A 54,629-nucleotide genomic window follows, 5' to 3' on the forward strand; every position below is an offset into this window, starting at 1 on the left:
AAATGCAGGTTTTCACTCTCTCTCTTACGCGTCGTGTGTCGTTCGTCGTCGTCCCCCCCATCCTAATGAACCCTAAAATGAATAGAAGAAATGGCATCTCTTAAATCCTGCATCATCCCCATGCACTACAGCAGGCGTACTGGTTCCCTTCTGTTTCGAACATTTCATTGTGCATTTTAAAAGAAAGACCATTTATTTTGTACTGGTAGATCTGTGAATAGTTGAAGCAGCTGAACGTGCTTGTGATAAGAAGGAACATCTCATCTCTCTAAGATGGGAACAACAAAAGACCTGTCATGCACTAATTTGGTAGGTGTTGCATAGTGATGTCAGTTAGCAAAGTGCAGGTCAGAGGAGACTTGCTGATAGGAGAGCCTGCTTTTCTCTGGCTTTCTTAGAAAATGTGGACTGCTGCATTTCCAAACCAAACAGGTGGAGTTACATCTAGTAATATCTTTTGACTTGTTTAATTCTCATAATTTGCGTATCACTTTAAGCAGTATTTCCACTAAAACAAATGCAAAGCCACATTGCTGTAGCAATTGACTTATCACCAAGCCTAATAGATGCTCAGAGGCAGGAAGCCTGTGATTTTTCAGGAGTGAAATCATGTGACAGCATCAGATGCTGAATGTATCAGTCACAGAAACCTGGCAGAAAATACTTCCAGGAAAGGACTAAACAATGGAAAATTATCCAACAGAATGCATCAGTTCACTTTCCTGCTGCTTCACTAATCTACAGTAGAACACGTTCTGATAGTATAAAAACTTACCGGGGCTAAGCATGTAAACACGGTGTCTACGAATCCTTTGCCTGCTCAGCTCTTGAGGCAGGGTTTTATTAGCCACGGGACAGCATCATATTAGCTGCACTGACGCTTGTGGATCCAAGAATTTCCTCTGATCAAACAGATCTGTCACTTTTGCCAGGGAATTACAGCCCCTTGAGCTAAGCTATACTTAAGTGGGGAAACTTCAGGGCTATGTTGCATTAGGGGGTTATTTTGTTATCTGTCATCTCCCCTGTACCAAGAGAGTCTTGCTGCTGCTTGCAGTGGTGGAAGCAGAGAAAATGCTGTTGTATGAATGCTAGTTTGTCAAGACTGCTGCTAGTATTTAAGTGATCTTGTATTTTAAAGCTGTCTGGAGAGCTTGTACTTACAGCTAAGCTGTGATCAGCTGTAACCAATGTTAACAAAAATTCTGGTTAGCTGTACAGACAGGGCACAAGTGCTATTCAGAGCCAGGCAAGCTTTCTTTTTCCCAAGGGGTCATTTGAAGTGTTAGCAGAAAATTACAGTAAGAGCAAGCTTGGGCTGCCTGGAGATCAAATATTGTTGGATTAAATGCCCTCTGGCTCATGAGACTCTCTTTTCTTTTTCTTTTTTTTTTATTTATTTTTTTTATGAACATCTGCTCAGCCTTCTTGGTTGGAAAGCTTGTTTTATTTGACATTCCTCTGAACTCTTTTGCTTGGTGATATAGGCCAAATGTTACCTTCCTTGAATGAAAGCTTTGGGAAGGAAGGAAAAAGAGTAAACCCCAGGATAGGGTTTGTTGGAATATTAGGAAGGAAGCCAGGTGGTGAGATTTCAATCAGGAAAGAAAGATAAAGTAAGACAAAATAAGATGAAAAAATGAGGCTGATATAAAGAGATGTGGAGAATGATTGTGGTAGCGAAGGACCTAGGCTGTGGTTCAGGGTTAGCATCCTCAGCATCCACGTAACATGATCTAAGCTCAGCCAATGGCTGAGCTCGAGTGCTGAGCCATGCCACACCACAGGACTTGCCAAGCCTGAGCCCAGGGTGGGAACGCTGCTTGTGTTTGTTCATGCCAGGTAGTGGAGAGAGTAATCTGACAGCAGAGGCTGTGGGAGCAGCTTCCCGAGTCACTTCTCAGTGGTACAGGGCACTGCTGAGCACTCCTTTTCAGGGTAGAGCAAGCATTTTAGCAGTGAGCTGAACTGTCTGACTGCCTTGAAACAACTTATGGATATATTTACACTTGTGATTTGGCTTGTGTCCAGTCTGAGTATCAGGCACATGCTCTGGAGACCTTCTCCAGTTGCCTTGTGGTGGTTCAGGTCTCAGAGCAGCGTCACTACAAGAGACCTGAACTCTCCCAGTGAAACTAAAGCAGGAGTCCTGCTCTGGGAGCACTCTCAGGCGATTACTGAGTCTTGCATGAAACAGATTGATTTCTTAAAAGTACCTCTCAGCTGTAATTGAGTGAGTAGTTCTCATCCTCTTAAGCATGAAACCAGTGAAGAGTCCCACATCAAGTTTGTTATCTTCAAACACTTCTGGCAGTTCATTCTGGAGTGCTATGTCCCACTCCCCTGAAAAATCATAGAATCGTAGAATGGTTTGGGTTGGAAAAGATCTGAAGATCATCTAGTTCCAACCCCCTGCTATGGGCAGGGGCACCACACACTAAACCATGTCACCCAAGACTCTGTCCAGCCTGGCCTTGATCACTGCCAGGGATGGAGCATTCACAACTTCCTTGGGCAACCCATTCCAGTGACTCACCACCCTCACCGTAAAGAACTTCTTCCTTAGATCTAACCTAAACTTCCCCTGTTTAAGTTTGAACCTGTTACTCCTTGTCATAGAATAATAGAATAGTTAGGGTTGGAAAAGACCTTAAGATCATCTAGTTCCAACCCCCCTGCCATGAGTAGGGACACCACACACTAAACTGTGGCGCCTAAGGCTCTGTCCAATCTGGCCTTGAACACCGCCGGGGTTGGAGCATTCACAACTTCCTTGGGCAACCAATTCTAGTGCCTCACCACCCTCACTGTGAAGAACTTCCTCCTTATATCTAATCTAAACTTCCCCTATTTAAGTTTAAAGCCATTACCCCTTGTCCTGTCACTAGAGTCCCTAATGAAGAGTCCCTCCCCAGCATCCTTGTAGGCCCCCTTCAGATACTGGAAGGCTGCTATGAGGTCTCCATGCAGCCTTTTCTTCTCCAGGCTGAACAGCCCCAACTTTCTCAGCCTGTCTGTTGCAGCTGAGACACCCTTCAAGAAGATATTTTCTAGTACTTATATAAGGATTAGTACCTGAGTGGAACCAAGGGGTTGGGCATGGTGTTCTTAACATGTCCTAATCTGTTTGCAGATCCTCAGGCTGAGCACTCCATTTTGGTTCAGCCAGCTACAGTCACAGATGGCCAAGGGAGCCTGGAGAATAGGAAAAATACAGGAGGTGCAAAGACTATATTTGAAAACAACAAGCAGACTGAGCAGGTGAGATTACAACTTGTTAGGATTTAAAAGGTACAGGATACTGTAGTCTTCATGACTGTTGTCTATAGGAAACCGTGTGTACCTGTGAGCTCCCCTCTCTGGTGCTACTGTACCTAGAATTACTTCACAGCATTTTTAGTCTTAATATAGATGTTTACACTAACTTTTAGCTGAGGCAGACAATGTGATTTTGAAGCAAATGTCACAGTTGTTCCCTGCCTTTTTGTTCTTCATCCCACTTTGTCTTGGAGCACCTGAAAATAAATGGGAGGAACTGTTTTGGGGGCATACCAACTGCAACCTGACATTGCTACTACTACACGTACTCCAGCATCTTTATTGAGTGTTTTGTTTAAAAACAAACAGACTTTCTTTTCCACCATCTATGTAGTTTCAATTTCAAATGCTTGGCACCATTTTCTTCTAACTCAGCAGAGCCATGTCTGTTGGTCTGTGCTGTGTACTAATGTAGCTCCTGTGATAGGTGTGTATTTTGCTTTTCCAGGGAAAGATGCTCAGGTAGAGAGACTAAGGGACAGGACCAAACTGAAGAAAATTAGTTATATGATGTTCTGTCTCCACAGCTCCCTGTATTGTGCTGCTAATCTACTCACAGTTAGCTGATGTCTTCTGAAGGTGCATAAGGAAGAAAGGCTGTGTCTGTAAAGAATGCTTATTTAGAACTGTGTACAACTAGCTATCAATTTCTTAGTTAACAGGAATTATTCCTTAGCATTCATCATCATCTGCTACACAAGCCCATATTGTGTGCCAGTGTCTGAGTCTGCCAAAAGTGAACTGCTAAGTTTCTTAGGACCCCAAAATTTTGTTGCTTCTGGGATCAGCACATTAAGCAAGGGCTTCTGTGGCCAGTTCCAGATTGTGCTGACAACAAACAGGAGTTTTGCCACTGATTTCTGTCCATCCGTCCCGCAGTCTTATTTATATATTTAAAACAAAAAATCCTTACCTTTCATTGTCCTCCAGGATGCTTTGGGTATTGAGAATTTTTCCGTGGTATGGCAACCATTTGTTACTGCAGTGATAATACTTGCACAATTGGTGGGCATGCAGACCATGGGGATTGGGCACCATAGTACAAAGCAGTCCTGTGGTTATGGAAACTGTAGTCCCCTTCCATATAGCTCTGGTAGGCAGTTATAAGAGCAAATCTCTTATTCTCTCTCCCACTCTGCTTTCACAAAGCCACATCCATATCAACATTGGCTTGGATGCCTGCCATCAAACAGGTTGTGCCTCTGAAACACTAAGATCAATGTGAGGTTTGTTAAATTTGGGCTTGCTAGGCCTTCACACTGTCAGTGTTAAGGCAGCCTGAAGAGAACAGATGGATTGAAGGAGGAAAAGAGTTCTTGCTGAACCATTTGAGGATGGGAGAGGAGTGAGGAAGGGAGAAAAGTGATGGTGCTCCTAGAAGAAGATACTGAAAACAGGGCAAAACCTGGGCACAAATTAAGAAAAGGCCATGCAATCTGCCCCAGCTATTTGGTGGGGGACAACAACAGTATCCGCAAAAATCTATGATCGTGTTCTTTGAACATTGTTTGTCCTGACCACCTACAGTACAAGTGTTTTGGGTCAGGGCTTGTTGTTTCTATACATGATCTTTGCTGTCTTTAGGCACCTATATGCAAGTAAGATGCCCTAGAACTGCCAGATTGAGGTTTCACTTTGAAAAGGAAAAATGTTTTGGTGGGTTTTTTTATACCGTAGGCTGTTTTAGCTGGAGTAGCTTTTCCTCCCACCCCCACACCCTCCTTATTTATCATGTTGTAGGGATTATTTGAAACCTGGGGACATATTTTTCCTGAAGGGGAGTTGAATGATGCAGCATGAGCAAGGGAGTGCTCTTGCTTCTGTGCATCTTGAACATCATAAGCAAACCAAGCAATTCAGGACTAGATCTAAAGCTTGAAAGGCGAGATTATGGCCATGATTCAGTATAAAAAGCAAACAACAACAACAACAGAACAACTCTACTGAAAACAAACCCACTGAATCTGGAGAACATCTCAGTGTGTATGGTAACCTATATGATATGGCACTATCTTAAGGATGAGATCAGGTCATGCTAGTCAATTATTATGGTTGTATCTGCTGCAAGTGTTTTGGCAACTTGTTTTATTTAGTTTCTTTTAAAAGTTTTTTTAACTCTTAAACTTGTGAGATAAAGGATAGGACTATAAAAAATGAATGCTCCACTCTTCTAAGTAGAAAGAGATGCTGAAGGAAGGAGACTATCACTGTTGCATTATGTTAAGAATAAGTGTATTACGGCAGTGCTATCAATCATCCTGTCCTAGTTTGTATTCTTCTTGCTCTGCTTTGTTTTCCTTCCCTGTTGGTAATGGTGTTACAGGAACAGTTTCCAATGGTCTTCATGTCTCTTTCTGTTCTCTTCCCATGTTGTCTTCTCCTCTCTCTCCACTTTTCTTCTATCAAACCTTTGCCAGTATCCTTTTCTATCTGAGACTGGGTACCAAAAAGAAAGCAAATGCCCAGTAGGACTTAGCAAGAAGTGGCAGATGGGAGGAGAGCACCATGGTACTTCACGTTTCCCTTGCCACTGGCTTTATCCCTACTTGGTTGAAAAAGGGCACTTTGTGCAATAACCACATAAGGATGGTTCCTGAGCAATGTCTGAAAGGGTGTTTTGTAAGTTTGATCACCAGCTTGTGTAACTTTATTGACCTTTAAACTATTATTTTAATCTTTATGTTTTAGAGCTCTTCATCACATTTTCCTTTTGCTTCATCATGTTAGAGGGGTGTTTGTGTAACCCTGTTGCTCCTTGCTGTGAGTGTCCCTGTCTCCAAACTGCATCCTAGCTTTCTTTCTCCACTATTTATGGAGCAGTGCTTGATGTTGGTTGTTTTTGTTGTTTTGGTTGGTTGGTTGGTTTTTTGGGGTTTGTTTTTATTTTTGGTTTGGGGTTTTTTTGGGGGGTTTTTTTTTTAGTGCTGCCTGGAGTTAGATTAAGCTACAGAAGGGTGAAGTGTGTCTTAATACATTTACTTTTACAGTAGTTCACAACCCTCATTAATGGAAATTAAAGTTTGGTAAGATACATATGACTTCCAGGTTGAAGAGTCAACTGGCAGCTGCTGGTACATAGGCCTGTCTGAACAACAGATCTGGGAAGATGCCCCTTAAGTCATTTGTATTTTTGAGTGTGTTACCATTCAAAACTTTATCCTAAAGAAGGTCATAAAATTGTTTCAACCAAAGCATAGAGTTTGCAATATTTGCAGAAACTTAAGAAAACTTTCTTGTTTCCATAGGAAAACAGACTATTTCTTCCACTTCTCCTCACCCCAGACATTGTTAAAACTGGAGCAATCTACCCTGAGCATGTTGTTCTGGGCAGCAAGTGCATAACCAGAGCTTCCAGCAAGGTCATGTCCTTGGAGCTGTCCTGGTTTCTTGCCTCTTGGGTTGCAGAACATCTCACTGAGCAGCAAATGGGAGATGAAATACTAGGCCACAAAGTTTGCAAAAAACCTGCAGTGGGATTTTTAGTCCTTTTGTCTGTAGATTAAATAAAAAGTTGCTCATGTATTGCGTTCCCTGTATAGGTTGCAGGACTGCAGGCAGCTCAGAGCTGGGGCATAGCACTTTTTATAGGATACTCACAGTTTCACAAATGAAGTGCTTCATCTAACATTATCTAACTGGCTTATGGCACGGAGATCATTATTCTTGACTCCTGTCTTAGGGAACATTGCGTCTTTAAATTACAGAAGGACATGAAGAAACTCTCGTACCCTGCTGTTGCATGTCTGTCTCTGAGAGCTCTGTGGTAAAGTTGCTGCTTGCATGCCAAAGTAACCTGGATGCAGTGCTGGGGAAACTGGGCACCACAGCAATTTTATGTTAGACGCGTATGAATTGTGTCTGATCTTCACCAGGGTCAGGGTAAATAAATTGCATTATGCTTCTCCAGCCTGCAAGCTTTGTCTGGCCTTTCTCCTGACATGTCTACTGTCATTGTCTTTTAGTTTGACAGTTAACAAAATAAATATGAAAGTCCTTATTTCTACATGCTTTCTGGGTGATGCTTGGTGTGTGATTGTATTGGTCTGATGGCTGAATTAACTGCATGGTCCAAGCAAACATAACAGCTGTTAGAAAGGTAGAGCAAAGGATATAGCAAGCATCTCTGGTGTCATTTTATTTACACTGCAGATCTGCATGTGACCCATTGACAGGATGATGTTTCTTCCCAAAAAACTACTACATATTAGGGAATTGGTAGGGCTTTAAAGCAAATCTAGACTTAGGTTAATTTTGGTGGCGGCTACTTCATCTTAGCCTTTTACCTCATACACTCCTCTCACCTAGGCAATGAGGTGGAAACTAAGACGAGAAGGCAAAAGAGCATCAGTCACTCACTTTTGGAAATAGTCACTTTGGGTTTTTTCCAGGAAGCTTCTGCAGTAATTATTCTGGGAGCTAAGCAGGCAGCCCCTTTGGATTTTACACATCCAGGCTTGTAGGATTTATTCTAAACTTGAAGGAATGTTGCTACAAAGTGTGATGTTTTATTTAGAACAGATTTTCTTGCAGTGCAAGCTGTTGTATGGTGTGTCTGGAAACAGAGCAAGTAGGCCAGAAACGTTGTACTGAAAACCATGTAAGCACACACGAGTCACCCAGATGCTGCTGCTGTTCTCCTGGGTGAACTAGTCAGTGGTCAAGTGAAACCTCATGAGGAGTGGCTAAAAATTATGCCTGTTTATAATGCATGTAGGGGTGAGGATGTTGCTGTGGGTTGAAGGCTCTTTTCAAGCATGAGACTTTGGTTTTAGCTGATATATCATCTATTCGGGCCTCGTCTGGATAAAATATAGTTTCCTTAAAGTAAGGTAAGCTTGTTAAGCATGGAAACATTATAGATGGAGACAACACTTGAATGCTTTAATTCCTGTTGAAGTTAAGCATCTAATTACATTTCTGGAGGCTTACATTACTTTGGGGCGTGGAAAGCTTCCTCTGCTTTTTAACTTCATATTTAGTATTAGAAATAGAATGTACCTGAAGTGACTTCATATAATTTTGTCCTCAATATCTTTCTACATTGTAACAGAACAGAGCTAATAGAAATTGGTAAAAGTATATTATTGCCACAGTTCTGCAGTCAAAATATGTCTGTATGCATGTACATCTCCTTTGTTGAATTTCTAGGATTTAGTTTGTTTTAAACAGTCAGGCACAGAACCATAGCCATTTTCTTTTAAAGGGCAAAGATCAATGAGGAACTGTGGATATGCTTCTACAAATGCAGAGTTTTGGGTTGATGTTATCTTCATCAGCCTGTGGGTTATCACTGGACAAAAATCTACTGAGAAATTGTAGTGTGTAGGCTGAACTGGATGGTGTTAGAAGTAACCTGCCATGTGAGATTTGACAAGTAAGTTTTCTTGAACCCACATGCAGTCCTGTGTGACTGCGACCCCCTTGATGCTTCCTTGTTTGTGTCTTGTATCTGTGAAGTATTTGCCACTTTAAAGAGGCAGTAATGGACTGAAGTGCTAAGTTAAGACTGTAGAATTAGGGGCTCCTAAAACACTGTTCCATGGCTTGGGAGAAGCAGGGGTGGGTGGGTGGGTGGGTGTTTATGCCTTCCCACACTCCAACTCTGCTGTGATTTTAAGCTTTTATTCAAAGCTCTGTCTTTGTGTTACTTAATTGTGCTGTATGTGCTCATGCTCACAGGCTCTTTTACACAGAACTAAAATTCAGAGAGTTTGCCTCCATGCCTAGTCTTTCCATCACTCTCCTAGTGAAATACAGAAACATAAAATGTCAATGTGTGATGGAGATTAGGAAAGGAAAAAATCTTATTACCTGTGACAGTGTGACTGAAGTCAAGTCTTGCTTATTAGCTTCATCAATCAAGTGTGACATTTTGTTCCAAGACTTTCTTCTAAAGAATGCTTGAAGCTGAATATAGCCTCATCTTAGGCACATGGAAATGAAAATACCCTTCTGTACTGAGATGAGGAACTGAGCTCACACAAAACAGGCATCCACTCTTGATCTTTGAGGTAGGTCCTGCCAGTGGCTGTAGCTTTTGGTGTCAGGCAAAGCCTCTTCTGAGCCCCCAAAAAGCACTTTTGAGGTGACCTGTTCCTGAGAGCGTTTTTGGCAATAGAGCCATTTCCCACAATGTGTTCTGAGTTGGGGAAGTCTGAGCACTGTTCTTGCTATAACATTTGAAGACCTTTAAATTACTATGCTGCAAATGAGATGATCAAGATCCTCTATTTTTACTGAGGTTTTAAATACATTTTTAAATTACTTTTATGCCACCTTTGGACATGAATGGAAGTTGGAAGGTGCAAGTAGGTATGTCTATTGCATGGAACAGCCTGTTAAACAGTACTTGCTGAGAATACGCCTGACTAAACTGGGGTCCTAGAGTTGTTGGGGGGTTATTTGTATTTGGGAGTTTTGTGTGTTACACTGATACTGGCAGAACTCTTGTAGACTTATTCTTAAATTGTATGGTCAAATTGAAGAAGCTTTCAGGTGGGAGAGGTGGAGAAAGATGACATGAAGAGAGTAATCTTATTCCATCCTCAAGCTAAGCTTTTTTTTTTTCATGGGAAACACTGCAAATTATATGGGATTTTAGTGAGACATTGGTAGCTCTTAAACTAGTAAAATAGCAAGGACTTGGGCACCCTGTGTGTTGTATAGAGTTCTTGGGTATAACTCAAGGTATCTGAGATCTCACAAGAGTGACTGTGGGGAAGCAGAGAATCAAAGGCAGGGAAGGGACCTCAGAGGGTCTTAAGCCCAACCTCCTGCTCACAGCAACATCAGCTTTGAGATCAGGCTTCTTGAGGCTTTATTCAGGTGGGGCTTGAAACCTCAAAGCATAGAGACTGCACAGTCTGTCTGGGCAGCCTGTGTCACTGCCTGGCTGTCATCTTGGGGAAACATTTTCACCTTGTATCTAGGCTGAACCTTTCATATTTAAGTTTATGCCTGCTGGTTTTCACCTTCCTACCCTGCACTGCTGTGAAGAGTCCATCTAAGACTTCTTGATGACCTTCCCAAGGGCACTGGAGGTGCTGTTAGGTCCCCCCAAAGCTGTCTCTGCCCTGGGCTGAAAAAAACCCTCTCCCCCAGCCTCTCCTCCACCATCTCAGTGGCCTCTGCTTACCATTGTCCAGTTTATTGCTATCTTCTGTGTATTCCTTGGGCCCAAAACTAGACAGTGTCTAAATGTGGTCCAAAGAGTGATGAGCAGAGGAAGATAATCCCTTCCTTCAATCTGCTTACTGGCTTTGCTTGTGTTCATGCAGCCTAGCATGCTGCTGTCTGTCTGTGCATACCACTAGCTTGTGGCCAGCGTGCTATCCACCAGGACCTCAGGGGACATTTCATAACGTGTATAGCTATTCTTCCCCTTTCTGATTCTAGTTGTTGCAGGTTGGTATTCAGGCTAGAGGAGCATTAACAGTCACATCAACAACAACAACAATAAAAAAAATAGAATATAAAGTAGCAAAACACTTTTGGTGATGTAAGATTTCAAGATTGTTACCCTTCACAAATAAATACATGTAGGCTTTTGAGGTGAATGAGGGATAGATCATGAGCCAGGAGGCTACTAAGAAAAGTTGCAACCTGAAGTCAACATCGTGGTAGTTCACAGGAACCTACTTTGAAACTGTAACAACTGAACCTAAAAATAAATGATTTTTTTCCCCCCTCTGCACTAGAGATGACTGATGTCATTACTGATTTCTGTTTCAAACATATGACCTTTTTTTGTGAGGAGGAATGTTTGGATGAACTGTATTCTAATGATCCATATAAACAAAAAGTCCTATATTCTGCCTGCTCATCTTAATGGTTGATGGTTTAGTGTCTTCAGCACAGCTATTCTTTCATCATAATTGGAATATAAACCTTCTAAAAATGTTTGCAATATGCCAGGTGAGTCATTAGTTTTCAAGACAAACGTTGTGGGGGGAAAAAATACCTTGGTTTTATATTTTACTCTGCAAATATGGTCATTTATATTAAATAACATAATGTTTTTGCTCAGCTGTATCTGCAGCTTTTTGGAAGACCAACAAAGCAAACCCTCTGCTTCAGATAGAGGTGACTCCTAAGGCTTACTCTTGACTTCTTTCAGCCTTCAGCAACTGTTAACCTTTCAGATTGATGCATGTTTTGCTATACAACTTTAAAGATCATAGTCACAAGGATTAAAATAGTAAATGTTTATTTAAGGAAAGCTGAATTTGTATTTTGAGACAGATCTTAAAACGGTTTTGCTGTTCTATGTGATTGTAGCAGTACAGCTTCTCTTCCAAGAAAAGCTGCAGCTAGTTTTAGATGGGGAAGTTCCTCTCGGGTTTGAGATAAACTGGGTGAAACAATTGTCAGTGAATGGGTACATGGGTGTGTTGTTGGAGGGAGGAGGAGGTTGACTTGTCTAAGTGTTGTGGTGTGGTATGGTATAAAATCCTGCAAGCTGAGAATCTTGAGAGTTGGGAGATCCAAACTGCATTCTTGCTCCATCATCCTCCATCTAAAGCCTTAAAATATGAGTAACTTCATGCCAAAGAGCTAACTTTAAACATTAGGCCAAGAGGTTTTCAGTGGTAGATTTATGTTTTTCTAGAGAATTAGTGAAAGGTAGTGAACAAAGTCAAACCTGCTTGTCTTTAGGCTCGTTCCAGCTTCGTGGCTTAATCAGAAAAGGCTGAAAAACTGCCACAAAAGGAGAACGGGGGAAGTATCTTGCAGCTTCCTTGGTGAGAAAATGTGAGTGTGTATAGCTTAAGGCTGGAACACTTTTTTAAGCTGCAGAAAAACAGCTGCAAGTTCATGTGAGTGAAAGCATGTAAGAGAGTGCAGACTTGGGCTCTTAGAGTGGTGGGTGGGTGCTGTGGCCAACGGGCTGCTCCCTACCGGGTACCCGCTGGCTCTGGGCATCCTGGTGCAAGTCCTTCTAACAGAAGTGGTATTTCCTAAGTGCAGGGAGTCTTCAGAAACTTGTATTTGAGTCTCCCCAAATCCATAACTGTTGTCAGCTTCTCAGCTAAGTTGTATAATTGTTGTGCTCTCTCTGTCAACAGGCTCTCAAACATGTAGTACCCTGATTATCTGTCACTTGTAGAAATCTTTTTCTCACATGTGCCTTCCTTTCCCACAAGTGGACTTTTGAGGCCTTCCTGATCTGCAGACATCCAACTTGATGAGGAAACTCTTTCCTTAAGAAAACAGGAGCTTGGAAGTCAAGACCTTCTCTCTGGCCACAGAGCTTGGTGGTTTTTTGTTTGGTTTTTGGGTTGGTTTTTTTTGTTCATTTTGGTTGGTTGGTTTTCGTTTGCTGGTTTGGTTTTTGGATTTGTTTTGTTTTTTCTGAGCACACTTAGTGACAACTGACTGAAATTTTTTGGCAAACTGAAGTGTTGTCCAAAGCTACAGCTGCTCTTGTTCACTGAGATGCTGTAACAGCTTTTCTAAGAGTAAGATAGGGTAGTGCTTTATTTTTGTATGGAATTTTCTCTTTTCTTTTCTCCTCCTCCCCCACCTGTTTTTTCTTTTTCCCTCCCCCCCCCCCCCCCCCCTTAAATCTGTTACATTTTGAGAGGAAAAAAGGATGGCAAAAATTAGGCCTTGTGGCTCTACAAGGTTTATGAATAGTTGAACTTACTCAGCTGTGAACTGTAGTAATAATCTTTCTAAAGACTTTAAATACTTTTCATCAGAGAGAATCTTTACCAGCCTCCCCTAGAGGATCCCTTATGGAGATGTATGGAAATGGGGAATGCTGACCTCCAGTCAGCATGAAATGCCAGTCCTTCTTGCTTGAAGATGACTGTAAATTCTCAGTTTCTGATTTGGCTTCCCAGTCTAACTTGGATGTCAATAGCTTACTGCTATGTGTCTGTGTGTATCCACGGAAGCGAATTGTTGCAAGAATTGAAGAGCATGGCATTTATTTCTATCCCTGTACATAGCAGATGACAGCATTTATGAAGCCTGTCTGCCAGATGTTAAAGCAAAGTTTCTTTACTTTACGAACCAAGACAGCAGTGTACTCTGTGCTTTTGTTTGTGCTGGAAGTCTTGCCTCTAGGTGTTGAAACCTTCTTGGTACAGTCAGGTGGAATTTGATTGCTTTGTGCTTGAGTGGAGGAAACTGCTTTTGAGACCACAACCTTTCTGTGGACCTCATTGTTGGTTGTGCCTGTGCTGTAGGGCACTAGCTGTTGAAGCCTGCAGGATGAACTACTCCTCTCCAAGCTGGGGGGCTTTGATGTTGACTTCTGTGTCATCAGGACTTCTGCTGTAAAGTTTTTATGGTGATTTCCACCCCTGTCCTCTTTTAATTAAAAAGAGCAAGGAGAATTACTCCTGTAATTCCAAGGGTGGGCTTTTAAAGAGATCCGAAATTGGCAATTTAACCATTTGTCATGCTTGTTGTGTCACTTAGTTATGCTTTTTCTTTGCAGTCAAAACCAACGACCTACCTTTGAGTTTAACTTTCTGGGAAGAAAGCAGGAGTATATGAAGAGCAGTGCTGACTTCTTAAAAATACAGTTTTTGAAACAGTCTAATTTTTAATGAGCATTCAAAACAAATTTATAATTGGCTCGAGCTGGTAACTGTTCTTGAAGGGAGAGTACTTCAAAGCTCTTACCATGCCACACTTGAATGAGCCAATTCTGGAGTTCAGGCAAGTGGAACTTCTCTTCCCTTTAAAGCAGTAGTAAAGTGGCAGCATCACTTTCAGCAAGGACCTTGATCAGAATCGAGAAGGAGCTGACCTCAGAGACTGAGGCCAGCACACATTTTTAGAGGGGGTTGCTTTAACAGCTTCTGGCACTTCTAGTGTGTTCCTTACACTGCTGCCCTTACGGGTCAAATATTGTGGTGAAGCTTTGTTCAAATCCATGCTAAAAAACTAAGACTCAGCTGTAAGAATCTTTCACAAACTGTATCTTTTAAACAGCAAATTATTAGACTGGAGAAGGGGAGCAGGTTACATCCCCTCCAGTTTTTGCCTATTTCCTGTGCTCGCTGTCGTCAAAGACCTATCAAAAGCTGTAGCAGGAAGTGCTAGGAGCCTGCCTACTGTGTTCATTAATGAACCAGAGTTTGATGTTAGCAGCTCTCTGCCCTTGCAAGCAGGTGTCACTGCAGCCAGCACCAATTACAGCTGTGTTCAGGGGACAGCAACATGATTCAGCCAGTCAAAAACAATATGAATGAATGAAGCTTTCACAGTTCAGGGATTATGTATTTTTAGCAAGCAATATGTGATGTAATCCAACAAGATAGCTGCATTTTTCTGAACTTAAATGCTTGTTCTGTTCCTGTCAGCCTGCAACAGCATAACGTGAAACTTGCAAGTTACAAAAGGGAAAGAATATAAGAACAAGGTAGGGTACGATGATTTTTATCCCATCAGTGCTGGTAAGTCCTGCAAAAGAAAATAGATTTGAGGTTCTTATAAATTCGTGACAAAAGAGGTGAAATTACTGTTTTTAAAGCCCTTAGGTACTGTTGAGCATGCTGCATGTAGTGCTAGTAAAAATTAGTCTCTTAAGTGATTTCTTAACTGTGCAGCTTTCAGGCTACACAGCTGAAAAGCTGTAAGTTTTTCAGGCCTTTTGTTCCCTTTTAAAGTGTAGTCTTGTTCTCTTTAAGTCTTGGATTAAGCTGTCCCAGTAGCAGACATGTATAGGAGTACCTTGTTTTCTGGCAGCAAATAAAGATGTTTTATTGCCTGTTACAGGAAATGAAGTACAGCAATCTGAGAAGTCTGCATCTCTTAGTCAAATACTACTTGTATGTGAATACCCCCTTTTAGAAATCCAAAGTAAAGAGGTGGTGACTGGGCAGAGTCTGTAGTACACGAGCAGGGCTATATGTATGATGTTTTTTCCTGAATTATTCCTGTTCCTCCTCCTTTAGTGGAACTAAATATTAATCGTAATAAAAACTAACTGTAGGACCCCAGATCTCAGAATAGATGGTCAACCTGATCAACTGTATCTATTTTAAGACCTCACTTAATAAAGTAGGTCACCAGAAAAATTGATTACCTGACATCTCCTATAGTGAGTTAAATTAGGACTCAGTAGCTCTTTACTTACATGCTACTTTTATACCAAATGGTATTTTAACTTCCGAGAACAGAGGGCTTTTAACAGCAGAGTGAGACGAGCATCTCTTGAAACTGCCGCTTGGAAGCTGCTGTGAACCAGACAGGTTTTTGAAGAACACAAGAAGTGTCTGAAACTGTAGACTTTTCTTCAAGCTTTCTTGCTTATTTCTATACTGCTACTTAAAGTTTTTGCTTTTCTGAAAAAAGACATGGGTAGTATAATCTGGTCGAAGTATGTGCTTGGGCTGAACAGTGTGAACAAACCATTATTTTTAATTTTGTTTTTATTGACATGAGATTTCTTAACATCTGTCACATATATTTCCATAGATGTTTCTTTCAAGAGCAGCTTAGCAAACTGAAATACCACTTTGTTTTGTTTCTGTTAGTAAATACATCTCAATTCTATTTTTACAGCACTGATATTGCCCGCAAAGCAGAGGCCATCAGTGATCAATAGATTACGGCTCCAGCAACACAAACCAAACCATCACCATGAAACACTTCCTGAGGTAACTGTTCTGCATTTTTTCAAGTGTTAAATTATTCTAGTTGCTTCTGTGCTGCAGTGAGTTAAGAGTTTTAGCTGTTAGCAGTAGTACAGAAGGTGTAAACTAGTTTATACTAGATTGCTTTCTGTTGACCTAGATTTCACTGTTTAATTAAAGCTATTTTAATTTAAAATTTCCTTTCCAGTTTTTATAGAAGGAAATAATGTGGGAACTGTCTTGCGGGATTGCAGCAGTGATGTATATAGTCAGTAGTGCCTGATATGTCAGGGGAAAATAGGAAAAACTGTAACATATACCAGTGCTTGAAAAATGTTGGGTTTTTCTTTCGCATTCTTGTTTTCTGTCTGTATTTTTGGAGTGTTATTTGTGAAAGCACAGAAGGGGAGATGGCTGGCAAAAATGTGCAAATGTTTTTTAAGCCAATTGTGCTCAATTTGGAGGGGAATGTCTATTACTTTGTCCTATATATGACTTGCAGTTGTTTCTCTATAAACTGGGGTACTGTGGGTGACTTGCAGGTACCAGCTGTAGGTGCAGAAAGCCCATGTTTTCTTTGTTCTGCAGTCAGTAGAGAGAGTTGAGCACTCCTTGAAACTAGCAGAGATAATGAACTTAATTTGTGTATAAACCAAAGAAATCATTTTCTGTCTAGATGGGAAAAACCTTTTCAAGAGAGCTGAAACATATGCTTCTGTATAGAGCATCTGTCACTAAATTTTTCTCTCTTTTTAGACTGTAGTGAAGAATTGTATCCACTATGGATATCAGCATCATCACCTCTAGGCTGATCATCTGTGATGACTTTGCTACCAATCCAGTTTTGGCTTAAGCATTTCTGTGGGGTGTTTAGGTCAGTTTTCTTAGGTATCTTGAGCAAGCTGCAAAGGGACTCTGTAAACAGGATATACACAGGTTAAAAGTATACAACAAATACTTATTTGCCAACACCCACGAAAGTCAGCTAAGATTTAATGAGCCATTAGACTAAATGTTAGTGTGCTCATCACCCTGATTAGGTACCAGTCAGGACTGAATAGTCCCAAGTCTTCTATCAGCTCCATTGGTACTGGTCCAGTGACCTAATGGCTAACATCCCTGTGGTGTTTTTCCCCTTTACAGTATTATAACATTCTGTGTTGGCGTCTTCCGTCTTGGATCCGGCTAATGATTTTCATCTCAGCAGTCCTGCCTCTATAATTTTTACCTTTCTTTCTCTCTGTAGACTTGCTTAGCAGCCTGGCCCATGGGCACAAATTGGTACCATATGGGATCTGGGCCATGAACCCTGCATAAATGGGACTCTATCATCCTGGGGGTTGGGTGGGAGCCCCCAGCTGGGGTCACAGAGGCTGTTACAGCTTGCCCTCATAATGGACTGGTATCTTTTGAGCATAACACAATTTTACTCCCTCCTGATGGAGAAGCTGAGCTTTTGACAACTTCTTAGCTGCCAGGTCTTCCCTGACTACAGTAAGTGTGTTGCCTCTCCCTTTATGCTGTCTGGTTTGCCCTACTTTGGACATCCTGGCCCCTTGGTGTTTCCTTTGAATGTTGGAGAAGGCTGTTTTGATTATTTGCGTTCCTGAGGCTGTCTTGAAGAAACTACTTCCTACTTCTTTTCATGGTATTTCTAAAGTCAGTGAATCTTAAAAGATTTGGGAAGTCTAGATGGTGTTAGCTTCTCTTAAGTAGCCAAAGTAGATCATCTGAAAAGCAGCTGTTTATCTAGATAGCACAGACTGGGACTTTGTTATGCAAGGTCCAGTATTACAAATGCTGAACAAAAAGTTGGATTAAGGGGTGGGGAGGGGGTAATATGGAGCATCTCAAATAAGAAAACACTGTTGAAACAGGAAAGCTATTCTGTTTATATACAAGCACCTGGATTTTCCTATTTTATCTTAATGCTTTGACACAAACTGATATGAGTAATATACCCTCATATTTTGTAAATATAGAAGAAATATGGGGAGATTAAGAAATAACCTGGGCTCAGCCTGCAAGAAAAGTGCTCAGTGGGGACACTGAGTTCTGTTGTATGTGTTGCAGTTGCAGGTTTGTGTGACAGAGAATAAAGCAGTGATGTTTGGAGCTGCGGGGAGATATTCGTGCAAGACAAGGGTATTAAGTCTTCCAGCTTGGAAATCAGCTGGAAAATGAACAAGTTAATGTATATTGTGTCCCCTGTTGTTTGTCCATTACCAACAACAGCAGCCACCCAGGAGCTTGCTAAAAGTATCCTTAACTGCTTGTGAAGATCAAATGTAGGTCTGAATGTGGTGTACTGATGGCAAGGACTGCTCAGTGGCACAGTGTTCTCCTTGTTGCACAACATGGAGCATACACCAGACTGGCTGATGTTGATGGCATAGATAATCTCTGTGTTTAAAACCAATGACTTGAGTTAAGCCTATACAAACTGCAGGACATCTTCTTGACTGCAACATAGAAAATGCCATAAAACAGAACGAGAGCTAAGTAGGGCTTTCATCTGTAAAATTAAGATAATTTCAACTGCTCTCTCTGAGTAGTGACGGTAGCTTACCTGCAGCAACTGCATATTCACCTGGAGACACACGGGGGACTTTGAGAAGTGCCTTTCAAATTCAGCTTGTTGTAAGAGAAGACTCTTCCCTGTAGGCAGACTTGCCACTCAGCCCTGAGTTAAGTTTGTGTACTGGGGGCGCGCTGTAGTCTCTGCTGCTACTGTCAAAGGGCATCAGGGCTGGTCAGGCTTCTCTGATTGGAGTGCTCCGTAACCTGGTACCTAGGTCAGGCCTGTAGATCCCTGGATCCTCCTTCCAGCCCTTCTTGTACATGGGTGTCACATTTGCTAACTTCAGTCAACTGGAACCTGTCTCATTAGCCAGGACTGCTGACATGGAAAGTTGACTGGTGAGCACTACCACCAGCTCCCTCGGTACCTTTGTGTGGATCCCATCCAGCCCCATAGACTATATGTTTAAGTGGTGTAGCAGGTCGCTGCCTATTTCCCCTTGGATTATGGGGGCTTCATTCTGCTCCTCGTCCCTGTCTTCCAGCTCAGGGGGCTGGGTACCTAAAGAAAAACTGGTCTTACTGTTAAATACTGAGTCAAAGGAGGCATTAAGTACCTCAGCCTTTTCCTCATTGTTTGTCACTACATTTCCCCCTGCATCCAGTAATGGATTGAGATTTTCCTTAGCTCTCCTTTTGTTCCTAATGTATTTGTAAAAGCATTATTTTATTGTCTCTTAGGGCAGTAGCCAGATTAAGTTCTAGCTGGGCTTTGGCCCTTTCATTTTCTGTCTGCATAACCTCATGATATCCTTGTAGTCCTCCTGAATTTCCTACCCCTTTTTCCAAAAGTCATTAACTTTGTTTGTTTGTTTGCTTGTTTGTTTGTTTGTCATTCCTGAGGTCCAGCCAAAGTTCTTTGTTCAGCCAGGCCACTTTTCTTCCCCACCAGCTCATCTTTCAGCAGGTGGGGATGGCCTGCTCCTGTACCTTTAGGATTTCCTTCTTGAAGCATGTCCAGCCTTCCTGGACTCCTTTGCCATCCAGGACCACCTCCTCTATGGGACTCTTGTCACCCAGTCTCCAAAACAGGCCAGAGTCTGCCCTCTGGAAGTCCAAGGTGGAATTTCTGATGACCCCCCTCCTTACTTCTCCAAGAAGAGTAAACTTCATCATTTAGTGATCACTATGCCCCAGACAGCCTCCAACCATCACATCACGCACATGTCCTTCTCTGTTCACAAACAGGTCCAATGGGGTGCCTTCCCTAGTTGGCTCCCTTCCTCACCAGTCGTGTCAGAAAATTGCCTTCCACACACTCCAGACACCTCTAAGACTGTTTTCTCTACGCTGTATTGAATTTCCAGCAGACATCTGGAAAACTGAAGTCCTCCATAAGAACAAGGACTAGTGATTGGGAGACTTCTTCCATGCGCTTCTGGAGTATTTCATCTGCCTTTTCATCTATAACGGACTCTCACCATGATATCTGCATTGTTGACCTTTCTCCTGACTCTTACCCACAAATGCTCAACCCTGTCATTACCATCATTAAGCCATAGACAATCAAAACACTGTCAGTGATACTTCACTTTTACTGTAAGTTATTGTAAACATGTGAAATAAGAACAACTTGGAGAACCAACTGTAGCAGATACTTAGGGTTTGGTTTTTGGGTTTTTTATCAATAAATCCTAAAAACTTGACACTTTTTCTTGATCTACTGCAAATCAGTGCATGAGCACTAGCATATTTTAAGTGTAAGTAAGTTCTGTCTTACTGGAGTCAAATAAAATCATCAGATAAGATGAAAATCAATCAGCAAAAAGCAAAAGTGGAGAAGTGTGGAAAGCTGCTGTGAAAAACTACTCTTATGTCTTCCTTTAGCTGCCACAGTGACTTGCTTTCATGTCTAAATGGAGAAATAAGGTGGATTTCAGTTGTCAAGCCTGCAAAGTCACAGAATGAAAAAGAATCTCTTGTGTTTTAATGGAGCTGGTAACAGGTTTGTCTAGCAGAAACAGTCATCAGTACGTTACTTCTTGGTTGACCTTGTATTCATGCTGTAAGTTGTGCAAATAAACCAGAGGTAGCCAAGTTAATTAGCCCCTAACAGCTTAGTGTCACTTGCTTACTCACCTATTTGGACAGCTTGTCATCCATATCTTCTGTGTTCTTGACTTCTAAGCCATAATTAGAATTTTCAGGAGGGAAATCTTGATGTGTAATGCTTTCTTTGAGCTCAGTATGTCCTTCAGGAAAAACAGTTGTGTAAAAATCTTTTCTATCCACTGGATCTAAAACAGGACACACAGGAAAGAAAATGATGTGTAAGGAGATTCAGTGACTTTCATTTCATTCTTTTAAACTAGTGGTTTTGGAGGGTTTATGGTTGGTTTTTGGTTTTTACGTGTTTCTTCCCTTCCCCTCAGTCTTAAATGCAGTCACTAGCATTAGGTATCTAGTTGGAGTTTTCATTTTACCCAAAGTACTTGTTCATTTTGTTGCTAGCTCTGAAAATACTATGGTTCTGAAATTACTGGGGGAGGAATAAGCACCTTCTGATTTATTAGTTTCAGAAACGTTGCACAGTAGTTAATCTCTACTTCCTTTCATGTCAGTGAAACACTGCATGTTGCATTTTACATACATCTTGCTATTTAGGCAAACATACCTTACACAGGAAAGAGCTTCACAGAAATGCTAGACAACTTTGGAAACCTTTACTGCTGCTGTGTGCTTCCTTACGCCAGGCAGAGGAATAGAAGTGCTGTAACTGCAGTAGCGGTACTCTTACTCCGTTCTCTTTTTGGCTATAAATTTCTCTGTGTCTTGCAAGGATCCTAGCAATTGTAGAACCCCTTTTCTTCATGCCCTCCCCTGTGGAAGAGAGCTCTCCAGAACCAATCCTGAGCCCCATTATTGCTGGTAGAGATGGGTTGCTTGTTTGGTTTTGCAGCATTCCTGATAGTTCTTGCAAGGGACTGCCTGCCGGATTTTTTTTCTTTGCTTGTTTGTTTGTTTGTTGGGGTGTTTTTGTTTTTTTTGTGGGTTTTGTTTTTTTTTTGTTAAAACTGTTCCTAGCAGAAAATCAGAGCTCAGAAGTAGTGACATACAGCAGAGAAGATAAAAAAGACAAATGCAGAGGAGCAAGGCAGGAGAGGTGAAATAAATGCATGTACCAGGCCCTAACTGATATTTGCTAATTACACAAAAAAACCTTTACATTTCTGTAGCTGTGGTGGTGGCTTTAAGCACCAGGTAGCATTCTCTTAAGTCCGTAAGGCAATACTTACTCATTTCAGAACATCTTGTTGGTTTGATATTATTTTTTCTCCTTGGAATCCAAGTAACAAGTACAGTTTTCTGTAGTATTGATCTCGGAGCTCAGTGACCCTTTCTGTGGGCCAAGCTGGGAGAAATACACTGAGTTGTGTTCATATTCCTCAGGAGCAAACAGGTAGCTCTGATGCCCAGGTGTTTGGCATCAACAACTGGGAATGAGTAATCCTGACTTCTTGTGGCAAAATGGCTGCATGTATGTCCACTCATACAGCATCCTTGGCAAAGGAACTGCCTGTTGGTTGGGCCTGTGTACATCAGCATCTTATTATGCAGGTTTTTTGTTGTACCTGAATAAATGTTTGTATGAACTCTTTTAATGCACTTTGCATGTATAAACAGAAATCTGTAGGTCTGTGCAGCTGCAAGTAATACAGGAGGAGGAGCTTATATTGGGATGGGGAAGAATAGAGTGCAAGTTTCTGAGGAACACTTTCATTTCTGTAATACTTCTGTTCTGAAAGCTCACCTCAGGATCTGAAGTATTGCTGTGTATCACCACACAAACTGCTGGTGAAGCACACTCTCCTATGCTAAGAAAACTAGCAAAGTCAAGCAGAACAAATGAAAAAAGACGTAGAAGAGTTTGAGTGGAGGGGAGGTTTGGAATTGGACTCTAAAACAAACCAGAAGTTAATGCCACTGTGCAGTAGTCAGGCATGTGGCTCATGCTTCACTTCTGTATGGGTTCATGTTCATGGTACACTATATTTTGTTTTATAGCTGCTAGTGTCTCCACTTTGCTTACATGAACTGAAGTGTGTAGCTGCTAGCATGTAAGCCAACTTTTATAATCACTAGTGTGCTTTTATTACAGGACTTCTGCAAGCAAGAATTCCATTTTATAAAGAACAACCCTTTGAAAACAAACTTGTGTTATTTTTCATGCTGTTCATGTTACAAATGGAAGATTTCCACTGTTGTAAGCTTGAGATGGATGAGTAGTAGAAAATTGAAGGTATTGACAAAGGCTAACTTTCTTCTGTAAGCTGCCTAGTAGAAAACTAGTGTTTGTTTGCTTTATTAGTAATAGCTGCCAAGCATATTTTAGTGAATCACAGACGTAGTGTTTGAGTGCTGTAGTGACGTGTTTTTAGTAGATGCATTTTTATTAGGTAATCTTTGTGCAAACCACAGCTGAAGCAAAAACTTCAGTGGAAAGGTGTTTGCAACCATGTGGTAAGCAACAACATATAATTCAAATGCAGCTAACACCTCCCCACACACTCCAGAACTTACCCACATCACACAATACAGTAAGAAACAAGGGTTTGAGTAGTGAAATGGGTTGTGATGATTTAGCCCTGTCGTCATGAATTCTGTGTGCTTTTTATGGGAGCAGTCTTCCTCATTAGAAGGAAATCTTATGTGGGCTGTTAACATGAAGTGAGCCTTTCCTCCCTTCTTTTGTATAGAAGAGCTCTCTACCCAGAGAATTGCACTAATAGAGGCCTAACCTTTGGAAACAAAGCAGGCCAAAAGAAAGCAACACTAATTTCTACCACAGATGTGTGGTGAAACCTAGAACTTTGTTTTGCCACACTCCACCTTCCAGTTTGGCATTAATCCCTTGTATTAATTTCTCTGGACCTTCAGCCTGACTACAGATCAGGGTTGTTCTGAGAAGGGTGAGGGCTGGCTATAGGTTGAGTTTGGATTTTTCAGGGATGGAAGACTAGTCAAATCTGTGAAGGTTCATATCAGATGTCTGCTGGAAAAACAAAATGCCAAATGTTAGCCTGTGGGGTTTTTTCAAGCCACTATTAAAGGTTTCTGTTTGAAGTCATTACTTGACTTTATATGAGACTGACTTACCCTTCTGACTGTTGGAAACTTAAAGAATGGCTGCTTGGCTTGATGGCAGACTTGCCTCCTGGTTGCTGGTCTTGTTCTTAATACTGAAGATCATAACCTGCTGTGAAGCACATGCAAACTCCACCCAGTGTGCCAGCGTGTTCTGGCACATCTTGCAGGGAGGGGGACAGACCAAGTATTTCAGTGTCAGGAGCTGAAACATTTTTGCTTGTCTTAAACTTGATTCCAAAACTTTATTCCAGAGTGGGAGTGATTCTTTATTCTGTATGTTTCACTTTGTATCTAAAAGAGAGGCTTCCTGATGCATAAAGACAAGGGGGTCACCTGCATGCAGGCGTTTGGGAGTGTTAAGTGAAGTAACTGAAAGTGTGAAGATAAAGTGGATGCTTTTAAAGCATGTTGAATAGTTGTGTGGATACTCTCTATTTAAACATAAAATGGCTTTAGTTCTCTTAGCTTAATCCCCCTTCAAAGGCAATTAAGCTAAAGTGAGCATAAAGCAGATTAAACTCCTATGTGGACATAAACATGAGTTAACTTATCTTCCCTTCCCTGAATGTCCTTCTGCACCATGCCCTTCAGGATGTTTTTAGAAAGTGATGGAGTCTTCAAGCTTTATTAAAGCTATCTGGAATTCAGTATTTCAGAATAACCACTGCACTCCATTGAAAAGAATAATACAGAGTCTCCTAACAAATAACTGTCCTTAGAAAACATCAACAGCATGTGGAAAAAATAGTGGGCTAATGATGAATATGCATACATACAGGCTTAGAGACCCAGTTATTTTTGACTGTTTAATGGCAAGCCAGCATATCAAAGCTGTATTGATGTTTTCCCATAATACAATCATAGAGAGGTTGAGGTTGGAAAGGAGCTCTAGGGGCCATCTAGTCCACCCACCCTGCTCTGGCAGGGCCACCTAGAGCTAGTTGCACAGGACCATGTCCAGATGATGATGTTCCAGTTGTCAGGTCTCTGCAACTTGCCTTCCTGAAATGTGCTTCTGAATCCAATGACCCTGGGTAGATCCCACACGCACACCTCAAGTCCTGGTATACCCCGTAAGGGTTGACATGTTGGATAACATTGCAGGATCTATGCCTTCATAGCTGTAGAAACAAGGAAGCTAAACTGTGTCCAAATAAGTTATAGCCCATGAAATCTGATTTTGGGATGTGTAATGTGATTGTGGTAGCAGTATGTGGGCTTTGGTAACAGCTGCAATGCTAATGAACTTTAAAATAGAGCATTTCTCATGTACACAGCCTTTTTCAGGCTTTCATAGGATCACAGGATAGTTCAGGCTAGGAGGGACATCAGCAGGTCTGTGGTCCAACCTCCTGCTCACAGCAGGTCAGTTCTGAGGTCAGACTGGGATGCTTGGGGCTTCTTCCAGTCGGGTTAAACTCTGAGGAAGGAGACTGCCCAGCCTCTTTGGGCAGCCTGTGCCACTACCTGACTGTCCTCATGTGGAAAAAGCTTCTCTTTCTATTTAGGCTGAGCCTCTTATGTTTCAGCTTATGGCTGTGGTTCCTTATGTTCCTGCCGTGCACCACTCTGAAGAGCGTGGCTTTGTCTCCTCCATGATCTTCCCACAGGCACTGCGTGCTGCTGATAGGTTCCCCTGAAATTCTCTCTGCTGTAGGCTGAATAAGCTCAGCTCTCCCGCCTCTCCTCTCAGGGTCTGTGCTCTAGCCCTGCTATCTCAGGAGCTTCTACTGAAATCTATCCAGTTTGTCAAAGCCTGTCTTGTATTGCTGGGGCTCAAAACTGGATGCAGTATCTGAATAAGGGCTTTCTTGGCTTACTGTCAGTTCTGCACTTCGAGAAATTGTGCAGGATCAGTACTGTGTAACAGCTGATCTTGGGGAGAACTGGCAGTCTTCAGGAGAGGCTCTTAAATGCTTTCTCTCCTGAAGGTGGGGGAAGCTTTGGTTTCCTTAATAGTCAGTCTTCACTCTCGTGAACCGGAGTGTTGATTCTTGTTTATCAGGATAACCACTGCTTGGAGCAGCTGGATGCAGAGGCAAAGCTAAGCCAGGTTGTAGTGGCTGGGTGGGGTGAACTGTGCTTCCTTCTCACGTAGTACTGTTTCTCCAAAGTGTTAGTAGGATCTGTATGACCCTTTATTTTAAGGGGACAGAGAGTTTCTGGAAATACCCTTTTGAGAACTCTGGAGCTGACTTATTCTGTGCTTCCAGTTCTGGCACTTTGTGCATCCTAAGACTAAAAACCATTTCTGACGCTTACCAGTATAACCCTTTGCAGTGTGAAAGTGGCTTTTGCTTTAAAAATGCTCTTAGGCAATGGGAATTTGGGCTGAGAGTGTACCTTCAGCTTGGGTGGTGACCTTGTTGAGGCAAACCTTGCTCAAGACTTACTTCCAAGGTTTCTTCTTTTGCCAGGATGTTTCTCCAGGTATGCCTGTACTTCTACTGCAAGTGCTTGTGGCGCTGCCTGAAATTCGTGGTTAGGAAACTAACTGGTCAATGTGAATTACAAAGGATTTGCTACAATACCAAACCTGGAGCTGCCAGAACTATGAAAATAGGTAACTGCTAAATACTTCTGCATGCCTTTGTACCTTTCTGCCTCTGCTAAAAATAGTATGACTTTGTTCTTATAAATAAATAATTGTTCAATGAATCAAATATAAACTTAGCTTGTCTGACATGATGCTTTCAAATATTGTTCTCTTACAGAGGCATCACTGAAAGGTTCAAAAAGTAAGGTGAGTGAAAGATCTCATCATTGACCTTTTCTGTTGTGTCCTGTGCATTTGGTTTGTTCAGTCTGCTATTTTCTCACCCTGAAAAAACACTTTAAGGCTTGATATGATTTTTATTAAAGCCATCTTCTACTGAAGAGGGTCTTGTGTCCACGACAGCAGGTGATCTTGCAAATTCAGGGAGAGTGTCCTGTGCTCCTGGGACAGGCACACTATGGCACTGATGAATCAAGGGGGCAGAAAGTTGTGGTGGAGATGACGTGATATATTTTGGGGCTTCTTGGCTTGATTCCTCATCCTGTCTTAGAATTTTTGTAATCTGCAGTCAGCCACACACTTTACACCTCAGGGTTTTTGTGTGGAAAACAGGGATAAAAGAGGCTGAGGGCAGTTCTTAGATAACTGAGACAACTGTTCTTTGCTTTCCTTTTAAATATGTTAATGGAGAAGAGCCTGTGTCGCTTCATCCTTTCACTGTAGCACTGGTTATGCTATCTTAAATTCTTCTCACAAAGCATTTGTGTATATGTTAAATAGCATCATTCACCTGATCATTTCTCATTGGCATGAGAATCGGTGATGCTGAAAAGCTTACCTCAACATTAGCAAAACCAGTGTCGCAGAGCTCCGTAGTTCAGCATAATGCTTCCAAATATATTTGCAGCACAAACAGAAAGGCAGAATCTTATTTAAAAGCTTCCATTTAAGCAATTGTGTCATTTTGAGACAAAGCACCAGAAAATTCAACCTCTTGATCTTTTAATGCTGATTTTTGAATACTGAACTTCCAGGGGCATCTCTACAAAGTGCAATGACATGCAAGAGAAAGGCAGAATGTTTTGCTGTCATACTGCAGTGTGTTGGGAGAGCTGTCAAAAGAAGGCTAGCAGTTCCAGTGTAATCAGGCAGATGATCTTTGCTTCTTGATCAAAGGCCTCAGTGCAGATTGCCTTCTCTGGCAGCCACCACAGAAATGCGATAGACTGACCACAAGGGCATGGGAAGTGACTCAAGTTCTTATAGGGCTAGTGCCTGAAACTAGTTAGTAAGGTTGAATAGACTGAAAAGGTGTGTGTATTTATGTTGAGTTGGGTCTTCTGGGCTTTTAATCTAGAAGCTTTTGGGTATCAAATTTGCCATTGTTAACTTCTATTGAATAATAGCTTCCATAAGAATTAACATGCGTTTACAATCTTTTTAGCGGCTGCAAACTTCAGTAAGTGTTCACCCTGATGCTATTGAAAAAACGATAGATGACATCATGGAGCTGAAAAGGATTAATCCAGATATAAATCCACAGTAAGTTTATGGTTTCCTTACAAAACAAATACAAATTACTGATTTCTTCAGTGCCTAGGGCCGTGGAGAACTGGTTCTCTGTAGCTGTTGTGGCACACAATTTGAAGATTAATTGCATGTCTCAGCATAAAGCTCCAACTAAAGCTTTGTTGTCAAAAAGCTGATGGAAAAATTGAATGGTCTTTTATGGTGACTGTAACAGGCAAGTCTTGAGTGTCTTTTATCTATCTGCTTTCTGAATCGTGCTGTCTTAGTTTATTGTTGATGCATTGCTTTATGGGGGCCACTACTGCAGGGATAAAATACCACCAAGGCAGGTGGTCCTGGCAGTGACAGTGATGGCTTCTTAGCAAGGCTGTACATGGCCTTTTGAGAAGGAAAGAAATCATTCAGTTGTAACTGATATAAAAAGTATACTGTTTTAAATTTTAAAACTGCCTTTAATTATCCAAACTCAAGTTTTAATGATACAACGTAGCTGATATGAGATTGAAGAGATTGGCAACAAACCATTAAATTTGTAAGTACGTATTTCAAGAGTAACGACTTTTGTGATTGCCTTACTTCTCAGCCCTTAGCATAAGGCACAAGATGGCCTAGGTCAGGAATTCATGGTAGAGGGTTATATTATTCAGGTGATAAGTCTAAGGTTCACTTCTCTTTCTAAACTTGAAATTGATATACGTAAATCCAAAATGAGCATCCATAAATTGACTGCTGCTTTTCTTTAAGTGGTCATCAGCACCTCAGTGGGGAATAGGGGCCCGGGATATGCAAGGTGATGCCACATACACAGAAACACACCCTGCCACTAAATTGCTCCTTAAATTAATCATAGTTCTGCTAAACTTTAAGCATCTGCACTGCAGTTTTGCTTGCAAGCCATTTATTTTACACTAAAGTTTTCTGGAGAAATTTCAGCACAAGCAGGTCAGTATTTCTTCAGTCAGGATTAAGGAAAATTCATTGACTTGCCTAATCTTGAACATAAAGAAAACCTGCATCCAAACTGTCTTGTTCAGAAGCTCTGGCCTTTCCTTGCATAGCAGAGACTTGAAATGTCCTGGGGTAAGGACAAAGGGACTTGTGTCATACTGGATGTGTTTCTGCAAATCCATATGCAGTGATTTTTTTTATTAATATAGCATCATTGCAGAGCTGAACTAGCATTCTAGGCGGGTTTGCACTGAGCTATTCTTGAAGGCTGTGGGTCTCTGTGACCTGAAGAGGAGACCCACAGTAATTTCACTTTATCAATGTCTTGCAGATAAGTGTGAATATTTAGTAGTAGGAGGAAGTAGATCGAATAACCAGGTGACATATGCAGTCTGCACTAACTGTGGAGGCAGTCCTTGAAATACTCACAGTTTTTGGACTCTCCTCTATCTGTTGGAGCATGTGGAGATGAGTGCAAGCCCAGGCAGGCTGCTCCTGTGCTCTGAGAACTGCCACTGCCAGCACAGGGATGGCAAGGAGGAGGTGTGGGACAACAGCTCACCTGCCTCCTGTGTTTGGCAATGAGGAGAGCATTGCTTGATGAGAAGGAATGTGGGGAAACTAATTCCACCTGCTTCCCCCTGCCATGACTAACATTGCATAGAGCATTTGACTGGCTTTAGATAAAGTGCAAATGTGGCTTATTTTGTGTATGTTGTGCAACATGGAACTTAAAAACACATTTTTTTAAGATAAAATTGCTCTGCCACCACCTGTCACATTCTGTTCTAAACTACTCCGAGGTTATAGAGTAGTTAAAAACATTACAGCTGTGGTTTAGTGGTGAACTACAGCATTTCACATGCAGTCTTGTGAGGCTTTCCAGCTTTCTTTGAAATGCAACCTTTCTGTACAACTGTAGGGTATAACAAGTGAAGCATGTTTAAAAAAAAAAAAAAAACCAACCAAAATTTATCATCTAAGGAAGGCACTATGCATTTCACAACCCTTGTTAAATGTAATATTGATTTCTGAAATTCTCCCATTGTAATTAAAGTCTTGGGCTATCAATTAATAGATGTAATATTGCTCAGGTAAATTAATGAATTAAACAGGTATGTACCTTGTAGTGCTACTCATATAATTGAGCTGGATTATGCTACTTCTTTCACCCCCTGCTGAGGTTGGGAGTATCTCTTCAAGCATGCCTGCTGCAGATTGTGGGGTATAGAAATCTGATTGCAGAGGTTGAAAAGCTTCGCAGAGAGCCCTACGACTCAGAGAATCCGCAACATGAGGAAATGCTTCTGAAGGTAGGTCCTTAAGAGGTACTTAAAGGGCGTCCCTTTTTATTTGTGTCAGGTCCAAACAGCCTCTCTGTAAAACATCGAGAGGTATTGTTGCCTTCCTCCATCGTGTACTTGTTTTAAGGTTATACATGATCTGGGTTATATATGGTCTGGGTGTAAGTGTAACACCTGCCAAGCAAGCAGCTCACTCCCTGCTTGATGAATGCATGTCCCTTGGCTGGACTGTATCTATGCACTGGATACCCAGCTCTTACTGCAGATAACAGCTCTGTGCTATGAAACCTGTAAAAGTAGGCTGTTGTCCTACTTCAGTCCACCTTTCTTCAGTGTGAGAAGGGTATTTTTCTCTCATAACTGGAATAAATTTTTTTTCTTCAATTGCCTGAATTTTTGAAGATACTGCGTATCACAGTGGTAACCCTCTAGCTTTCACTGTGTGGGATGGAAGGGTGAGAGATGATGACATGCTTTTATATTTACCAAGTCTATTTTCAAATGGAAACAAAATAAAACCATTCTTTAGATAATACATGCAGAGTCATGACAACCATACCGGTTGGGTTTTACCTTCTTCATGCTTTCAGGAAAGCCTTGCACTGGAGCAGATGATAAAAGTATTTTTTTCAGGAAGACAATCTTGAAGCCATAAGCAGAGGGAGAGCTAGAGAGCTCTTATATTAAAAAGGAATAAAGGGGTTGGAAAATAGTCTAGTAGCAAGTCCCATTATTTCTTCTGATTCTGTTTCTCATCATAGCTAGTGCAAGAGAAATAGCAAGAAACATAGAATAGTGATTGTCATGGTTTAAGCCCAGCCGGCAACTTGGAACCACGCAGCCGCTCGATCACTCCTCCCCCCCTTCCCTCCTCCCCCTGCTCCCGGAGGGATGGGGAGGAGAATCAGAGGAATGTAACTCCCACGGGTTGATATAAGAGCAGTCCAGTAACTAAGGTATAATACAAACCACTACTGCTACCAATAATAATGATAAGAGGAATAACAAGGGGAGAGGACACAACCATTCACCACCCGCTGACCGATACCCAGCCCGACCAGAGCAGTGATCTGGGCCTTCTAGGTAACTCCCCCGAGTTTCTATACTGGGCATGATGTGCTGTGATATGGAATAGCCCTTTGGCCAATTTGGGTCAGGTGTCCTGTCTCTGCTTCCTCCTGGCTTCCCCTCCTCCCTGGCAGAGCATGAGACTGAGAAAGTCCTTGGTCAGAGTAAACCTTACTTAGCAACAACTAAAAACATCGGTGTTATCAGCGTTGTTCCCAGGCTGAAAGTCAAAACCACAGCACTGCACCAGCTACTAAGAAGGAGAAAAAATGACTGCTATAGCTGAACCCAGCACAGTGATCTGCAGGAAAATGCCTTTTTACAGAATTTTTGGAGATCTTATAAAACATATCACCTATTCGGTGGTATTATGATGAAGCTGTTTTCCACACTCTGCCTTGCAGCATAATGCTTCACACAAATTACAGTGGGAACATCTAGAAATGTTATGTTATTACTTGGGCTTCCAGGTACTTCCAGAAATCCCAGTAGGCATCTTGTATATAAACACTTATAGATGTAAGTAATTATTTCTAACAAATGCCTCAAATGGTCAGAGAGTTCCTGTAGGTATCTGAAAAGCTGTCTTTAAGGTTGGCTCCTTGCTGGGAGGTGGGAGTCTCACCGACAAGGAGTGAAAATCCAGAGCTACCCCTGAAGGAGTCCTCTAGCCACAACGTAGGGTGGGGCAGATGGAATCCTCCTGTACAGGTCCTGCCCTTGTGCAGCCAAACATAAAAACTTCTGTGGGTAGAGTGCGCTTTTAACTAAAAGGGCACACAGATTTACCTACTGAGGAAGCCTGTGTCTTGGAGGTGAGAGATCCGGGTGCCAGCCTATGATGCTGGTCCTTGAAAATACAAGGTACCTGTCTGCAGGTTTGACGAGGGCCTTTGGCTCCAGGAAAGCATCCTTACATACACTGGGTATCTACACTGCCCAGAGAGCAAGATGTTGGGTCTGAGGACAGGATCACAGGTGCGAAGCGCAAGGGAGCTGGCTGTGGTGGTCTCCCTGGCCACCCTTTTCCTGTGAGAGCAAGGTCCAGGTTCTTGGATGCTCCTGAGAATCATGTCAGCGATGATGATGTCGCAGAAGTGCTGTAACAACATAACTGCGTGAGAAAAAAAGCAGAATGGAAACTATTTGTCTGAGAGGAGATTAAGCAGTGCAACTTACGCTGTAAAATTCATAATGTTGAAGAAAGTATCCGGTTTCACTATCTGCCTCCCATGTAACCTGTGTGTTAGCACTTTTTTACATGTCAAATGGAAACGTGTCCAAGGGTTTAATTCTATTTCCAGCCCACACTGGGGAGGAATAGACTGGTTGACTTTCATTCTTTCTAGGTGTTCTGAATGATCTCTGCAATGGGTAGTTCAAGTTCCTAATGTCTATCATTTATTTATGTTTACCAGGAGGGCACTTGAATGAGAGAAAGATTAACTCAATGTGATTAACTAATGAATAATACTGTATTTACTGTCGATGGATGAGCAAGAAAGATAGCAAATATGGTTTAAAAAATGATGCTTTATGCAGTCATTACAAAGTGAAATCATTAAAGTTTTAACCTTCCTAAGGTACTTCATTTTAAGTGCAGTTAGAATTGCTAAAATTAACGCAGTTTCTGGGGTTTTCTTGTTTGGAAAACTTGCATATAGTTCCTTCCCTTGGGAAGGCCTTGTCTTGTAGTTCTTGAGGCCCTACTCATAGTTTATGGAAAACACCTGATTTCTTAATACACTTTGGAAAGGGTGAGTTTGTGATATGGCACATGTGGTGTGCAGAAAGTTATATATTTTTCAGACATGTCAATTTAGGCTGCTTTTAGCTGCCTAGCAACATGATATTTAGGCATTAAAGTTGCTGGACCAGTGCAGCTAAGTGGATTTATTCCAGCTGAGGATCTGATTTGTTAAATCACTTTGTCTTTTTTCCTTTTTATGCAAGATCAATGAATGATTCACCCCTTAGTTAAGTATGAAGGTGGCACATGCTATTCTTGTATGGATTTTCATTTTATGTTCTCTGATTTGCTTTTCAGCACTGTGTTAGCCAAGTCAGCACTCTTAATTTATAACCCTTCCAGAGACTTGCAAAAGATGCTGGAGAAAAGATTACTGCAGGGCCTCAGGGACTTGAGGGCTGATTGCCTGCGGCTCTGTCAGTGATTTACAACCAAATTCCAGCCCACTCCTGTCTTTGTGCTTATGGAGGCAGACACTAGTTTGATGCATAAAGCGTGAACAAAACAAGTTCTTCTGAGAGACATTACAGCAGCTGCCAATAAGGTCAAAAGGGCCTTGCAGGGCCAAAATGTCTGAGGTACTTAAGAGTGGTTTGGGATTTCTCCCCACCTTCCATACCCCCAGGAATTTAATTGATTTGTTGACTGGGTTGCTGGGATAGCAATGTTACATCAGAAAATAGCTTGGTTTAAAAAGTAGAAGAAGCCTTACTAATGTGTGGAAGTTTAATTACGTTTTACCTGTAATTTTCCTAGTTGTGGAAGTGCTTGAAGCCCAATTCGCCGCTGAAAGCTCGGATTTCGAAGCAGTGGTGTGAAATTGGTTTCCAAGGTGATGATCCTAAAACAGACTTTAGAGGGATGGGTCTCCTGGGCTTATATAACTTGGTGTAAGTATGCTCCTCTGTCTGTGTGTCTCAAGTAATGAAAAGCAGCATTACTTGCAGATTTTTAGCAAGTCTGTAGGGATAACTTATGAAAGTGTTAGGGACTTGATATAAAAAACTGAAAGAATTTATTTGCTAGCCCAGTTTTTGGAGGGTTTGTTTTCTCGAAGGGATCACCTTTGTTTTGGTATTCCTAATTCAACTCAGTAATACCACTTGCTAAACCCTTTTTTAATCTTAGTTTCTCTGTGACACAGTAATTTAGCACTCTATTCCCACAAGAAAGAAACTGTAAAGTATATTTTCACCAATATCTAGATCTCATTAAACAAAATGCCCTGCAAGTGAGTAGGTGGGAGGGTTATGTTAGTGTTTAGCTTTCTTGTTTAGGAATTTCATGCTGAATTCTTGGGCAAAACACTTGAAATGTGGTCTCGATGGCAGACTTCTGTAGTTAGACTGCTGTTTCCGTTTCTGTCGATACTCAAAATTAAGCAGTAAGTTTACATCCCTTTTCCCTTCTGCCTCATGCACACCAGGTGTTGGTACCATGTGTGGTTGGTAATTTGGGAATCAATCAATGCCTGTTATTTCCTCCACCCCTTTTATCTACTGCAGGTTGTTACATAACTTTGAAACATTTAGGAAAATAACCTCTCCCTGTGACAGGAAAAAGAAATGTTTTCTGCTTTTACAGATTGAAGGACATAAATCATCCACTGTCTGTACGTCACTGTTTAGCAAAGCTCCGTGGAGGAGCTGGACTCTTGGCTCTAGCTTTGAACTTCCACTGGAGATGAATCCCTACTGTTCTTAGTCTCCTGTGATGACTCTTATCTTGCTTAATGAATCTGCTAGATCAAGAAGCCTCAACTGCTTTCTCTTGAGCTCAACAGACAGCATGCTCTAGTAATAAGCAACTAATTTATTATTAATTTTTTTTTAGGATGGATAGAAAGGGGACTCTGGTAATGCCACATTCACTGAGCGCTCGTGGGTTTGCAGTGCATAACACATACAGTGTCCTACCAGGGACAGCTCAGTATAACTTAAGATGCTCTTTTCATTGTGTTGCTTTAACAATTCACTGTAAACATATATATCTGCAGGTATTTTGCTGAATGGGACACTGAGATAGCTCAGCAAGTTCTCTCTGATTCTCTTCATCCTAAATACAGGTAATGTTTGAAACAAGAAAAAAATAACTTGAAAGAGCACTGTCCTGGCTGGAGTTTGGGGCAGGAGCGGGGAGGTGTCTTTTGTTGGGCATATGCTTGGGCCTTGCCACATGCTATCTGTTTTCAAGTACTGGATTGATCATGATCATGATCCATCCATGAAAACTGATCAAGTCCAAGAGGCAAACTTGTATACTGAATCTTAGAAATAGTTAAACTTAGTGTTAAATGTTTTCATTTATACTTCTAATTTCAAGTGATTTTGTATTTTTATTTACCTTTCTTTTAATTCTTTTGTCTTTTCATAATGAAGGGAAGTCACTAAGAAGGAACTAAGGTATTTTTTTTTCTTTTCTCTTAGTTTTATGAGACCCTACATGTAAATAAAGATCAAACCACACAGCAAACTTGGCATGTTATAAACTGAAAGTCTTTGTTGCAACATGGAGAGATCCATATTCCTTTCTCTAAAGTTAACTGAAATATAACTGATGGTGCAACATTGGGTACATCTGAGCTTATATATAAAGAATGCTTATATATAAAGAATGAAATCAACCTTGCTTGTTGTAGCTAAAGCATGGTGTTTTAGACCCATTTAGTACCAGGCTTAAGGAACAACTGTGAGGGACTTTTACCTGTAGAAAAAAAGTCTAAGCAGTGCCACTGTGGTGTCACAACAGCTGTGACTGACTTGGTAATCAAAAGTAGGCTAGGCCAAGGACTTGTTAGGACAGATGAAGAGCCCCTTTATTTATAGTCACATACTCTGTCTACCTTGACTAATGATGTGTCTAATCTGGCCAGTCTGTTGTCCTGACTGTTGAGAGATAAGGTACCTTCAAGTGGCAAAAAATTTGTGTTGAGAATGATTTGTGAATAGGAGATTTATTCCATAATTACTGGGGGTGGAGATGCCTCTTAGCCAGTTACATAGTAATCAGTTGCCTTAAAAGACATTTTTCTTCTGCTAGTAATGTTAGGTTTCCCTATAGAAGGTCCACATCTGAATTCTGTGAAGCTTTTCATCTCCTCAGTATTTTGCGGTTGAGTTCTCAATGCTAATTCTGTGACAAAAAGCATTTGGAACACACAAGTGTTCTTCATTTACATGTTTGATTACCAAGGACTGTCTTGGAGTGCTGTGTGAGCATGTGCAATTTCTATACCTTGAAAGGGAATTCAGTAGAAGATAGATGCTGCCGGTGGTGCCCATGGTGTTTTTCCTGGTGTGGTTGCTTAGCAGCCATGCTGGTTTCTGATGTGATCATGATCCATGTAATTTCTATTTCTGTTGAATTGTATTGCTTGTCCACATCCTACATGTGCCACCTTTATTATTCGATGCTTGCTTGGGCTTTTAACTGGTGTTATGCCACAGCTTACAAAGACAGTTAAGATATTAGAGAATGAGTGAAGACTGATGTATTCCTGTATGCTAAGCCATTTAGGAGGTGAAGTTTTGTCTTCATGCATGCCACCTGGTAACACTCAGGTCAGGATGGGTATGAAACTATTAGCATCTTAGAAGCTTTATAGCAATAATTTTAAAATATTATGTTTACATGAAGGTCAGGGTATTGTTTTTAGTGTAATATATACTCATTGTAGCTCAAGTATAGTCCATGAACTTTGTGTTTGTAATTTTGGACCTAAAGCTTGCAAACTCTGATCTGCTTTACCAAGGCAAAACTCCCCCAGGCATGTCTAAGCTTGGTTCCATGCCTGCTTTTAGCTGATAATAAATGAAGGTGATGATTTCTACTAAACTTGTTCCATATGAGCAGATTAAAACCTGGTTAGTGGGATATCAGCTGACTGGTTGCATCGCACAGCTCTGTAAATGAAAATGTTGTTGAACAGCAGAAATCTAGTCTAAAAATAGTCTGTTTTCTAATTAATTTTATGGGAGGGACCTTCTGTGTCCTTGAAAAGCTCTGCATTATTGTGCCAAATAGTAAGAAATACTAACCCTTATTTTTGACTATTGAGTGGCTTCTAATTTGGCTGGACACAAATACTTTCTGTCAGAGGAGTACTTCTCATGTTTACGGCCTCTGGTGAATCATGCCTGTGATGAGTGCCATGTATATCTTTGACAGCATGAAAGGCTGAAACCATCTTTGAGTTGAAAGAAATGTAGTATTTTCAGCTTTTGTATAGCTCAGACTTAAATTAAGTGGGTTATATTTGTGGTCACTGTAGAAAATAACTGGCTTTTACTGAGAACATTGCCGTAGATGCATATTTGGTAATGATTAAACAAGTTTATCAGCAATGTTATAAAGCCAGTTACTCATTTCAAGTCTTTTTATACCAATCCATTCAGTCAGGAGCAGAGTTAAATGTGATTACCTCAATGGAGGTAGAATACCATGTTCAGTCCATGTTACAATATCAAAGAAATTGAAAGAAAATATTTATCACTCAGTGATGCATGGCAGTTGCTGGATTTTAATTTTCCTTTTCCCTTCTCAGCCAACTGAGCAAAGCCGAATGGGAGAAGAAAAAGTTTGATAAGGCAATTGGGTAAGTTTAAAAATCCTTTTAAAGTTACCACAATCCCAACAGTTAACAATGATGCTGTATATTTGAGGGGGAAAAAGGTGTTTCCTGGTTACATTTTAAGGGAAATTTCAGTGTACATACTAACATGTATTGTCTTAACCACACCTTGACCTTGATCAAAATTACAGGAAAAGCAGTTTAAAGTAAGAATTAGGAAAAATAACCAAAAAAGAGAAGCTTTCTCTGGATGCTATGAATAGTGCAGTGATGAATAGCTGTTTAATTCTTCTTAACATGTAATGTGATCAAGTCTCACTTCTTACTGTCAGAGCCAGGTTCTGATCTGCTTTCAGGAAAGCATAATAGGGAAGAAATATTAATTAGGTTTCTTTCTTCTTAAGCAGTGGGGTTGGTATAGCTGCATTATTCATGAGTATGGAACTGGATGTTCCTTCTGAATGTATCTGAAAATCTGTAGTACAACATTTTAATGCCCATATTTAATTTCTCTGTGAAACTTGTCATTAGGCTCCACATTGCAGTTAAATTCTGGACTTCTATTACTTTTTCCTTCTGAAAGGTATCAAAGGTTAAAGAAAAGGAAGGTATTTGGTTTGCTTGACAGAGATAATTGAAAAAATACTCAGGACAGTCTGCAGAAGACAGCTGTGTTTAGAGGAGGGGAGAAATCATTTAATAACTAAATAAGTTTGCTTTTATTACTAAATGTCAGTGTGGGACATTGCATGTTTTCTCAGGAAACAGTCACTGCGAGAAATGTCAAGTTCTTTATGCAACAGGCTTACAAATTAAGACATAACTTCCAGTTTCTGAGTTGTGTTGTGCTTAAATACACTTTGCTTGTTGATATCTCTTAGCAGGACAGGAGGTTTTTTCATGAGTCTGATTTTCTTATTTCTGTTTCCAGCATGCTCTGATTTAGGTTTCTGCCTGTTTTCTGGCCTGTGTATCTAGTTCTCTGTTAGGAAGACATTGGAGGTAACTCAGCTGGATCTCTTTCACAGGCTTGTTAGCCTTAGGAATGTCTTTGTAGGACCAATTATTGAAACCTGATGTTCCTAACTGTGGGTAATGAATTCCAGTGGGGCAGCTGGGTTAAAATAGCAAACGATGGGTCACCCTGCAGGCACAGCCACTGTGTGGAGTGCTTGCCCTGTGTCAGAGGTGAGCACAGGGATGCCTGGGTTTGTTCTTATTCCATAGGAATGGATCTGTGCTGCTCCACTGAAAATGCTGGCACAATGAAGAAACTCCTGTTTTTCACTGTGACCATATGTTTCACAAGGGAAACACTGCCATTAGAGTGTACAAAGCAGACAGGATAAATGCGTGTGGTGTTTTCCAACCCCCTCACTGAAAGCTTACAAAGGAGAAAATTAATACACCTCCGCAGCACACAAAATCTACAGTGTCGGTCATCAGTGTTTCTTACAGTGTAATAAATAAGACAAACTTCCAACAAATGTTGCTTTATCTTACAGCTATTCTTTTGCTATCGTGGGCATTAACATAACAGACCTCACATACAACCTGCTTGTGAGTGGAGCTCTGAAGACCCATTTCTACAATGTTGCTCCAGAAGCACCAACACTAACGCACTTTCAGCAGACGTTCTGTAAGTGGCTGGGGGGTGGGAAATACATAATCTGTACTCCTGGTAACACTTTTGTACTACCCATACTATCAAAATCTGCTGATACAGCACAGGAACTGTCATGCTGGTCTTCTTGTGTCTTTAGGATGACTGGATTAAGTTCTTGGTTGTGATGGATGCCACTACCAAACCAAAGGGTTAAAAAAAAACCAAAACAACCCCCCAAAATAACTCAAAGCACCAAGTGCCTGAACAAGTGACCTTCCTGTCATCTTAGAGTGCATTTAAATAGCAAGAAACTAAAGGTACTTTAAAAAGCTTCTGGAGTTCGCTTCCCCATAAATACAGTTGTCTTAAGATATTTGTATCTACATTCAAGTATAACACTTCCCCCTTCAGTAGAGGTGTTCCAGCCCTTTCCCTGTATTAGAGCATCCCTCCTGCAGCACAGACCTGCTGTGCATCCTCGCACAGTGGGAGCAATACTTGTAATATTTTTCAATGTGTAGGCAAGAAACTGGTAAGAAGTCAAGATGCACTGTTTTCCTACATTTATGGCAGTTGCAATGGTTCTGTTCTGTTTGTTTCTTTGTTTCAGGTTTTTTAAGTTTGGCTATTTAGGTAACAGATGTTTTGTTTTGCAGCTATAATAATTTCTTATTGCTTAAGTGGATAAATGGCAAATATTAGCATCCTGGGCATCTGTTCCATTAAACAGTATAGGCTTTCCAGAACAAGGATGTCATGGTTTAAGCCCAGCCGGTAACTCAGAACCACACAGCCCCTCGCTCACTCTCTGCCTTATTCCTTCCTGCGCTTCCGGAGGGATGGGGAAGAGAATCAGAGGAATTTAACTCCCACGGGTTGATATAAGAGCAGTCCAGTAACTAAGGTATAATACAAACCACTACTGCTACCAATAATAATGATAAGGGAAATAACAAGGGGAGAGGACACAACCGCTCACCACCCGCCGACCGATACCCAGCCCGACCCGAGCAGCGATCTGGGCCTTCTGGGTAACTCTCCCCCGTTTCTATACTGGGCATGACGTGCTGTGGTATGGAATACCCCTTTGGCCAGTTTGGGTCAGGTGTCCTGTCTCTGCTTCCTCCCGGCTTCCCCTCCTCCCTGGCAGAGTATGAGACTGAGAAAGTCCTTGGTCAGAGTAAACATTATTTAGCAAGAACTAAAAACATCGGTGTTATTGGTGTTGTTCCCAGGCTGAAAATCAAAAACACAGCACTGCAGCAGCTACTGAGAAGGAAAAATGATTGCTGTAGCTGAACCCAGGACAAAGGATGCTATTTAGTGGTTTAGTTGGTTGGTTGGGTTTTTTGAAGGGGTTTTACTGAGCTTTTCTTTGAAAGTATCATCTCCTGTGGCTGTTGGAATACATGGAGGAGATTTGAAGATGTATTTAACGTGCCTTTTGCATGAAGTTCGTCAAATTGATGATGGGCAAAAGATATGACTATGCAAATATACCTTGAAATTGAAGTTCAGAAGTATGTGTGTTATAATCATCATACAATAGAAGTAAATGGATACAAGCAATTAAGCCTGCAACAAATGCCCTCACTTTCTGGAATACAGAAAATTTACTTACACATTTTGCTGTACTGGGAGGAAGGATTATACATCTTCAGTGGTTCATCTGCTGTGGAAGCTGGGGTTGAGGCTGGTTTTGGTTCACTGAAGTGTAGTGCTGGATATAATGTTTTTCCTGTCAGTGAAACTCTTTGGGTCCAAGGATGGCACGGAATTGAGAGGGTAAAGACCTTAATCAGAGCCTGTATATTAAACCTGCTTTGGAATCAAATTTCCTTCCTGCGACAGGAATGTGTTACCAAAGCTAGTGGTTCTGTATATCACCTTATCACTCATCTTTCCAGGATCATAGGCATAAGTGTTAAACAGCATTTCCAGCAAGGTCGTGCACACACAAGGTAAAATTGTGCATGAAGATTAATACAGAAAGGTGTGATGGTAACAGTTATATTACCTATGAGTACATTCTCTAGTGGAGGGTAGGCAATGTACCTGTGAGGAAATGTCTGTGAGGCAGAACTCAAATATAAATAAAAGGCTGGTGGAGCAGCACCAGCAGCATCTTCCCCTGCTTTTATACTCATTAGTTTAATGCTTTAGTTCATGTATCCATATGTCAAGACAACTAGTGACTTCTTGTGTTTATTGTGACAAGTTCTGCCCATGTATGATACTCGTCACATTTGAGGTTTGTCCAAAATAGTTTAGTCTTGTCCCTGCATACTGTTGTGAGGTGTCAGACCTCAGTGACCAGGATTTGCCACTTCATAATTTTGTGTGTGATCTTTACATATGGTATCTCTCTCTTCTTTTTTATTATTTTGTAGGCTACTTAATGCATGAATTCCACAAATTCTGGATTGAAGAGGATCCACTGGACATAATGGAGTTCAATCGTGTCAGAGAGAAATTTCACAAGCAAATCTTGAAACAGCTCCAGAACCCAGAGATGGCTCTGTGCCCTCACTTTGCTGCATCAGAAAGTTTAATCAATATGTAGTTACTCATTCCATTTTATTTGGAAACACTGTCTCACTCTTGTGTTAGATCACTGCTTAGACCACCACTAGGATACTGAATGACCATGGCAATTGTATGCATGTTTTTGGTGCAATATTCATCTAATTTTTTTTTTCTCACACGTACTAGATCCCCTTCTGCTTCTCTCGTAGGGGATTTCTCATTTTAAATGGGTGCTCATATTGCCACATTATGCAGTGTTACATTCTGAATTGAAGTCTGGATATCAGAGGTTTTCTATTTTTTTAGACTTTCCTCATAATTCAGCATTGACAATTGAATTGTATTTCTCTAGCTGTGTTTTTGTATATGTGGAATAAGTAGCTGGATCTTGTATTGTGAAAGCTTTTTAACTTGGTATGTTTTAAGATAACTACTGGCATTTCAAGCAAAATATTTGTTTGGACCTCGTCTAGAAGATAGTGTGTGTAACTTAATCTGATGCAGGCAAACACATTAAAGTCCAATTTTCTCCGTGCAGCCATTATATGCTTAATGCAGAATTAATGAGGCTTATGAGATACAAGTTTCAGTGAGAAGAGTTTATGCAGAATTGCAATCAGACTCCACAGCTGCATGAATACCAAATGGTCTGGTGATGCTAATACATTCACAGTGAACTGCAAACACACTCACAACCACTGGATACTGGCAGGGGCCAAAAATTCTGTCATCAGGCTGTTGTCACCAATGCCATCATGGTGAAGCATGGTCTAAATTCCTGCACATTCCTTTGAACATAAAGGGGGTTAGTATTTTGTGTTGCATGTTGGAAGGCAACATGATTTGGTCACCTTATGCTTGGTGAATTCAGGGGAGCAAAAATCTGGTTTGTTTTTGGTGTGGGTGTTTTTGGTTTTGTTCTTTGGGTATTTTTTTTGAACTACTGAAAATGTTGCTTTGGTTGTCAATTCAGTTCCTAAGAACTGGGAGAAATAATTGATTAGAAGGTTTAGAGCAAAACCACTTGAGTTTCCCAGACTACTTATGAAAAGAATTAAAAATGGCAAACTGCCTTTTTTTCTAAAAAATGAGTAAAATTGTCTGACACGAAGATTGTGTAGTATATTGAACAGCATCTACCATGGCATTTCATACCCATGGTATTTTTTACCTTCTAAGCAATCAATTTTAGTATTATATGTTTGTGTAAATCACTTGCATATGGAGATTGAGTAGTGTCCAACTACTTGTGAATTATATGAATAAATTATATGTCATTCTAAACTGAAGCACTGTGGGTTTTATTTTTGAGATATGCACTAATACAGGTGAAAGCTGGTTTACTTTAACGGATCAGGTAAAAGGGAATATAACAGCTTTGTCATATTTCCCTGGTCTGAAGAGTGATCTGAACTTCCTCAGATCAGGTTCTTTATACCATTTGTAGTTACAGCTTGGGCCATCACTTCATAAGTGAAAAGTAAATCAATGGGGGTAGTTAAAGTTCTTGGGAAGCTCCTTGCATTTAAGCCCTCTCATTTCTTTGCTAAAATGTAAGATGGGCATTTGGACTTCTCTGTAGGGCTGGAAACTTGCACTCGTTGTGGAGTTAATGAGCAAAACTTTAGGGGTGTTGTGATAATTAGTCTTTTCTGATTAATTTGGAAATACGGAACTGGAAGTATTAACTGTTGCATATTTTGCATGAAATAAATAAAAACTGCATGTTGAACTTAACTACCATTGATTTGGGAAAGTGGTTATTGATAATCATGAGATATCAAGGGTGACTTTGCATCACTCTCAACTTCTAAAATCAGTTTCTAGCAACAGTTTTCATTGTTTCAAATCTTAGGCTCACTTTCTTTGCCTGCCCTTCTCTGAGTTGAATGCCTTCTGCAATTTGTTAGGCTATGCTGGTTTGTTTTTAATTCTCTGCACTGGAGCTCATGGAGTTGGTGGGGAGGGAGGCATGAAGGTCCCTGCTACCTTCTTACTGCTGTGATCCTCCCAGTTGTTACACCTTGTCTCAAAGTGTCAACTTGAAATAAAATCAGAAAATGTCATCTGGCTCAGTGTCAGATTGTGTCACTGTAATGTAGCTGCTTTGGGTGATTGCTTTTCCTGTCTTGCAGGGAGATGATTTTAATGAAGCTAAGTGCGAAATTCCTCATGCTGTGGAGCCTCTGCATGCTGGTGGCTACAGATTTTATCCTCCTGCCCACTCGTGCTTCAGCTGTGTGGCCTGTGTCATCCTTGCTCTCAAAACCGTTGTCAAACATGGGGCAGAGTGTCCCTGGTGCCTGCCAAACTGGCTGTGCTCTCTGAGGGAGAATGTCTGCCTGGCACTGCCTTCTCTCCTCCCCAGGAATGGCCCTTTACCACAATTACCACAATGCAAACCTGAACTTTCATTTAAAAAAGATAACCTCCAAACCGACCTGCGAGGAGCTGGATGCTGCTTTCCTTAGGGAGGAGAAAATTAAAGGAACGGAAAGAAGAAGAAAAAAGCATAAAACGTGTTTCAAGAAAGTAGAATCAATATTTATACTCACTGCAGGGTGCAGATATTGGTGTAACTAAGAGTAGAGAGGGTTTAGGTTGGATCTTCTGAAAAACTTTCCACAGCCTGATGGTTGCTGCACTTACCTGACATCTCTCCCAAAGGCACCAGCGAAGCTGCCCAGATGCCCACTGCTGGGAAAGCATCATCCCTGGCCCTGCGTGGCAGCCAGCGCTGCTTGCCCAGCCTGTGGAGCTCTTCAGCCCCTTACTTTTTTAACAGGTATTTTTCTTAGGCAAATAATTTACATTGGCAGTGACATTCAACCCAGGTGTTTTAAAGAGGCCCAGCCAAGTTGTTAGTCTAAGATGCTGTTTGTTTTATAAAATACAAGATAGTGTACTGATGCTATATAGAATATGTCTTGCTTTGGGCAGGCAGATGAAAATATAGTTGATAAAAACATATTGGAAGATTGTATGTGATTTAAAATGTGGAAATGTTTACCTTTGTCTGCTTAAAGCCAGAAAAAAGGACCACGTAGTGTTGTGGTTCTTTAATTCTATATGCAAAATTATACAAGGGTGGCCTGTATTTCTCTACATTGCAGATTCTCTGTGTCGCTTCCCATAGCACAGCACTTCTTTATGCCAGCTAATGTGAATTTAAATTGTTGCTAGGGCTCCTTCAGCAACGTAGGTGGGCACTGGTTTGTCTTCAGTAACCTCAGTATTGCACCAGCATCTGTGGAGCTGGGGCGGTGAGCACCGGCAGGATCTATGCCCAGGGTTTTGATTACAGCCAGGAGGAGAGCAAGTGCTGCTCTGGCTTTCTGTCACTTTTTGGCTTGTAGCTTTTTTCTCCCTTTGGGGAAGGGAGAATTATTTTTGCTGAGGTTCTTACTGGCTCTTTGGGAAGGTATTTTTTTAAATGCTGGTGGTATTTCTAGGTACTATTTTTGGAAGCAATCAAAGTCCATCATATTTATGCAATTTGTCTTGGAGAATTTTAACTCCTGCTGTTTCTTGGAGCAGCACTTAAGCTGGACTGGAAAATTTCCTGTCATGTAGAGGGTAAAGAGGATTAATCCATTGTCCTTGTTAATGGAAGACCACTCTTTAACAGCAGCTGCATCTGTGCTGTGTGCACTGTGGGGCACAGCCAGGTGCCAGTGGCTTAGCAGTGCTGGCTGGAGCACTTTGCTGCAAGTGGAGATTTTTCAGCATGTGCCCAGTTGAAGTAAGTGCTGTTAGGTGGAGCAGGGTGTATGTGAACAGGGCACTGATGCTCAGGTTAATGAACCCAAGTCTGCTGCTACTGACCTACAGAATCACTGTTTTCATCATGCATGTGTTGGTTTCCTTTTGCAGGAGGCATCATCATTTCCTTTATCCTGCCTTTCATGGGCTGTGGTTAGCTTTCAAGGTTTCATTTGCTGTCCTGTCATTTTTGTCATAATGTGCCCTGAAGTTTTGGACCCTTCCACAGGGGCAGCCAGCATTGCAGGGTCATCCACCAGTGGGGTCTTGCAGATTGGAGTCATTCCTGCATGAGCTCTGGAGGAAACCTCCAGAGGCCTACAATCCACAGGCCTACTGTGTGGATGGATCTGACTGAGGCAGGAATCAGTTACAACCTGAAACAGTAACTCTGGGCAGTTCTATGAATGCTGAGTTCATGTGTTTGTCAGGTTCTGTTGGGAAATAGGGGAACTCTGCATGTATTTCCCTTTGTCCCCCAGTTGGCTCTTGACAAGCTTGACATCTTCCACATGACCATTTTGGCATCACTGGAAGACTCCTCTGTAAATGACTTTCATAACCTCTGACTTTTGAAGAACTGTTCTACTTTGAATCTTGCTAACCACTCTGATCTTTACCTCTCATTCCTCACTCTGAACTGGTCCAATGTGAACTGGAATTTTGTACTAATGAGTCCTCCAGGCTGCACTCAGAAAAGCAGTATGCCTCTCTTCTGTACCCTTGCATCTGCAGCATGGTGCAGCTAAAAATCACATGAATTATTAAAATAGATATTTTGGAGAAAACAATCCTGAAACAGATCAGAAAATGAATTATTCATTGTTTTCCTTAGTTTGCGGCACTGCAGGTTTTTTGTAAGGCTTGCCAAAGATTAGACAGGAGCCTTCCTACAAGATCATGTAGGAATATAGCAGGACTGGCTTTGTGCTTTCCCCTGTGAGCAGCACACATAAAAATCAGGTCATTACTTATTCTAGTAAAGGAAACTGTTCTTCTCTATATAGAACTATAATTAGAAAAAGAGATTTAGTTTTAAAACCTCCAAGCAAGAGCTGGGTACAGCAGATTAGATCAAAATGAACTATGGTGAAGGGCAGAGGGCTTGTTACTGGTGTTCCAAGACCTGAGCTCCACTGTACTGTAACTGTAAAAACATGTAACTGAGGGTGGTGTATTCCCCAAAGAGCTTACAGCCTGAAACGAGGGAGGGGAGCAAGACTTGGCTCTGGATGGTCTCACGTGTTGCTCTAAGCTGTTGTGACTAAGGCAACATCTCCTCCTCACTCCTCCATCTGCCTCTTCACTTTCTCCCGGTTTTCCAATCACATTGGTTGGTTGATTTTAATTTAAGCCAACGGACATACATACACTCTGTACACAACAGACATACACTCCATGTCTCTGCCCCGCTGCCCCTTCAGTTTCTCTCCCTTTCACTCTTTGTCATACACATCTGGCAGAGAGCCATCTTGCAGAGGATGTGGGTGTCACTTCTGCGCAGAGCTGAGAAACAACGGTGGGAGCAGGCACCAGCTGAGCCGGTGAGCCCTCTCCTCTCATCCTCCCCTGGCCCAGCCCGCGGGGGGCCATGGTGGCACCAGGGGTAGGAGGATTACTCTAAGCTTGGCCATCTCAAGGCTGCTGCCTCCAACTGCTTTGCATCTTTCATGAGGGCAGTGGAAAGGGGCAGGAGCATGTGGCTGCACGGAGAATAAAAAGCTTCTCTAGCTCTTCTCAGCTGCTAATGTAGTGTGTAGGGTTCTTCTGCCCCTAAAGCACCCTGAAACTCCTACCAGGCTCTCTGCAGGGAGAATCAGCTCCTGCTGTCTTGCAGAATAGAATATACTTTAGTTTTTGTCCATGCCTGAGACAGGCCTCAGTGCACGTCTGCTATGAAGCTGTGCAAATGTACACTGGCTCCAAATTGGTCCAGAAGAGATGAATCCAGAAACAGAAAATATGGCACCCTGAGCCCCAGCAAGGAGTTATAACCACAGCATGGTACTCTCCTTCATTTGCTGGATAAAAAGGCAGGTCTGAGAGAGATGTGAACATCATCTATCTACTGAGTGGGTCAGAAAGACTTCCTTGATGAATGGTAGGAGTGCCCTTTTATTAAAAGCTAAACTAAGCATTCATATCCTCGGAGACTGTTTGAAAAACCAGACAGTGACTTTCTTACCATACAGAAATATCAGTGCTTTTGGAGCACCAAACTCATTTCTAATTCCAACAGAGATCCAAAAGTTATAGAGAGGTTGTGGAGTGCATTTGGGAACCTGCAGCACTTCAAATCATTTTGGAGCTGTCTGAACTGCAAGTCAGAGAGAGAGATGCTGGCACTTCAATGTTTTATTCTGTGTTCTTACTTTGCACTTATAAATGCAAATGAACATTGCTGTCTAGCAACAGTATCTTTTGTGATCCTCCTAAATTTATTATGGATGTCTATAATCACTGCCTACAAATCTCATACATAATGGTAATTAACTTCTATGCCACAGCTCTATTCCATTATTTTTCAGGCACAGCGATGACAGCTCCTAGACATCTGAATGATGGGAGTTAGAGACTCTCTTTCTCCCAGAGGGAGAATTGCCTTTGGGGTAGAGCATCATGGGAGGCAGTGCAGCCCACACCACTTGGGTTAGGTCATCTGTAATGCTACTGAAAATGTAATCAATAATATAAACCTCATACCAAATGCCTAAACTTCAGAGAGAGAGATGGGCACAAGCGGAGATGTTTATAAGACCATGTACCTATCTAAAAAAAGATGAGTCTGAAATACCCACAGGCAGCTGGGAGCTGTGGAGTGATGCATTACCTGCACAAGCAGTGGGACTTCCACATCTGCCTTGTAATCTGCCAGGAGATAATTCCAGGATACTTCAGCTCACTGCTCTTAGGATCAAAGCAGTTGTAATAAATAGATTTTCTTCATATTAAATCACCTGTAACAAACATTACAGTGGGAAAAATACTGTGTTTTAGAGAGAGTAAATCTTTGTTAACAAACCCACATAATATCAATCTGCCCCAGCAAGCTGCTGGTGTAGGACTGATTCCCAATAGCCCCATTACAGCCAGGACAAGTAATGCTTTGCACATCAGAAGGAATTAGTTTTACAAAATGCCTGTACATGGATAAATAACACCTACTTATCTCATTTGGAGAAAATGAGGTGCAGTGGAAAATAATCAAATTTTAATGGTGCTAGTGCATGGGAGAGGCTTGAATCCCAAGCTCTCCTTCCTTGCTTCAACTGTAAGGAAGATTTCTCTCCAAAAACCAAGTAGGTTATCTACTGAGAATGGACTGTCTTGGTTTATAGTTGGCAAGTGAAACTTTTGGGCAGAATCTCGCCATCTTGACTCAGTTATAGTAGCAGCCACTTCTCTCTCATGGCTTAAATTTGTGTTAGTGTGTGTGTGTGTGTGTATATATACACAATGGAAGACATTGTCTTGCTTGGAACTATCTCATAGTGTTCTGCAACACTTGAACTCTGACCCTTACGTGGCATCTGTGCTGGTTTTGGTTGGTGTAGACTTAATTTTCTTTACAGTAGTTAGTATAGGGCTATGTTTTGGATTTGTGCTAAGAACAGTGTTGATAGCACAGGGATGTTTTAGTTACTGCTGAGCAGTGTTTACACAGAGTCAAGGCCTTTTCTGCTTCTCACATCACCCCACCAGCAGTAGGCTGGGGGTGCACAGGGAGTTGAGAGGCAACACAGCTGGGACAGCTGACACCAGCTGACCAAAGGAATATTCCAGACCATATGGCGTCATGCTCAGCATAAAACTGGGGGAGAAAGAAGGGGAGCATTCAGAGTGATGGCATTTTGTCTCCCCAAGTAACTGTTATGTGTGATGGAACCCTGCTTTCCTGGAGATGGATGAACACCTGCCTGCTGGTGGGAAGTAGTGAATCAATTCCTGGGTTTGCTTGGCATGTGCTTTTGCTTTACCTCTTAAACTGTCTTTATCTCAACTCACAAGTTTTCTCACTTTTACTTTTCTGATTCTGTCCCCCTTCCCAGCTGGGAGAAGTGAGTGAGCAGCTGCATGGTACTGAGCTGCCGGCTGGAGTTAAACCGTGATCGCATGTAAACATAGAAAGTCAGATTCCCCAGGCTGAGTGGGCAGCTTCCTCTGTTTAATGCCTGGTACATTCTCCAGTTTCTAACAGTAATGAGGTAGCTGTTGCCACCTTTGGATTTTGTCTCCTTACCTAATCCTTTCACCTGCATTCTTACCTGCTCAAACCAAAGTCGCAGTCAATCTTCACAACTTTTCTTCTTGCAAGGTGCCCATGACCTAGACTTCACCACTGATGTCTGACTATGCAATGAATTTGAGGTTGTAAGAGAGAAAACACGAGAGAAAACACAAGAGAAAACCTCAAAGTCGTGAGCACAGATATCTTTAAGAACACCCTCACATTAACTGCCTTCTGGCTGACCCCTCTGAATTATAACCAAGGAACGTTTGAGGGTAAAAGAAGAGCCTTCTCATTCCGCATAAAACAAACCCCAGAGGATTTGGACGACCGCGTTCGCCCGCTGCCAGGCCGGGGCCGCCGGTGCAGCACCCTGGACAGGGCCTTCCCGGAGCCCAGCGCTCCTCGCAGACAGCACCGCTGCGTGTCAGCTCCTGCTCGTCCTGCATCCGCCCCTTGCTGCGAGTTGACTGCTGGAACAATAGGAGCGGGGATGCTTCTTAACTGTCTCCAAGAAAACTGTTAATCAAATTAGGTTAATTATACTTGAGTTTCTGGTGGAATTCAGAGTCTGGCAATCAGTTTTAGTCTGTGCCCCTTCAGGAGTTTGGAACTATATTTGGGATACCTTTACTCAGTTTGCCTGTCAGAGTTCAGGGAGCATCTGGACAATGCTCTTAGTAATATGTTTTAATTTTAGGTAGCCTTGCAATGAACAGGGAGTTAAACTCAACGATCTTTATGGGTCCCCTTCCAACTTGAGATGTTCTGTGCCCGGATAGGAGTCAGCTGTTGTGAATGGAAAAAGACTATCAGGGATCCTGCGTTCCAAGACCTGAGAGATCCCAAAGAGGCTGCAGCAGCCTGGAGGAAATAAGATTTCTGTAGCTCCCATCTTCCCTGAGGCAAGCATTTTTCACACTGGAAGCACTGCTTTGAGCCACCTAAACACTTTAAAAATGCCTTCCAAAAAAGTGCAGACTGGCCTATTCACATACTCATTGTTAGTTTCTGTGAACAAATTGCAGCAACTTTCTATTAGCATTTTTCTCCATTCTAAAATATCCTCCTCTTCATTGAGCCAGGCTGAGGGGGTGGCTGAGGCCTCTTAAATACTGAAAAAAGGGTAGCCTTCGGTATTTGCTTTCATGGAAGCTCCCCAGGAGATTGTATTCCTCTCCAAGCTGTCATGAACTATTCCTGATGGATGTTTGAACCCATTCTTAAAAACCACTGATAGTATCTCTTAGTACTAGTAGCCCCACACCTCTCAACAGTGTAGCACGGTTGTCAGCTCTACCCTCTAGTCGTCAGACTGAGAAAAATGCTCTGAAATCTCCTTTGCTAACATTCAAGCCTATTACTTTGTGTGCAAGGAAAATAGCTCATTGCTTTCCTTTTTGCTGCCGTGTTGTACATATTTGATGGCTGTTGACAGTTGTCTTTTCTCTTACTTGGCCCATCCCCATTCCCAGGGAGGTGTCTGATGTCTGCTGCTGGGGCTGCCGTTGGTCAGCCCTGGCCTGGCCTGGCCTGGGTTGGTGGGACAGGCCCTGCCTGCCACTATGGGGAGCCTCCTGCCCCTGCAGTGCCCTGATGATAGGTAAAACAAGGAGCAATAACTCCTCAGAATATCTTCTGAGTTTTAGCAGTCCTTGGTTAAGCTTCCTACGGAGCCAGCAAGCTATCTTCATATTTAACAGATCTTGATGTTCTGGGTTTTTTTTCCTTCCACAGATTTATCTGAACATTTTTAAACCTGTCTGTCCTGTTTTCTTTCAGAACATTTTGTACTTCTGAGTTTTACAGTTCAATTTTGCTCCATGAAATGCCTCTTTTCATTTCACATGTCACTATTATGTTTGCTATTTATTTGATGGACTCAGAAAGTGTAAATAACCAGTCCATGTGCCCTTATTTGTCACTACTCATATCCTTTCTTCAGTCACTGTTATTTTTTTTCCAAGTCAAAGAGATCTAGTCTGCTTAATTTCTTCTCAAGCTGAAGTTGTCACAATGGTTTTTATCATTTTGTTGCTCCTCTCTGCAATTTTTCCAACACTGACCATGTTCCTGATGTGTTCACAAAACTCAATGAAGTTACTCTTAGATCTTTCCTGTGTGCCAGTGTCTGCTGTGCTCATCATTTGTGTGTTGGAGTAATTTTTCTCCCAATGTCTCCTACTTCACACTTGTCAACCTTTAATGTCATCTACCATTTTATCACTTATCATTTGGCATTGAGATGACAGTCTACAAGTCTTCTGTGACATTTGTAACACCAGCAAATTTTGCAGTCCTCCTGCTTTTCCCGTAAGCATGTTAAACTATGCAGTCTCTTCTGCACCTTGTTTTATTAGGCAGTTACACTGTTCACTGCCACCTTCTTTCTCTTTCAGCCCTTAAAGGGAGAAGATCCCTTTCTATCCCATGACACTTTAGGGTTGTCTAAATGTATCCATCAGCTCACTTTCACTGACATGTTAGCTGGCTCCTTTAGAGTTGTAATAGATACCAAAAGCAGGATTTCCCTTCGCAGAAACCTTGCTGATTTTTTCCCCACTTATGTGCCTTTGAATTCTACCTATTTGCTTTTCTGTGGTTTGTGGTTTGTTGTGGCGCTTTTTCCCAATGAAATTTCCGCGTCTGTAACCACCCAGCTGTCCTCTGCAGCTCTCTTAAAAAGCGGTGCTGCATCTGCCACCCTCTATTCCTCTGGTACCACTCTGACATGAGCAATAAGTTACACTCCACAGTAACTACTCAGGCAATTTCATATCTGAGCTGCTTTAAAATCACTGTGTGAACACTGTCTGGTCCTGCTGATATATCACTGTTCATTCTATTGACTTCTGGCCCTTTGGTTGAGACCATTTCTCCAACTCATCACCTGCAAATAAAAGTTCTAGTGTGGAAGCTCTCCACAGTGAGCACTGTACCAATCTTATATTCTCTGAGCACCCCTGCATCCATCACCTGCATGCCGAGCAGTCTTCATGACAGTTTCCTGTTTCTGAGGTGTTTTATTATTAATGCATCTGGTCTGGTGCTGCTCAACATTTTTTTCTCACTGTCCTTATGATTTTTTACTTAACTTTTCTAAGTTCTTTTCAGTTTTTCCGATTTGGCTGCATTTTCTGTGTTCTGAATGGTAGCATTTTATTTATAACTATTTCCTGTGCTTTGCTGATCCTTTCTCTGACCTTCCCATTCCCAAAAGAATGTTTTGCTCATGCAAATTGTGGTCATTATCACACCATCATTTTTCAAAGGTGACATTTGATCCTGACCCTGTGTGCTGTTAATGGCTGCACAGTTTCTTCTTCTGCAATGTCTGACTGTATGTAAACCAATAATTTATGTTGTTAAAAAATGTAGCATGACTTAGAGCCCAGTCTGACATTTCCCACTTTGTGGAGGCAGTCTGCAACTGAAGTTTTCCGTGACCACTGAGCCTTACAGCCTCTCTGGTGTTCCTGTAGCATGTCATATTCTGGTCAACAGTTTAGTCCCAATTTCACTTCTCCTGGTTTTGAAATGCCAGACTAGAGGGGTGCTGTATTATTTTGTTGAACAGTTAGTTCCTTTTTCTAAAGCTTTTGCTAATGTGTGCTGCATCTTCCTTATCGATATCTTGAACACTGCCAGGCATGGAGCATCCACAGCTTCTCTGGGCAACCTATGCCAGTGTCTCACCACTTTCACAGGTCCTTCCTAATCTGGTTGCAAAAAAAACATGTCCCTGCTTTCAGATATGCCAACAGATAACTGTGAACAAGAAACTGAAGAGTAAAATGGTTGAATACTGCAGGGAAAAGAGGTACATGAAAAATCCATTCTAGATTATTTATTGCTCAGCGTGTGCCATAATTTTGGTTAGGAATTGGGTCACTTGCACAAGAGCTTTTGGAGGATGCATGTAGGCCAGGCTGTCACAGTAATGTGCAAGACCAAAGTTATGCCAAATGCATGTAGAAAGGCATATCTCTACAAGTGATTAAGACCTACCTAAGAAACTGTTAGATACCTGAGTCACTGTGAACACCCTGACCTCATCGATTTGATCTTCAGGTCACCTGAGCCACAGTCATTCCAGGCCTTCATATACATGGGCAGGAACAGCAGGGCAGAGCAGACATGAACAGGGCATGACATTGTTGCTGTAGACCACATACAGCCCTGGCCGTGTAGACAAGAGGAAAAGCCACTGCCTGCCTCCCAAAAGGGGATAGCTGAAGCAAGAGGAAAACAGCTATTTAGAAGAGAGACACAGCTCTGGCTGCTCTTCTGGATACACAAAGAGGCATATATGCAAAGCTGACAGATCAAGGCACATCCGTGCACCATATAAATGCCCTTCTGGATCCTGCTGTACAAGCTGTAGTATAAGGAAGCACAGACATACATTTAGCTAGCAACTGCTGCCAAAACCAAATTATTACTCATCTCCCTCATCCACCTACTGCAGCAAAGAACTGGCAAGTACAAGTGCAGTACAGCATACACATCAGCACAAACTGACCATCTCCATTCATTTTGCATGAATTTATGCTTCTTTACACTTCCTCACAGATCAGCCCAGTGCGAGTAGAGATTAACATTAGATGATAAGCATAATGGAGCCTGCTTGAAAATGCTGTCATCGCTCTTTAGAAGCTGACAGCTGAACTGTTAAGCTAAGAGGTCAGAGTTGATTGGCTTGAGCACCAGCTGTATACAGCCCTGGGAAACATGCCAGAGGCTTTTCCAGCTCAGACCCGAGACGCTAATCTGTGGGTAAACCACACGCACAAGGGGCAAACGAGCTCAGCTGTGTAGGTGAAGAATGATTTAGGAGCCCCCATAATGGCAACCCCAGGTGTCAGCAGCTGTCAGTCTTCTTGATCCCTTCTAGCTCACTGCACCAGCAAAATATAGATAAGCACTGTGCAAAGTTCTTCTTGAATTGCAAGGGCTTCTATTGTCTTTGGTTCACTTCCAAATGCAGTTGTATAAATAGAACCGTACTGGAGTTGCTGTGTAGTGAGGAAATTATTTGTGCTTCACATTTTCTTGGTTTGATCCAGAGAAAACTTCTATGCAAGCACAGGAATGCTGTCTTGGTAAGGGCGAGAACCATGCTTTTTGCTTTTCCTTCTGCTTCTGTCATCTACTGAGCACACACAAACACCACACGCACACACAGTTTACACAGTGTGTAATTTTTCCCCCATGAAACTGAATCTTGAGTGTATCTTTGCAAAATGAAAAATGTCAGCAGG

General features: G+C 41.7%; 1 protein-coding gene across 1 annotated transcript; it reads left to right on the forward strand.

The window, feature by feature from the left end:
* The first annotated feature begins 15,839 nt into the window (after positions 1 to 15,839).
* ELMOD1 (ELMO/CED-12 domain containing 1) lies at positions 15,840 to 42,235 on the forward strand. The gene is made up of 11 exons (XM_010023090.1): positions 15,840 to 15,935; positions 25,997 to 26,142; positions 26,294 to 26,322; positions 27,521 to 27,618; positions 29,738 to 29,867; positions 33,433 to 33,566; positions 34,673 to 34,741; positions 35,055 to 35,078; positions 37,220 to 37,270; positions 38,752 to 38,885; positions 41,243 to 42,235. Exons 1-11 carry the CDS (start codon positions 15,919 to 15,921, stop codon positions 41,413 to 41,415), a joined length of 1,005 nt encoding a protein of 334 aa, XP_010021392.1. The 5' UTR covers positions 15,840 to 15,918; the 3' UTR covers positions 41,416 to 42,235.
* Positions 42,236 to 54,629: the final 12,394 nt, after the last annotated feature.

This window comes from Nestor notabilis, unplaced genomic scaffold (genome assembly GCF_000696875.1).
Source record: "Nestor notabilis isolate BGI_N333 unplaced genomic scaffold, ASM69687v1 scaffold5331, whole genome shotgun sequence".
Lineage (NCBI taxonomy): Eukaryota > Metazoa > Chordata > Aves > Psittaciformes > Psittacidae > Nestor > Nestor notabilis.

Bases quoted from the DNA above. Each gene is read 5' to 3' on its own strand.
- ELMOD1 (XM_010023090.1), top strand. The intron at 26,143-26,293 runs GTAACTGCTAAA...GTTCTCTTACAG, and splicing joins TGCCAGAACTATGAAAATAG to AGGCATCACTGAAAGGTTCA. The intron at 26,323-27,520 runs GTGAGTGAAAGA...CAATCTTTTTAG, and splicing joins TGAAAGGTTCAAAAAGTAAG to CGGCTGCAAACTTCAGTAAG.